The 72,089-nt window shown below is 33.8% G+C and overlaps 1 long non-coding RNA gene across 1 annotated transcript; it reads left to right on the forward strand.

Moving 5' to 3' along the window:
• The first annotated feature begins 5,320 nt into the window (after positions 1-5,320).
• On the forward strand, positions 5,321-13,291 carry LOC101682075. Its single transcript, XR_199110.2, has 4 exons — positions 5,321-5,472; positions 7,864-7,986; positions 8,648-8,692; positions 13,160-13,291. It is a non-coding gene; the product is annotated as an uncharacterized LOC101682075 (long non-coding RNA).
• The last annotated feature ends 58,798 nt before the right edge of the window (positions 13,292-72,089 follow it).

Genomic DNA, 72,089 nt, shown 5'->3' on the forward strand with positions numbered 1-72,089 from the left:
AGGATTGAGGGTCAATTTCAAGTCAAATACACACATAAACATTTATCTTTCTATAGCTAATTCAATGACGTTAGTATAAGATGAGGTTTAGGAAAAGCTCATTACCCTGTGACTTGTCAGCAGCTTCTAAAATTGCTGTCAAGCAGAAGGTTTGACAACACTCCGTATCAAGGCCTGGAATTTCTTTGAATAGTAATTGAGGAAGCCTAACTATATTACATCTAAATCAGATTGTTCTTTCCTTCTCTCCATTAACCAAAAATAAATTTTCAAGAAATATATATTTTTAAAGATTTTATTTATTTATTTGTCAGAGAGAGAGATCACAAGTAGGCAGAGAGGCAGGCAGAAAGAGGAGGAAGCAGGCTCACTACTGAGCAGAGAGCCCGATGTGGGGCTTGATCCCAGGACCCTGGGATCATGACTTCAGCCAAAGGCAGAGGCTTAATCCACTGAGCCACCCAGGCGCCCCAAGAAATATATATATATATATATATATATATATATATATATATATATATATATATATATATTAATTAATTTATTATTTGACAGACAGAGATCACAAGGAGGCAGAGGGAGGCAGGCAGAGAAAGGGAGGGGAAGCAGGGTCCCCGCCAAGTGGAAAGCCCGACTCCGGGCTCGATCCCAGGACTCTGGGATCGTGATCTGAGCCGAAGGCAGAGGCTTTAACCCACTGAGCCACCCAGGTGCCCCAAGAAATATCTTAAAATTGATGTGTCAAATGTGATTATTGATTTATATTTTATTAAAGCTGTGAATAAGGTGGAAGATCATTTCATTTGACTCTGAACCCAAATTTAGAGACTGCATAAATTAAATGCAGTTTCAGAGTTATAGGAGTCCCCCATTATCTGTGGGTATATGTTCCAAGACCCCTAGTGGATGTCTAAACTTCAGATAGAACCAAACTCTATATATATATTTTTTTTTTCCAATGCATACATGGCTATGATAAAATTTACAAATTAGGCCAAGTAAAAGATTAACAATAATCTCTAATAACAGAACAATTTTAACAATATACCATAATAAAAGTTATGTAAATGTGGTCTCTCTCTTTATCTCAAAATACCTTATTGTATTCTGTTCAACCTTCATCTTGTGATTATATGAGATGATAAAATGCCTGTATGTTGAGAGGAAAGGAGGGGAATGGCATACACATTGTGATGTTGTCTTAGGCTACTGTTGAGTTTCTGATGATATTCAGAAAAAGGATTATCTGCTTCCAGATCACACTTAACCATGGGTAACTAAAACTGTGGGAAGCAAAATCCTGGATAAGGGGGCTGCTGTATTAATTATATCCCTGTGCTAAAGAAATTCACTACCTAGAGTATAGTGTTTACATACATTTCTTTTGTATTTAACATTAGAGTTTCCAAACACACACACACACACACACACACACACACACAGTTTTCCAAAATACGTGGGTCAGGTCTTTTTCCCCACCTCTCGAGCTTAAATTCTGTCTATATATGAATGCATGTATGTATGTATGTATGTATGTATGTATCATTTATCATTTAATCTATCTATCAACCTACCAATTTATCTATCTATCCACCCATCTCACCTATCATTTTTTTAATCATGCAGTTAGATTCACTTTCTATAGTCTTCATTGTACCCTGTTGAGACTGCATTTGCAGGCTCAAACACTGTGTGTGTGTATTAATGAAAGATATTAGTATATAGTTCATCTGTGTCTGCTTGATATTAGTATTATTCTGGTCTCATAGAAATATGTAGGAAGTGTTCCCTCTTTTGTTTATTTTCTGGAACATATTATGAAATATTGGTATTAATTTTTTCCTTAAATTTTATTCAAATTTAAACGTGAAACTTTCTGGCCCTGGAGTTTTCTTTTTTAGAAGGCTTTTAACCAAAAAAAAGATCAATTTATTTAGTAAGTGTAGAATTATTAAATTATGTATTTCATCTTGATTGGGTTTTGGTAGTTTGAGGTTTTCAAGAAATTGCCTATTTTATATAACTTGTCAAATTTATTAACATAAGATTTTTTTGTATAAATACCAGATGATCAATAATGTAATTTCTTCCACTTTTCATATTGATAATATTTTTTATTCTGTGTTTTTATTTTTATTTTTTCAGTCAGCATTAGTAGAGGCTTATCAATAATGCTGATATTTTCAAAGACCTGTCTTCTGTTTTGTTGTGGTTTTCCTAATTTTATTGATTTCTACTCTGTTTTTTTTTTTAATTATTATTTCCTTATTCAACTAACTTGTTCTCCTTTCCCTAGTTTCTTATGGTGGAGTTTTACATTACTTGATTTTAGATCTTGCTTTTCCAATGCAAGTTTTTAATGACATAAATTTCCCTCTAAGCAATGCTGTGGCTATATCGACACATTTTGACATATTTTTTTTACCTTTATTCATTTGAAAATATTTTGAATTTCTCTTAGACTTTGTCTTTAACATATGGATTATGTTGTGAATTTTTTCCCAATTATCTGGAAATTTTCCAGATATCTTTTTAATTATACTCATGTCTTCTATCCCTTGTGTCTAGTAACCACCAATCTGTTTTCTATATCTACTAGCTTTTTGTTTGTTTGTTTGGTTGGTTGGTTGGTTTTGTTATCAGATTCTGCACATAAGTGAGATCCTACAATTTTTATATTTTCCTATCTTATTCCCTGTCTCTTAGCATAATGCTCTTAAGGTGCCTCCAGGTTGTTAGAAATGGCAAGACTTGATTTTTTTATGGCTAAATAACATGCAGTTTCTTTATTGATTCATACATATGGACACCTAGGTCATTTCCATATCTAGGCTATTGTAATAATACTGCAATAAGCATAAGGGTACATATAATTTTTGAGTTAGTTTTTCAAGTATCTTTGTTTTTTTTAATTTTTTTAAATTAACTTATTTATTTTCAGAAAAACAATATTCATTATTTTTCACCCCACCCCCAGTGCTCCATGCAATCCATGCCCTCTATAATACCCACCACCTGGTACCCTAACCCCCCAACCCCCCGCCACTTCAAACCCCTCAGATTGTTTTACAGAGTCCATAGTCTCTCATGTTTCACCTCCCCTTCCAATTTCCCTCAACTCCCTTCTCCTCTCTAACACCCCTTGTCCTCCATGCTATTTGCTATGCTCCACAATCAAGTATCTTTGTTTTTAATGTCCAAGATTACTCATTTAGGATCCAAGAACATACTTTGTATAATTGTTCTTCTTTTAAATTTGTCAAAAGTTATTTTGTGATATAAAATATGGTCTACCATGGTTATTGTTTCTTGCAGATTTAAGAAGAATATGTTCTGCTGTTATGTGAGATGTTTTATTAATGTCAATTTGACCAAACTGTATGATATTTTACCTACTTATTCTATCAGTTTTTGAGAGAAGTACTGATGTTTCCAAATACACTTTTATATTTTTCTGTTTTTATTTTTTAAATGTGTATATTTTATCCTAATGTATTTCGAAACTCTGATGTTAGGTAAATACACATTTAGGATTTTTTTAACTTCCTGTAGAATTGACTCTATATTATTATTTAATTTCCCTTTAAATTACTTTCTGGATGTTAATACTTGTGTGGAATGTATTCTTCCATCCCATTCCTTTAAATTTATCTATGTCTATATTTAAATGAGATACTTCCAGTCAGTATGAGGTTGGGTCTCAATTTTTTTTTTATTTGAGAGAGAGAGAGAATGTGAGAGAGAATGCAAGTGGTGGGGGTGAGGCAAAAAAAGAGGGAGAAGTAGACTCCTTATTGAGCAGGGAGCCCAATGCAGGGCCTGGTTCCAGGGCCCTGAGAATATGACCTGACCAGAAATCAAGAATGGGAGACTTAACTGAGCCACCGAGGCACCCCATGAAAAGATATATTTAGACTAAACATGGTCATACTGTTGGCTTTTTGGGGGGGGGCAGTTAAAAAGTTAAGATCTCAATGAATTCACTCTTCTTTGCAGTTATTCTTACAGCATAAATAATTTGTGAAAGTAGTTTTCCTTAAGGAGACTAATAGAGTCAAAGAAAGTATATATTTAAATAAAATTTGAAGTCTAAGAATTATAGATCTTATAAAGGAATCTAGTAAAGTGCAAAAAATCAGTAAAACATGCTTGTTATAAATATTCATATTTTCAATGTATTACAAATTATCCAGCATTAATTAATAAGAATAAAATTGAGAGTCAGAGAAATGTGTCAGAAGCTTTCAACTTCCTTTTTATTTGGTTCTATCTTGTTTGGTTTGGTTTGATTGCTTTTTTGTTTTGTTTGGTTTTCCTTCCTTTCCACAAACCATCTCTCACCCTAACTTGGTGCCAATATCTGATGTTACCTAAGATTTCTGAGGACACTGATTCCTAACATGTGGTTCACAGATACTTAGAGTTCCCTCTTTTAGGGAAGACATTTTAGGGGGTTCACCAAGTCAAAACTATTTTCATAATTATACCAAGACTTGTTTTTCCTTTTCTACTATGTTGACATTTTCAGTAACAGTACAAAAACAATGAAAAGTAAAAGTTCTGGCATCTTAATATGAATCACTTCAGGCACAATACTGTTCTGATAATTATTGTATTTTTTTTACCTCCTCACACAGGAAAAAAAGAGCACAGCAACATCATTGAATTACTGACTTTTAATACATCTTTTTTTAATAACTTCTGTGAAGCAATAACTATTTATAAAGCACTATTTCCAGGGGCGCCTGGGTGGCTCAGTGAGTTAAAGCCTCTGCCTTCAGCTCAGGTCATGATCTCAGGGTCCTGGGATCGGGCCCCGCATCGGACTCTCTGCTCAGCAGGGAGCCTGCTTTCTCCTCTCTCTGCCTGCCTCTCTGCCTGCTTATGATCTCTTTCTGTCAAATAAATAAATAAAATCTTAAAAAAAAGCACTATTTCCATTTGCCTTTTATTTTTAGTTATTAAAGCCTTAATTCCAATGTATTCTGTACAACTGGCACATATTAGGAGTTTAATAAATATTCCTACAGTTAATGTTATCAATAAAATTAAGGTGCTATGTGTATACAAGCTACAGAATAATTCTAAAATTATGCTGTCAGAAAGCTGCTTTCTTTTTTTTGAATACATGTTCCTGCCCTCACTTCTGAATTCCATTACTAATAGTTGTTTTCTGGCAGAAAACACCCAGTGAGTGTGACCTTGGCATTTGGTGTTTTGGGGACCCATAGAGAGAGAGCTCTAATTCTGGCAGTTGAACTGGAGAGCAGAGAGAATTCCTCTTGGAATTCTGTGTTCTAAAGAACACAGCCTGGCTCATTGCAGGCTTGATGGAACAGAGGCTACCACTTCTGAAGACCGAAATCTCTATCTGCCAGCCAGCATAAACTATGTTTGAGTATCCACAAAGAAAACAGCTTTAAAACTGAGATGGATGACCTAGAAGCCACATAAAGGAAATTAATCAAAATGGTAAAAAAAAAAAAAAAAAAAAAAAGTTGTTGTTAGTAGAATAAGCTTCGGAGGAGGAGACAGATAACAAATTGAGTAACAGAAGGAGGAAAGAGAAGGAAAACAAGAAGGAGAAAGATTAAGGAAAAAAAAATAAAGGAGGAAGAAAGGCTACAAAAATACAGATTTGAAGGGGCAGACGCACCCCAATGTTTATAACAGTATTATGAACAATAGTCAAATTATGAAAAAAGCTCAAATGTCCATTTACTGATGAATGGATAAAGAGGTGGTGGTGGTGGTGGGGTATGTGTGTGTGTGTGTGTGAGTATGTGTAATGGAGTGTTACTCAACTATAAGAAAGAATGAATCTTGTCATTTGTTAGACATGGGTGGAGCTAGAGAGTATTATGCTAAACGAAATAAGTCAGAGAAAGACAAATGACATATAATTTCACTTCTATGTGGAGTTTAGAAGCAAAACAAATGAACATTGGGGGGAAAGAGAGAGATAAAACAGACTCTTAACTATAGAGAAGAAACAGGGTCGCTACAGAGGAGGTAGATGGGGGTTGTGTTAAATGGGTGATAGGGATTAAAGAGGGTACTTGTGATGAGCACTGGGTGTTGTAGGTAAGTGATGAATTGCTAAATTCTCTTGACCAATATTACACTATATGTTAACTAACTGGAATATAAATAAAACCTTGAAAAAAAAAGTGACATACACTTAACTGGGAATAAAAAGAAGGAAAATACATAAATAGCATACTTAAGTGTAAAAAAAGAGAGAGAGTAGGAAGAGTAGGAGGAGGAGAAAATGGGGAAAGAGTTGAGCACTCCAAATTCTACATTAGAACAAATATTTTTGGAATAGAAATATTACCTTTAAAATGTAAGGTATCTATAGATGTTACTATTATGACCTACATTAGAGTGCTGAAAGATAAAATGGAATGAACACTACAAAATACAAAGAAATGGTAATAACAAAGGAAAGAAAAGATGGGAAAATTTAAAAAAACACTGCAGAAACTTAAAATGCAAGTGAGAAACATTCAGAAGTATGGAAAAGCTGCTGGAAAACAAGGGACTTCACAAAAATAGTACAAAAAATTGTATTGAACTTAAAGAGATTTTGAGTCAGAAGATTAAAAAGGCTAATTTAGTTTCATTTCAGCAGGGTAGAGCAGAAATACTGGTAAAAATGTTGAACTCTAAGATAGAAGGGAAAATCTGGAAAAGCTCCCAGACAAGTAAAGCACAAGTTAACACCAAAAACAAAGAAACAAAAAATTAGTTTGCTGTGATACCTCTTATGCAACAACACACATCAGAAGACAGTGGAATAAAATAGGGGGGGGGAAGCCTGCCACCAGTGAATTTTCTACTTAGATGAGGTATTATTTATGAATGAAGATCAAAAACTGGTGTTTACTGATTTGCAATGTTTTAGAACCTATACCTACAGTGTGTTCCATTATGAGGGATAATATGCGCATGATGGATTCTGCAGTGGAATATGTTTTATTCATTCATTCATTCATTCTAATTTTTTTAGAATATGAATTTTAAATAATGCACTTACAAATATTTCAATATCAACCTTCTATTTAAACCTTCTCTTTTGGGGTGCCTGCGTGGCTCAGTCATTAAGTATCTGCCTTCGGCTCAGGTCATGACTCCAGGGTTCTGGAATCAAGCACTGCACCAGGCTCTCTGCTCAGTGGGAAGCCTGCTTCTCCCTCTTCCACTCCCCCTGCTTGTGTTCCCTCTCTCTGTCAAATAAATAAGTAATATTTTAAAAAATTTAAAAAAAATAAACCTCTTTTCTAGATCTGAGAAGCTAGATCAGAGGAGAAGAAATGCTAGGAGGCAGAGTCCCAAGTCCTTGAAGGGGAATGGTAGAGACATGAGCTGGAGGCAAGGACTATGACAAATAAATTTAATTTAATTTAATTTAAAAAATAAATTAATTACATAAATTAAAACCCTGGGTTTGGGGACAGGGGGCACTACAACCTGACCTTCTGGCTTCCAAGACCTTGGGGCTGACAGAACAATAGCCATAAATGCAGAGCATATGCTCTCCTCTTCCACTTCTGCCCCAGGGCAAGTCCTAGACTTACTGTAATGTATTTGCATTACAACAACCAAGCCCCTCCCCAACCATGGAGAAAGGCTGCCATGATGGTTCCTGTACAAACCTTGTAGGGTCAAAAACTCCCCTTACCAACTTGAGGAAGTAGGGGTTCTCCATTTAACTGGAAGGGAACCAAAGTTGTAATCCACTCAACTGAATTTCATAGTTGCTGGTATTTTAAGAATTTATCTTTGTTAAAGAGATAACTGATGTTTGGAAATGTATAGAGAGCTTACTACATAAATTTGAGTTAACATTTTTTTTTTTAGAAGGTAGAGAATTCTGAATGATCAACTGCAAGTGATATGACTTATTTAAGTGTTTAGGTGTGGATGCAAGGAGGTTGAAACACAAACAGAAGAGAATTCAAAACATTTCCAGTGAAAGTGCAAGTGAGTAATGGAAAGGAAGTTAAGTTCTTTAAAAATTTTAAGGAGCATACAATGCTGATATATAACATATCAGATATAAGCTACACCCTGCCAAGGGATACATTCAGAATTTGTCTTGCAAATGTCATGAAATGATTCACTCTATCATTTCTTTTTCTTTTATTTAATGATTTCACACAGTCTGGGAGACAAACAGTCTAACAAGACTTTTTGCTCATTTACTGCTTTGTATGATACATGAAGATGTATTTCATAACAGCCATTTAGATTCATTTAAATTCTCTTATTCATATTTGAATAAACACCTATTAGTTATTTCTTTAATAATAATAATAATTTGTTACTTCTGCATTTACTATTTATATATCTTTATCAACATATACCTATCTATAATATTCATCTATTATATTTGTAATAACCAATATAGTCCATTAAAGATTATACTTGTAATCAGAGTATTAACTAAACACGGTGGTTGTTTCATTTTGTATTTTAATGGAAGTAGTAAAATATCAGTTTCTGAATTATATGAAGTGATTATTGACAGATGTTTATATTATAAATTTTTGCTCAATAATTATTTTCACATGCATTTTGTACTATAAAATGAATAGGTATTCATAATAAAATCACCAAAATAGTTTTTTTTTTGTATTTCTAGGAAAATATTAAAGCACTGGCTATTCTAAGGACATTTTATATTCATGTAAGTTTGGAAATATGACAAGTTCAACTTAGCATCCAAATGTATAGGTTCTAAGGATAAAAATAATAAATTTCTCATGCCAACAAACTTCTTAGACTTGATTTTAAACTCATGCTAAGAGAGCTGAGCAGTATGTAACAATTTTAGTTCCTTAATAATGTATAAGATATGCTTGACTTAGTATTAAAAAGCTCTTGGAAGGCACGTTTTAAAAGATAAACCTTAATTTCTAAACAAACTTTAATTTTACCAAAAGAGTCCTTTTAGGCCTCACAATCCCATAACAACAAACACAGTCACATAACCTGTTTCTGCTTCACTTTTTTGCCATATATATTTAATTTAGGAAACACTTATGTGTTTATAAAATACAAATATTATATTTTGTTTAGGTAAAACAATACTGTCAACAACTCAATGAGGAGGTTGACTATAACACTCAGGGGATTACCAAGGTCACTATTGTCTAAAACCCAAACTGAAAATAACCATACAAGCAGTTTATAAATCAATCAATCTATCTGTCTTTATGTCATCTATTTGCATTTTACTGTGGGGGGTTTCTCAACTTTTCTTTGTTTAAGTAAGACTGATTTCTTAATGTATTTTACTCTCCCAATAACTGGCTTGTGTGTGTATATGTATATATATATATATATATATCCTATACAGATTTTTGAGGTGGAAGACAACCTTTTTTCTCGCAATGGCATTGAGAATTTAAAATGAGATGTTAAAATAAGAATTTAATGTTCTGTCCACATCCCCAGATGAATATGGCTGGTAATAGATGTGCATTAGGATCAGTTAGTTTACCACCTGTCTTTCTCTCTTGGTTTGACTCTATCAAAATGAGTGTAGATAACATCCCCAAATCCTGGCACTCTTGCCTATGTATTTGGGGCTAACAGGTAATTCATGAACACCTTACTGTCTCATTAATAAATTTTGCTAAGTCCTACAAAAAAAATGTAGGGTTCATTTAAATATAAGAAGTCAGAATTGGAGTTATATTTTGCCTAATAATCCGGGGCATTTTAAACATAGACTAGTGATTTGTTAATCTTAATTCTTAAAATTTCCACAATTAAACATTCAATTAACCTATTCAAATTTCAAAACTCTAAATGTGAGTATTCTGAAAGTGATTTTTATATTTAATTCGTGAAGCTAAATACATGCATACATGTGTATTTTAATTAGAATAAAGTGTTCTGATATATATGTGTACGTATGACTGTGGGTGTTTGTGAATATACTTTAAAATCACTATCACAATTAAGCCAGTGTGATATGAAAAGAGAGAGAACAGTTCAGATTAATCTGGGCAAAACAGAACTCTTAGAATATATATTGATTTTCCACCTTCCAAAATACTTCCATAAATCATGATCATTGCATGCCATTCCTATGTGCCCTTGATGCTGCAAACTATAATCTAATCTTTACTTCAAGCTTCTAGAAAAGGACATTTTTCTTAGCATTTCTTCCTACTTATGCATTTTACTTACTTTCTCTGTCTGCTTTTTTCTTTTATTTACCTACAATATTGCTAGCTATACACATGATGCTGGCATCTCAAGGTCAACAAAATGAACTAATGAATAATAATACTTTTGTTCTCAGTGGGATTCTTGCCCATGAGTTTGGTAAACTAAGAAAAAATAAACTTTCAAGCACAGCAGTGTTTAAAAGCTTCTAAATGTGATTTCTGAAATGTTTAAAGCCCCAAATCCTTATGACTTCACCCTAAATTTAGGACTTCAACTTTATACAGACCATCTTCACCTAGTATTTTCTATGTTCTGTATCCCCAAGAATATCCTATATGATCTGACATTTGCATTCAGGATAAAACAAATTGATAAATGTTTTGTAATTTTCATTTTGTATGAAATCAAAAGTAGTATTATCCTGGCAATATTCAAGGAATGATTAGTCCTGTCTCACTTATATTTATTACTCTTTTCTATTTTGATAATTTTTCCCATATTCTGATTATTCATTACACCACTTGCACAATTGATTGGCTATAAATGAATGCTGTGAGCTCTACTCAACTGAAAAAGCTCTTCTTTGTAGGATTCACATTGGAAAACAATAAAAGTGTGACAGGTAAATATATTGGATATGAGTGTGCAAGAAAATGGATTAGAACAGGACAAGTGAAATGAAGAAAAAGAAAAAAATACAAAAGACTTTATTAGAAATGATAAATGTACAAAAATAGCATGATAGCAAGAAATTGAGTGAATCAATTGCACATTTGTACAGTGTTTCTTAATAACTTCTCCTCTTAAAACACATTTTAAAGAATCTACAAAAGCAAAGAGTCTTTAATAGAATGCACCTTCACTGAAGGGTAGTAACTTGACACACTTCTTTCAGGAGAGTTTGAATTTTATAATGGAAATATCATGACATTAACCAAAGGTGTTCACTAACTGATCTGAATTAAATAGATACAAACCAAAGGCAAGATACCCTTAGGAATTTGAACATAGAATAATAATGGCCTAATTTATTCAGAGTATAAAGTGCAGCTTAAGATCAGTAAAGCAATTATAATTTCTATCTTCAGAAATGTTTTATTTTAATCACTAGACTCAGGTTATTTTTCTCCGATAATAATTGATTGCCTTTCATACACAATATCCACCTGTCTATCATCTATCTATCATCTATTTTCAGTAGCAAAGATGAAAGGCATTCTCATTTGAGGTTTAAAAAAAAGTAAATCTAGATTGCTACTTACTACAAAGATTCTAAATCTATAAACTAACCTGCTTAAGCTCATTTTAAAATGAACATATGAAAATATATAAAATATTTAAAAGATAATAATAAACAGGGGAAGTTTAAGATTTAGAATGAAATGCAAAATAGCAAAAAGGAAGAATCTAGTTATCTCTGATTGCTTTGAAACCTTGAGATAATTTTTAATAATTCTAAAAATTCCTAAAGAATTTTGTGTTTGCTAAAATTTGTAAAAATAATTGTCATCATTTTATTCCTACTTTTAGTTACTATTTCCTAAAATTTATAAAAACAATTCATGTACATCATACAATTTCTAAGAATAGTAATATGATTCTAAAGTTTGCCTTTTAAATAATATACAATGCATTGCTATTTGTGATTTTCAGAAATGTTTTATTTATTCTTTTTCTCTTCTCTAGTGAAGTAGGAAATGATTTAAAGTCAACAAATATTCTTAAACGCTTACAATCAGAACCATATTATACAGATTAACTCAAATTTTTTAAAAATGTTCAATAACAATTGAATGAATTTTCAATAAAGTGAATTTTGAAGGTTATGAACTTTAATAAAACGATTTTATTTTCTTTACTGATTTGAGTAAACTACTCATTATAAATACAATTTAAATTTAGAAATAGGAATAATTTTGATGATGGTGTTCATGATAGTATTGACTTATTAGTCCACTTTGAAGAAACATTTTTATGTTTAACTTACTGTGTTACATCATCATTTTAACTCTAGTTGGTCAAAGATAAAGCTGGACATTAACTAAAGTAATGGAAACATTTTATTCTACAACTACTGGCAGTAGGGAAAAGTGTTGTGGCTGACCCAGATTTGTGCAGAGATGTCTGGGTGCTTTATGAGATAATGAGGGATTAGAGAAGAGACAAGTGGAGGCTTAGTCTTGTCAGGGAAATGAAAAATTATGAAGGCTTGGTTAGTGTAAAAGCCATTCAGATAGCTGGGTCTGCTACCTGGCAATATTGAAGGTAGAATTTTATTCTGCAACAAAGTTTGGGAGACAGAGTCCTTACCCTTTCTGAAAGAAATTTCAAAGGCATGGCTTCCAGGTCCTTGAGAAAGATACTACTGGTTTATAGGAGATACATACATATATTTATCAAAAGAACAGAGGAAGCTTTTTAAAAAATAAATGCTCTAGGACAGGGAGTTCTTAGCTGGAACAAGTAGCAAATTCTTTTGGCAGCCTTGAGCTTTCTCAAGCCAAGTTTTAAAGGACGGTGGGATGCTCCTAATGACTCCATCTGAAATAGTTGGAAGGCATGCTAGGGTTTGTTCAAATATCTTAGCACAGGGGTTTGAATAGAGTCCTGCATGCCCAGCGTGCTTTGCAGTTCTCAGATTAGAGCAGAAACCCGGAGACTACAGAGAATAGGGATTGATGTAATGCTAACACATGCTACTACTTACAAAGAGATAATAAGAGGCAGACCAAGAAAAATTAAATAGAAATGGATCAAACTGTTCAGGAGCAACAACAAAGATGTGAACAAGAGGATGAGTAATTATTGGCATAATTAGCGATAATATTTACGTGTTGTTAGCAACTGAATATTTATAAACCCCATTTGTATGTTGAAACCAATTCTGCATGTGACATTACTGAATATAGGGGCTTTGAGAGATGATTAAGTCCTAAGTATGAAGCCCTCATGAATAGGTTTAATGTCCTTACAGAAGACTGCCTGGAGAGCTCCCTAGTCCCTTCTGCCATGTAAAGACACAGGAAGAAGATGGTCATCTATATATCAGAAAGTAAGCTCTCACCAGACACCAGCTCTGCTTTGATCTTTAACTTTGTTGCCTTGATCTTTAACTTCTCAGTTCCAGAGAAATAAATTTCTGTTGTATTAAAAAACTACTCACTCAGGCTTTGGTGTTTTGTTAGAGTAGCTCAAAAGTACTAAATGGACATTTATCATTCAAATTAGAATATCTTAGAATTAATTTTATAATAAGTTATGGCAATTATTTATAAATTCACAAATTTTTACTTTTTAAAAGATATTCTTTTTTTTTCTTTTTTTAACTCTACTGCCAATGTGGGGCTCAAATGCATGGCTTCAAGATCAAAAATCATATGCTCTACTGACTGAGACAAGCAGACACTCCAACAAATTTCACTTCTGATTAATAACATGTATTTTAAAATGGGAAAAAAATATATAAAAGTAATTCTAATTAGCAGTTTGTAGGCCACCAGTTTCTATCAGCCAGAGTGAACAGATTAATTACAGTATCCTATTTTATACTAGAAATATTTAGTTGTGTTACATGACTCCAACATCCTTCCTCATAATGTTCACTTTTCTGACTATAGATTTTTGCTTGAATTTATTGAAATGGAATTTATAATTTTGATGAGTTTTAAGAAATACATATTCCTATTAAATAACATTAAGATACAGATCATTTCTATCACCCCAAAAAGTTTCTCTCTCACTTTTTGCTGTTAATTTTCAGGCAAAGGTAATCAGTGATGTCGTATCTGTCACTAAAAATTAGTTTTTCCTTTTTTTGAATTTTCATAGAAATAGAATATTTCAGTATGAACACTTTCATGTCCATCTTATTTTAAGCATCACAGTATTTTAGAGATAAATATGTTTGTGTGTAGTAGTAATTCATTACTTTTTTTAAAAGATATTATTTATTCACTTCTTTGTCATAAGAGAGAGAAAGCACAAGCAGGCAGAGACAGAGAGAGAAGCAGGTTTCCTGCAGAGAAAGGACCCTGCCGTGGGACTCAATTCTAGGACCCTGGGATCATGACCCGAGCTGAAGGCAGGGGCCTAACTGACTGTACCAGCCAAGTGTCCCTAATTCATTACTTTTAATTACAGGATGTTATGTCAATTATGGATGTATCACAGATTTTTCTTCCATTTACCACTGAATGAGATTTTGAATTATTTTCAGTTGGGGATGACTATGACTACAATTGCAATAAATATTCAAGTGTAAATTTTGAAGTAAATATTTTTATAATTTATTTTAGAGAGAGAGAGAGAGCAGATAGAGGGGTGGAGGGAGAGGGAGAATTTTTATAATTGTCTTTTCTTTACATATGCTCTCATTTTTTTTTTCCTCTGCTTCTATGATTTTTCTCTTTACCATTAATTCCAGCACTATGATTTAAATGGGCTTTCATGTGGGGGTGCCTGGTGGTTCAGTTGTTGTTTAAATGTCTGACTTTTGATTTCTGCCCAGGTCATGATCTTGGGGTCATGAGATTGAGCCTGGCATCCAGCTCCACGCAGGCTGGGGACAGAGACTGGTTAATATTCTCGAAACTCTTTAAATGGGCCTTAGTGTGATTATCTTTGTTCTCATCCTATTATTATTGGTCTTTGTTTCCTTCATGATCCATAATTATACATCTGCTAGATGGCTCACTATTTCACCACTGGTCATGTAATTGCTATTGTTTTCTTTTTATATTAGTACTTTTTGTGTGTGTACTTTACTTTGGTGGTTCCTATCACTTTGTCATTTAGTAGATTGATTCTTTCTTCTGTGGTAACTATTAATTCCATTCAGAATTGTTTTAATTTCAATATTGTAGTTTTTATCTTTAGAAGTTCCACATGGTTCTTAATTTTGATCAGATGTAGGACATCACATATTTAATATTGTTGAATGTTCCTTTACTATGCTCCTGTAAAGTATTTTGAAACTTGAACTTTAACAATGCAAAGTTTGTTTTTAAGCTTTGTTAGGACAGGTCTAGATTAGTCTTTAATTGAAATACACTTGAGTCCAACTACTAAATTGTGACCCTACCCAGTTCTATACTGAATACTCCAGGTGTTCCAAGAAGATCATCATTCTAAATGGCTAGAACTAAAATTAATGTCCAATTCTATATGAGTTCATTTCATTTTTCAGCTTCCAACATCCTTTGTTATTCTTTGTTCTATACATGTATGTTTTATCATTCAGCAAATATATCAAGAGAACGTCTTTGCAGATTTTTGAGGCTGTTTCTTTGTATACAATTGACTCTTAAATGACTTGGATTTGAACTGTGTGGGTCCATTCAGGTTGTTTCCAATAAATACAATACAGGACTATAAATGTATTTTTTCTTGTGTTTTTTCATAATAACAATTTCTCCTCTCTAGCTTACTTTATTGTAAGAATACAGAATATAATATATATGTTTTAATTGTTTATGTTATTAGTAAATCTTTATCAATTCACAGTACACCACTAGGAGTTAAGTTTTTGGAGAGTCAAAAATTTTATGTGGACTATGCAACTATGCAGAAATTGGCTTCCCTAACCTCCATGTTGTTCAAGGGTCAACCATTGATTCCTGTCTTTGCTACTTTACCTGTAAATTCCAGCTATTTCTTCCTCCTTATTGATCAACTTCTATCTCTCTAACTCAACAAGTTCTAATGCTTTGATTGGGTTTTCCCTTCCTGAACCTTAGAACAAAAAGTACCCCTAGGCAAGAGCTAAGAGAATCTTCTGACTCTCTTGTTACTCCCCCTTTGCTGAGAGATTATAGTTCTGTGCTTTTGTTATCAATGTCTGAAAACCACTGCTTTTCATTCAGCTTATAGTTACGGCTAGAAGATAAGTTTGATCCCAAGGACTCATTCATCTTAGCTGGAATTCGGTATTGTATGTGTGTGTCAACTTTAGATTTGAGGTAGAGGAAATTGATTATTTATACATTTAGAAATATTTTGTAATTATGGAATTGCCACACTTATTTAACTTTTTAATATTTTAACTTTTATTATATACTTAAATACACAATATATTATCTAAAACACACACTTTTTAAAAAAAATATTCAACGTAAAGTCTCTTAGTTTTGTTTTGTTTTTTTTTGAACTATGTAATTTTTTTGAACTAAGAATGTAATGGATCATGAGATAGAATGGGATCTGTAATGTGTGGCAACATATTCTTTTTAAACAGAATATATATGTAGTCTACATTTTAGTAAAAGTCTGAAAACTAAAGAGGCTGTTACAGTATTTGAAACATGTTAAGCAACAGATCACCAGCCCCTTTTCCTCAGGACTAAAAGCTTTGTCTCACAGAGCACCTATCAGTTTGAGAAGCGCATTACTGATGGTTCAGTAGTCTCATTTGTTCTGCTTACCTAGGTGGAGATGTGTTTATGATACTTTTCTGGACACAGTTTTTGAAAAGACTCCATTTTATCATATTATGAAACACCTGTTTTTGTATTTGTTATCATATATCCTCCATACATCTCTAGCAAAGGGAAGTTTAGCAGAAGCAAACATAGATTAATAGCTGGTAGGTGTAATAAACTTCATAACCTAAAATCTTGCTGTTTTTAACCCCATCCTGTCATTGTAATTCACTATAATATTTCTAAGACTCTGCTTTTTGTTGCTCTTTTTTTTTTCTTTCTTTCTGCAGCTGCATAAGCAGGTGCAGATTTGAAGCAGTATAAGGAATGAAAGAGAGTTTATCATGCAAATAATAGTATCATTTAACCCACCCCAACCCTGTAATTGACCTGATTGATCATAATGTTAAGATTCTCTCTTTGAATTCACTAAAACCACTGGTTAAATATAAAACAAGGGGTATTTTATTGACACAGTAGAACCTAATAGCGGTCTATCTTTTAAAAATACATATTATTTTCCTAACAGAACCAACTGAGGTTTGTGTTCTATGAGTGTATCTTTACCCTTGCTTTGAAATGAGAAATACCATATCATTTTGTTTTCTGCTGTACATTTGCCACAGTCCTTAAAGGTTTCACGCAAAGCAAAGTAAATCATCCAGACACATAATATTCATAAACACAGCAGTTTAAGTAAAATGAGGACTATTCCTTTTAATTCAAATTCCTGGTAGATTTTTTTTTTTTTTTTCCCTCAAGCCAGGTGCACAAAGAGCATGACGATGTAACAACATCCATATGCCAATTTGAATAAATTGGACTGATTGGCTCCTGGAAACTCTTTGGAAGGCACAAGCATATCCAGGAGAATTAGACCTTAATGTCCAGCTGTCTTTTATACCTAATAAGATAAATATATCAAAAATAGTCTTTTATTTGGCTGTGTCTCTTACAGAAAGACATGGAAACCAATACAAAGGAAGTGACTCTGCCTAACATGAAACAAAAGGGAAGGACGCTTTGTAACAACTTTCTGTGAAAGGTTACAGAGCCACATAATATAATCTTGAGTAACTGACAAACTTCCCTAGGTGATAACACAGTGAAAAAGTTCTGAGGAGCATGCCATATATTTTGTAAAGATAGAATTTAAAGGGACAACTGTTAATATAATCATATAGTCTTTGTAGATGGCATTCTGAGCTTTTTAAAACTATCTCATGTCAAAACAAATAGAAAAGAGCTTACCACTGATTTAGGTAATTCCAAATAAAGCCACCTCCAATGTTTCTTTTTAAAGCCCATAGCATACAAATACCCAAACACATATGTTTTGCATCTAACTTATTTTTGCTATTCTGTGAGCCTAGTGCATCAATTTGCCCATATTTAAAGCACAGAGTTATAAAACAAAATTCAAATGTTGTGACGATTTCATTGAGGCCATTACTCTCTAGTCATCAAGGCTGAACATTTGAAATATTCTTAAAATCAATTTAACTCTGTACAATGACTTTGTATCCTGCCACGTTACTGAATTGCTGTATGAGTTCTAATAGTTTTGGGGTGGAGTCTTTTGGGTTTTACATATAAAGAATCATGTCATCTGCGAAGAGAGAGAGTTTGACTTCTTCATTGCCAATTTGGATACCTTTTATTTCTCTTTGTTGTCTGATTGCTGTTGCTAGGACTTCTAATACTATGTTGAGCAAGAGTGGTGAGAGTGGGCATCCTTGTTGTGTTCCTGATCTCAACGGGAAGGCTGCAAGCTTTTTCGCATTGAAGATGATATTTGCCATGGGTCTTTCATAGATAGATTTGATGAAGTTCAGGAATGTTCCCTCTGTCCCTATACTTTGAAGCGTTTTAATCAGGAATGGATGCTGGATTTTGTCAAATGCTTTTTCTGCATCAATTGAGAGAACCACGTGGTTCTTCTCTCTTTTCTTATTAATTTGTTCTATCACATTGATTGATTTGCCAATGTTGAAACATCCTTTCAGGCCAGGAATGAATCCCACCTGGTCATGGTGGATAATCTTTTTAATATGCTGTTGGATCCTATTTGCTAGGATCTAGTTGGGAATCTTAGCATCCATATTCATCAGGGATATTGGTCTGAAATTCTCCTTTTTGGTAGGGTCTTTGTTCGGTTTAGGGATCAGGGTAATGCTGGCTTCATAGAAAGAGCCTGGAAGTTTTCCTTCTGCTTCAATTTTTTGAAACAGCTTCAGAAGAATAGGTATTATTTCTTCTTTGAAAGTTTGGTAGAATTCCCCAGGGAATCCGTCAGGTCATGGGCTCTTGTTTTTTGGGAGGTTTTTGATCACTGCTTCAATCTCGTTACTAGATATCAGTCTATTCAGGTTGTCAATTTCTTCCTGATTCAATTTTGGGAGTTTATAGTTTTCCAGGAATGCATCCATTTCACCTAGGTTGCTTAGCTTATTGGCATATAACTGTTAATAATAACTTCTGCTATACAAGTCAATGTACAGTAATCAGTGGCTTTCTTATACACTAACAATGAAAATACAGAAAGGGAAATTAGAGAATCAATTCCACTTACTATAGCACCGAGAACCATAAGATACCTGGGAATAAAACTAACCAAAGGGGTAAAGGATATGTACTCGAGGAACTACAGAACATTCATGAAAGAAATTGAAGAATACACAAAAAGGTGGAAGACCATTCCATGCTCTTTGATCGAAAGAATAAACATTGTTAAAATGTCTATACTGCCTAGAGCAATCTATACTTTTAATGCCATTCCAATCAAAATTCTATTTTTGTATTTTTCAAACAGTATTTTTCAAATAGCTGGAGCAAATAATCCTAAAATTTGTATGGAATCAGAAGAGACCCCGAATTGCTAAGGAAATGTTGAAAAACAAAAATAAGACTGGGGGCATCACATTGCCTGATTTCAAGCTTTACTACAAAGCTGTGATCACCCACCAAGATAGAATGGTATTGGCATAAAAACAGACACATAGACCAGTGGAACAGAGTAGAGAGCCCAGATATGGACCTTCAACTCTATGGTCAAATAATCTTTGACAAAACGAAAAAAATATATACAGTGGAAAAAAGACAGTCTCTTCAATAAATGGTGCTGGGAAAACTGGGCAGCTATATGTAGAAGAATAAAACTCTACCATTCTCTTACACCATACACAAAGATATACTCAAAATAGATAAAAGACCTCAACATGAGACAGGAATCCATCAGAATCCTAGAGGAGAATGTAGGCAGTAATCTCTTCGATATCAGCAACAGCAACTTCTTTCAAGATATGTCTCCAAAGGCAAAGGAAACAAAAGCAAAAATAAAATTTTCAGACTTCATCAAAATCAAAAGCTTCTGCACAGCAAAGGAAACAGTCAACAAAACAAAGAGGCAACCCATGGAATGGAAGAAGATATTTGCAAATGACAGTACAGACAAAATGTTGATATCCAGGACCTATAAAGAACTCCTAAAACTCAACACACACAAAACAGATAATCACATCAGATATGAACAGACACTTCTCCAATGAAGACATACAAATGGCTATCAGACACATGAAAAAAATGTTCACCATCACTAGCCATCAGGGAAATTCAAATTCAAATTAAAACCACAATGAGATACCACCTTTACATCAGTTAGAATGGCCAAAATTAGCAAGACAGGAAACAACATGTGTTGGAGAAGATGTGGAGAAAGGGGAACCCTTTTACACTGTTGGTGTGAATGCAAGTTGGTACAGCCTTTTTGGTGAACAGTGTGGAGATTCCTCAAGAAATTAAAAATAGAACTTCCCTATGACCCTGCAATTGCACTCCTGGGTATTTACCCCAAAGATACAGATGTAGTGAAAAGAAGGGCCATTTGTACCCCAATGTTTATAGCAGCAATGGCCACGGTCGCCAAACTGTGGAAAGAACCAAGATGCCCTTCAACGGACAAATGGATAAGGAAAATGTGGTCCATATACACTATGGAGTATTATGCCTCCATCAGAAAGGATGAATACCCAACTTTTGTAGCAACATGGATGGGACTGGAAGAGATTATGCCTAGTGAAGTAAGTCAAGCAGAGAGAGTCAAGTATCATATGGTTTCACTTATTTGTGGAGCATAACAAAAAGCATGGAGGACATGGGGAGTTAGAGAGGAGATGGGAGTTGGGGGAAATTGGAAGGGAAGGTGAACCATGAGAGACTATGGACTCTGAAAAACAATCTGAGGGGTTTGAAGTGGTGGGAGGGTGGGAGGTTGGGGGAACCAGGTGGTGGGTATTAGAGAGGGCACAGATTGCATGGAGCACTGGGTGTGATGCAAAAATAATGAATACTGTTATGCTGAAAATAAATAAAAAATAAATTTAAAAAATTAAAAAAAAATCACTTTATCTCTTAGACTAACATACTCTGCCACTTTTAAATCTGATAATGACCGTAGAATTTCTTTTGGAGATGAAGTAAAGTAAATGTTGCATCTGTTTGATATAGTAGTATTTAAGGTATCTAAATTTCATAAATTCCTTTATACAAAAATAAATAAAAATAAAATAAACTGATACAAAGTACAATAGTGAAATAATATTACACTTGGCACATCGGGCATGAAATCAGATATGATTCCACTTTGATAAGCTGTCATACCTAAAATAATTACAGCAGATAGCATTTTCCATGAATAAGATTTATTGTGTTTTTTTAAGAATTTATTTATTTATTTATTTATTTATTTATTTTGAAGGGGTAGGTCAAAGGGAGAGGTAAGAAGGGACATAATCCTCAAGCAGACTTCTTTATGAGTTCAGAATCTCACATGGCACTCCATCCCAGGACCTTGGGATTACGACCTAAGCCAAAATCCATGCTAAGCGAGGAATCTTCTCGAGATTCCTATCCTTTCCTCTGTTCCTTTCCTGACTTGCCCTGCCCCTCTCTCTCAAATAAATAAAATATTAAAAAAATATATATATATATGAATGGAAAGGTATACCTTTTTTCTAATGTATTTCATTATACAACAACTCACCAGGAAAAAAAAAATTCATCATACATTCTAGAGTTCTTCAAAATCAGTGGTGCTTTCACTTTTCATACACCATTTTTAGTTATCTTCTTAGAAAAGAGCAAAATCTGTTGGGTGCCTGGGTGGCTCAGTAGGTTAATGCCTCTGCCTTCAGCTCAGGTCATGATCCCAGGGTCCTGGGATTGACCCCTGCATTGGGTTCTCTGCTCAGCAGGGAACCTGCTTCCCTTCCTCTCTCTCTCTCTGCCCGCCTGCCTACTTGTGATCTCTGCCTGTCAAATAAATAAATGAAATCTTAAAAAAAAAAAAAGAAAAGAGCAAAATCTAAAGTTAAGTTTATGTATGCCAATCACACACCTCTGATTTAATGCAAATGATAATTTCTCAATGTGTAGAACAGAGTTCTTTGAATAGGAATGTAAAAGTGTGAAACTAGAAACTGAGAAGGCAAAGCAAACCAAAAGCTTATTTGGGGTCTTTAAGGAATTTAAATCCATGAGACTTAGATTCAAGAGGAGACTGAAAAGTTCCAGGTAGGCAAATCGAACTCCATATTTCAAATCTTGGGGGTCTGTTTCAGATCCTCGATTGTTGTGAAGCCATTGTTTTTGCACCCATCCACCTTATTAGAGTTCCTCCCCATCTGGCCAAAATGACTTCCAGGAAATTTAAAAGCCCATGTCTTTTATTTCGTTTTCATTTTTCTTTTTCTCCACTTTTATGGGTGAAAAGCAGCCATATATACTGGAGGAATTTAAAAAGTCACTGTACAAGTCCAGAGAAAGTTGCAGAATTAAAAAAGACCTAAAGGTCTAAAAAGACCTCAAGCTTGCCCTTCATGTTTACTGATCTTCTACACAGAGACAGCTTACAACAAAAAAGAAAACACTGGGAAGGGGAAGAGTCTGATTTTCAGAGTAAACACATTAATAGAGTCATATGTCTAGTTTCCAACAAAAATATCACAGGGCATACAAAGAAATGAAACCAGGTCCCATTCGATGGAGAAAATAAAACAACAGAAACTTTCTTTAAAAATGACTTTAAGAAATGTACCCAATAAATACTTTAAACAGTTATTCTAAATATCCTCAAAGAACCAGAGGAAGACATAGACAAAGAAAACTAGAAATATAAACTTCCCAATAATTATAAAATAGACTATGACTCTATATTTGAAGAGAATGAGCTAGTAATACTTGCATGAACATGCATGGACCTCAGAAGCCTTGCATTGAGAAAATGATTAGTGAATGAAACCAGATATAAACCTATATATACCATGTAATTCCATTTATATGAAATCTTGGAAGAGGCAAAACTAATTTATAGTAATAGAAATCAGAGCAGAGATTGCTTAGGTGTTGAAAGAAGAGTGTTTCACTGAAAAGGAGCATAAGGGGTTTTCTGGTATAATAAAAGTGTCCCATTTCTTTATAGAGATCTGTGTTACATGGGTGTTAGGAATTACTCAAAAAACAAAATACATCTAATAAATAATAAGAAGAAAGTAGATCATTTAGTCATCCATTTATTGATTCATCCCCTTTCATCCCCTTCTATTTAGCAAACAGTGATTTAAAAAAAGACCTAAGCACAGTGTAGTAACTATTTTATATTTTTATATTTAATATTTTTTAAATTTTATTTGTAAATGAATTACCCAAGATAAATGGGTACCCAGGGTACTCAAGACACCAAGGTGTTCCTTATATATTTGAGACAGAATATGTGTTTTACTAAAATAGATGGAGATCCCAATTTTTTTAATAAGAAAGTACAAAAAGGCCTAAAGAGGGAAAGAAAGAAAATAACAATAAACAGCATGTGGTTTATTCATAAACCATAAACTTGAGACGATTATCTATGACCCAGTTCTCAACCTAAAAAAAAAATAACTCAGAAAATTTGTAAAAGAGATTTGGGATTGGTGTAATTTAATTCTTGAGTCAAGTTCTCTTCTGGTTCAAAGAGAAGAGGTTCAAGCAGTAGATGTCCCTACAGAATTAGAGAGTTATGAGAAAATTTTTCTGTTATCCTTTGTTTCATAAATAGGTGTTGATGGAGGATAATTTTTAGCTTTGTAGGTCCATCTTGAACATTGTCACCCCAAGTCACTGGAACAGCCAAAAAGCATCCTGTATATTTCCAAATGTTCCTCTGGGACATTGTCTCCTCCCACTTTTCTTCCTCCCATCCCCAACTTGGAAGCTATTAACCTAGAAATCTTGGGTGACCAAATTTCTATCAGGGAAACCCTGTCCTGGAAGTGTGACTAGTGTGGTAAAGAAATACTTTGAGAGAACCATCTAAGAAGAGACTAAGGGTGGTCCTAGACAACACTTAAAAACACAATGTGGTTTAAAAAAAAATTCAAATACTGACCAGCTTACATGGAATACAAAGGACGGGCTGAGTGCAATCTATTGTACCCAAAGACTCTCGAGAAAAGTAGCGGCCAAAGAACTGAAACAGGTAATCAAAGACCATGCTGTAATGAAGGACTTCAGCAATGGAGGCACAAAAGGAGTGGGAAGATATTGAATGATTTGCTAGCTCTGTAGATATCAGGATGGACCAGGAGTTTTTATGAATTAAGCAGCCCACAAGATCTGAAAAAGGATGATCCATAATTCTCAATCTTATCACTAATCCTAGAACTTAGATAGCCTTTCTGAGCTGTCAGAAAGGGAAAATGTATTCATAAAATTATTCTAGAGTGACTGAAAGGTTAAAAATAAGTCAGACTTCAAATGAAGAGGTTCTTTTTAGCCTTACTTGGCAATACTGAATTCATCCCAATAAGAGAAATAAATGTTTCAGCTAAATAGAACTCAGTCGGAGACAAGTACATTTGCAGGCTTGAAACCCTCCTTCTTCCGAGGTTAGAGTATGTAGTAAGAATTTTTAAGAATATTCATGTAGTATATATCTTTATCTGTGGTTGAAGACAATTCTCCAGATATAATCAGAAAAGAAAAATATCTCATAAGCGCATTAGAGTAATGCTGCGTGGAGAAGAGGCATACTCTTAGAGTTATCAATTTTAGAGTATTCTGTAAGATTAAGCTTCAGAACATATTAAAAAGTTTGTCAAATTTTTAGAGAAGAGTGAGCAGAAGGAGTGAATTAAGTAGCATAGAAATATATATTTAAAAGCCAAATATTGGATTCTGCATTTTATAATGAAATAACTATCTTCTTAGAGGTTTTGGTACTAAAATTGAAGCAGCCTTCAGAAGACTTTGCTATAAAATTAGAGGAGACCATTCCTAAACCAGAAATTTTAGGGTAGAAGTGGCCAGTTTTTGAGAGGTTCTCTCTCTCTCTTTCTGTGTGTGTGTGTGTGTATAAATATATTTATAAATATAAATATATATTTATTTATATTTATATTATTTATATTTATATTTATATTTATATTTCTTCAAGGGCATGCTTTGTTTTGATTGTATAAAATCCTGACTTGCTGATGTACATTAAACCCCTAAAGAAAGTCAATGGCAAGTCATATGAAAACTAGAATTATGGGTTTCAGAATAAAGGGAAACAAAGTACAGGGAAATGGCCTCTCATTTTCCTCTGGAGCCTGGCATCTCAGTCCTAGAGATTCCTGAAGAGCCAAGCCAGAAGGTTAGTTGTAGATTTTGTTGGGGGAACCAGCCCAATTATCTGTTCCCTTTAAGCAGCAGAATCTAGTTGTTGACAAGCTTACTGGTATGTTTCCCTGATTTAATCAGAAATTCTAATCAGAACCTCCATTAGAAATTCTAACTATTATACACACACTAAATTCACTGGGGAGAAAGAAGCCAATGACAGGGGTAAGAGGATGGCCTGGGATATTAAGTAGAGCAGGCTGGGGTGCAAAGATATAATAGGATAGCAAAGATATTAATCCTAATATTTAATACTTAATGAGTACTACCTATAAAGCTCTCTTCTAAGAACTTTATATGAGTTAAATCTTTTTTCACCTCAGAGTATTCCTCAATAGCAGGTAATAAAATTAAATTATTTTATAGGTTATTAATTTATGTACAGAGAAGCTGAGAAATTGCCCAAGTTACAGAGCTAGAAAATGGTACAATCAGGAAATCTGCCTCTAAACACTTCAATAGCAAGTATCACAAAACCTTCATAATAAATTAATATTGTTCCATGTAAGAAGCAGGTGTAAATTTTACTCAGTATACTGACTAACATGTAATAGAGAGGAATATTTAAGACAAAGATCCATGTACTAATATTTTAGTACTAGGAAATTAGCTTGGAGCAAAACATTCAAAATTTTTTACTGGAGTTGTACTCATTTACTAGCATGAAACACATAGCACATAGGTGTTGAATATAATACTCCTCTTATGTTTAAGTGTAAATATTGCATATATTATATAATATTAAAATAATATACTATATAAAATGTGTCTTCTACAAAGTGAAAAAATGCTTATATTTTTAAGTCTTTGGAACAAATTTATAATAACTTCATATAGGCCACAAAAAGTGTCAATACTTTCTGTATAACTTAAACTATACAGGTGACATCTATGATATGGCTAAAATTTATTTGAAAGAAAATTAAAATATATAAACATATCTGAAGAAAATTCAAGAAAAAGTTAAGAAACTCAAGTAATACTAGAAATTAAATAAGGTATAATTTTAAAGATATAAAGAATACAATGTAAAATTAATGCATTAATGATAGTTTTTCTGTGTTCTCAGCTAAGAAAATTAATATTCAAATAGAAAAAAACAATTAAAATATTGTTTCAAGAGTGAAATAAATATGGACGGAAAGAATATACTTTTCCCAAATAAACTCAAGTGTCCAAACTTAAGGTGCATAAAAAATCTCAAGGTCAAAATTATTCTTAAGGGTTAAAATATCTTTCCAACACTTTAGTTCAGTTCTTTTTTTTTTTTAATTTAAACTTTCCATGGCAAATATGATCTCTAATCTGTTATTGTTACTGATGAGTTTTACATTTCTTTCTTTATATTAACCTGGGATAAATTCTCCTGGGGTGTTTTTCTTCAACATAATGGTAATTAAATATTGGATTTGAATATAGCTAGTATTCAAAATGTCCCCTACTGTAAACAAAACAAACACAATTAAGTCTTCAACTCTTTCTAATTTAATATGATTAAATTTCATCTATTCTTCAGCATTCACAAATTCCAAAATAAACTTAGTACCTTCTATAAGTTAAAATCTATTCAAAGAATCCCAACTGCAGATGCTTGTTTACAGAAAGACATTTTTTCTTGTCAAGAGAGTTTCCTTTCCTCACATTCCTCTCTTATATGAGCCATGTCTTAATCTACTTCCATTACCTGGCATGTTAAATCTCTTTCAAAGTCTATATCTATCCAGTATTTAATCATTTTCAATGTTGTGAATTTTCTCCCAAACTTTATCCTGCATCAATTTTTCCTTTTTCTGAAGACATGATTTATCATATATTTTTGGAATATTCTATTATCCTTTACAAGATTCACTCTTGTAACTATATAGAGTAAGAAGTATTTATCTTTTTTCTACTTATTCTTATATATATGTCTAAATCAAAGTGGGAGGCACCTAGCAAAATTAATGTAAATAATATATTAATATTTCAATTATAAGCCTATGGAAAATATGCTTATTATCAATTAATATGATCCTCACTGTAATTAATGTTTCTTGTCTATTGATGTCTAATTATGATAACAAATTATTTTTTAATTTTTTCAGCATATTCAGTAATGAATTGGAGGGTTTTTTTTTTTTTTTTTTTAGTTTAAGCTGATTTGCTCTTATTGTAATTTGAAATGCTTCTTAAGCAAAGTCAAGGTTAATTCCTAGAATATTGAAATAAGGAGATGTAAGAAATGGACATAAAGATCAAAAAATTGTATCTATAGAAAGAGAAACTTTCATCTGTGGCTTAATGAGTTAATTTTCAAACTTTCAGGCTGTATGTGTATTTACGTACATTTTACACCCACAACTCCCTTCTCAATAGGAGACTGGCCTCGACAGTTAGAGAATTGCATGTGTTTGACATCAATCCTACACTAGCAATAAGATTCAAAGATTTCAGAAGAGAAGATAAAAAAGGTCCTTTCTTACTAGACCAATATTAGATCTGGTGATTCTTAAACATATCAATTGCTATTTAAAATAATATTTTCACATGGCTGCTTACAAAACAACTATTACCCTCCTACTACTTTCTTAAGAATAGAGCCATTATTTATTCATGCTTTGGGTAATTGGTAGATGTTGATTAGTACAAGGCAACAGTGGCATTTCTGTTCCTTTGCCAGTAATTGGAAATCAACATGAGTATGTCACATATCTAGCCAATAACACCTAAGGATAAGTCCACTGATGTTTCTGAGAAAGTTTAAATAAAACAGCACAGAAGCTAACATTTTACTGTCTTAGATATTGCCATGTGAGGACGATGCTTAGAGCTTCAGAAGTCATTGTAAAACGTATCAGAGTAAAGCCAAAATAATTGTTTAGAAGGCAAGAAAGAAATGAGTAAAGCATTTAACTAATGAATATTTCTTTTTATATTGTATGGTAACACATTATATATGTATTTTGTAGGGTAACACATTATAATATTTATTTTATTTCCACATTTAGTTACTTGAAACCAAAGACCTCTTAACTGATACACTATTAAATGCTTATGATATTGTCTCATTATTAAAAACCAATAGACAGGGCGCCTGGGTGGCTTAGTGGGTAAAAGCCTCTGCCTTTGGCTCAGGTCATGATCCCAGGGTCTTGGGATCGAGCCCCACTCAGCTCTGCTCCGCAGGGAGTCTGCTTCCTCCTCTCTCTGCCTGCCTGTCTGCCTACTTGTGATCTCTGTTAAATAAATAAATAAAATACTTTAAATAAAAACCAATAGACAGAAATAGGTGAAGGGAATTAGAGGTACAAATTCCCCATTATAGAATAACCAATGAGAATGTAATGCACAACATTCAAAATAAAGTCACTAATATAATAACTTCGTATGGTGAGAGATGGTAACTAAACTTATTGTGACGATTATCTTATAGTATATAAAGATATTGAATCACTGTGATATGCATCTGAAACTAATGGGATATTCTGTCAATTATACTTAAACTTAAAAAAAATGCTAAGTAGAGGAGCAGCTGAATATTTCAACAATTTAGTTTAAATAAATAATTTTGCACAATCAAATTTTCTGTGCTTCAGAACTCTTCTTCATTGTTCAAGATAACAATATAAAATAAATCCATCTAACATATACATTAGTTTATTTGCTGGGAAACAATGTTTTCAGCTTTATACTGATACCAAATCAAATGTTCTTCAAAAGCAATACTGAGATTCTCTTTTGCTTAATAGAATTGAATAGTTTTGGTCTAAAACTTCACACTATATAGGACATTGATTAGATCTGAAACAACTACATTGTGTTTGTATGAACAGATTAGCAGTTGGTTAGAGGAAACATTTTGGATTATTCTTGGAAATTCAGTTACCTCAACTTTTCATGTGAGGATTTTAAGAAGAGATTTCATTTTATAAGGTGATCTTCAAGAAAAATAGATTTAAATAAAAAAGACAAACATATGTCTTGCGGATGACTGCTTGCTCTCCTTCCCTGGGGCTTGTGGCTGTTGTTCCCTGAGAGAGATAGGAGAGAAGAGGGACGCTTTGTCTTTCTATCAGAAATGACTGTTCCTGCCTTCCCAGTTTGCACAGGTGCCTGAAGCTTTGCTCAGCCTCCTATCTGCCCACAGTCTTTCTCACGAGAACATAGTGGTATCTGTGAGGAAGCGCCTGCAAGTCTGTGCAAACCCATCCTTTGACCGTGGCTCCTAGATATTTTATACACATTAGCTAATTAGCTGGCTTTTAACAATTCATTAAACTTTTTAACTGAAATCTTCTTAATTACTTTAATGATACTCCCATATTTTCTAGTGCTCCGCTCCAACTAAGCCATGCTGTGCTCATATTTACCCTCAGAAGTGTGTGTTTTTCCTTAGATTTGGGGCTGGTTGATTGCCTTCCAGTCTCAGCATTCTGATGGGTTCAGAATTTCTTTTTATCTGGCTTTTTCCTATTTTTAATGTCGGAATACATTCTCTAGCTATTACATTTTAAGTAGAAGCCAGAAATGCTGACCCTTTTAATTAGGCCAGAATAAACTTGATACTGAAAGAACACTAAACAGAAAAGAAATCATGCTTCCAACTCTGTTATAAACAGAGATAGAAAATTACTACACACAATTCTTAGTAGAGTCCAGCAACAAATAAGAAAAAAAAATATTTCAATGACCAAAAAAGGGAAAAAACCTAAAAAAATACATATAATGTGATAGAACTTTGTATTGTAAATTCCAACTAAATGTTGATAAGTCAGTTCTAAATAAATGAAAGTATATCATGCTCACAAATTACGAGATTCTATATTAGAAATATATGAATTCTCCCCAATCTGATTTATATATTAATAAATATATTAATTCTCCCCAAACATTTCTAAAATTATAGAAATATGAAGAATCAAGAATAAATAAAACAATCCTGAAAAACAAGGAAAAAGTAGATACTTTAAGAGGAACAAAGAGGGCAATATTGTATACTACAAACCTAGAGTAACCAAAACAGTATGGTTCTGGCACGAAAGTAGACACATAGGTCAATGGAACAGAACAGAGTCCAAAGATACACTCATTCTTATATGGCTAATTAATCTGTGACAAAGGAGGCAAGAATATACAATAGGGAAAAAAGAGTCTTTTCAAAAAATAATATTAGAAAAACTGGATTGCTACATGCAAAAGAATAAAAATGAACAACTTTCTTATACTAAGCACAAAAATAAACTTAAAATGCATGAAAGATCTAAATTGGAGAACTGAAACCATGAAACTCCTAAAACAAAACATAAGCAATAATCTCTTGGACACTGGGTTGGCAAGTTTTTTCTAGATTCGTCTCCATGGAGCACCTGGGTGGCTCAGTCGATTAAGCATCTGTGTTCCATTCAGGTCAGGATCCCAGGACCCTGGGATCAAGCCCAACCTTGGGCTCCCTGCTCAGCAGAGAGTCTGCTGCTCCCTTTGCTTGTGCACGCTCACGCTCTCCCTCTCTCTCTCTTTCTCTGTCTAATAAATACAGAAAAATAAATAAATAAATACAGAAATAATTTAAAATTGAAAAATAAATACAGAAAATAATAAATAAGTACAGAAAATACAGAATAATAAATAAATGTAGATAAATACAGAAAATACAGAAAAATAAATACAGAAAAATCTTTTAAAATTACCAAATAAAATAAAATTATAGATATGTCTCTCAGGCAAGGGAAACAATGCAGGCTTTCTAAGAAGAATGCATGGCAAGCAAGGCAGCTCTCTGTACCTGGGGCAATGATAAAGGAGGTGACAGCTTCTAGTTATTTGCTGACCAAAGATCTTGCAGCTGACAGTATATTCTTCCTGGATCTGGGCTGGTGAATCTCAGTGTCAATCAAAATATTTAATAGAAATGCGTTCATACATTCACACATATACACACACACACACACATAAAATAGTAAAATGGAACTGTACATAATAGATAAAAACTGGATATAAGCAAAGTATTCTAAAAGGGAATGGAACAGGCATGGTTTTCACAAACATAATACTGAGATAGACTCTGGACACAGAATAAATTAAATGTGAACTCATTTATAAAAAATTCAAAAACAGGAAAAACTAATTTTTTCATTAAGAACTTGACATTGAGGAGATTGCTTACTGGAAATGGGTAGATTATTTTTCATTTTGCTACTGTTCTACACTTGGTTTGGGAAGTGGTTATCTCAGCACATTTACATTATGAAAATGCATTTAGCTATGCATTTGTTTTTATTTTACTTCTTTCTCAATATTTTATTTCAAAGACCTAAATAGCTGAAATAATATTACAATGAACATCAACATGCCCATCATGTATATTATACCATTAGCACTTTATATATTAATTTTTTAACTTTGTGTAATTTAAAAATGTTTTAAAATCACAATATCCATAATTTTGTATTGTCTTTCAAAAATTATTTATGCAGTATATTCTTCTCTAAAATTTATGAGCAGTTATTACTGAATATTCTCAGGACTCCTTGATGCCTGGAATGTTTTCTTGTTTGTTTGTTTGCTTTGTAGAATATAATGTGCCTATATATTCATGTATATGGTCATATTGAGAACATATAAGTTAAGAATATATAATGTGGGGCACCAGAATGGCTCAGTAGGTTAAGTGTCTGCCTTTGGCTCAGGTCATGATCTCAAAGTACTGGTACAGAGCCCTGCATTGGCTCCCTCCTCATCGGGACGTCTGCTTCTCCTTCTCCCTCTGCACCACATGCATTAATGTGCCTCTCCCTCAAATAAATAAATAAATAAATAAATAAATAAAATCTCTAAGTGAAAAGAATGTATAATGTGTGTCCATACTCAAACACACACACGGACACAATGTATGCCCTTAGCTTAAAAACATATAAATGTATTTTGCAAGCTACCTAACTTACTCACCCAAATATACACATATTTTGGAGTCCCAGAATTTCTCTTCATATAGTATCCTATATTGGGAATGAAATAAAATTATGTCTTAAACTATTTTTTAAGATTTTATTTATTTATTTGACATAGACACAGTGAGAGAGGGAACACAAGCAGGGGGAGTGGGAGATGGAGAAGCAGGCTTCCTGTTGAGCAGGGAGCCAAATGTGGGGCTTGATCCTAGGACCCTAGGATAGTGACCTGAGCAGAAGGCAGACACTTAACTACTGAGCCACCCAGACTTCCCAAAATTATGTCTTGATCTAATTTATCAGAATGATACAAAGCTTTGGATAAATAATTCAATTTTACCGGTGCATTAGAATATATTTATAATATGATTTTTGTGAGGTGAAAAAAAAGAATGTCTGAAATAATGGAATATGATTAATCACAAACATTCTCCCTCAATGATGCCTTATTAAGTTTATTGCAGGATAAGAATTATTATTATATGACTGACAGACAAGTGGTTTAAATTTCTGTTTTTATTACCTGGTTCTGTGGAGGAAAAATGTACAAAAAAAAGAGTATTTGAAAGCTTAATACTTAATAATAGTCAAAGGTTATTAAAATGATGTGTGTGACAGTGTTATTCCATCTCTAGGTCTATCATGAATTTTTCTAAGTTGTTTGTAATAGAATCAAAAGGCAGTTACCAAAAATCCCCATAAATAATATAAATAATAAATTCCAGCTTAGTGAATCATGTGTCATAGACAAACACTGACTATAGTATATGTATTATCTTATACTATCTTCTCCATTACCCTGTCAGCATATGTGAACAAGATACTTTAGTTCAAAGCTTCACAGTGAGATTTCCCTTGCTTCAATTGCTACAGACACCCAGCTGTCCAAAACTCTTCAATTATTTATTTATCTTTTATTTATCTATATCCCAGCAGAACAATGGTTTGCTACGACACATCTTTTCTAAGTTTGAGTGATCATGAAAGTCATAATGTAACTTCTTGAGGGATCTGGCTAGTCTCGTTAAAGGGACACTACTGCTTTTTCAGCAAGTTTTTCAAAACATTTTTATATTTTTTAAATTTTTTTATAATTTTTTATTTTTTATAAACATATATTTTTATCCCCAGGGGTACAGGTCTGTGAATCACCAGGTTTACACACTTCACAGCACTCACCAAAGCACATACCCTCCCCTATGTCCATAATCCCACCACCTTCTCCCAAACCCCCTCCCCCCAGCAACCCTCAGTTTGTTTTGTAAGATTAAGAGTCACTTATGGTTTGTCTCCCTCCCAATCCCATCTTGCTTCATTGATTCTTCTCCTACCCACTTAAGCCCCCATGTTGCATCACCACTTCCTCATATCAGGGAGATCATATGATAGTTGTCTTTCTCTGCTTGTACTGTTGAATCCTATTGGCTAGTATTTTGTTGAGTATTTTCGCATCTGTGTTCATCAAGGATATTGGTCTATAGCTCTCTTTTTTGATGGGATCCTTGTCTGGTTTTGGGATCAAGGTGTGCTGGCCTCATAAAATGAGTTTGGAAGTTTTCCTTCCATTTCTATTTTTTGGAACAGTTTCAGGAGAATAGGAATTAGTTCTTCTTTAAATGTTTGGTAGAATTCCCCCGGGAAGCCGTCTGGCCCTGGGCTTTTGTTTGTTTGGAGATTTTTAATGACTGTTTCAATCTCCTTACTGGCTATGGGTCTGTTCAGGCTTTCTATTTCTTCCTGGTTCAGTTGTGGTAGTTTATATGTTTCTAGGAATGCATCCATTTCTTCCAGATTGTCAAATGTATTGCCGTAGAGTTGCTCATAGTATGTTCTTATAATAGTTTGTATTTCTTTGGTGTTAGTTGTGATCTCTCCTCTTTCATTCATGATTTTATTTATTTGGGTCTTTTCTCTTTTCTTTTTGATAAGTCAGGCCAGGGGTTTATCAATTTTATTAATTCTTTCAAAGAACCAGCTCCTACTTTCGTTGATTTGTTCTATTGTGTTTTTGGTTTCTATTTCATTGATTTCTGCTCTGATCTTTATGATTTCTCTTCTCCTGCTGGGCTTAGGGTTTCTTTCTTGTTCTTTCTCCAGCTCCTTTAGGTGTAGGGATAGGTTGTGTACCTGAGACCTTTCTTGTTTCTTGAGAAAGGCTTGTACCGCTATATATTTTCCTATCAGGACTGCCTTTGTTGTGTGCCACAGATTTTGAACCGTTGTATTTTCATTATCATTTGTTTCCATGATTTTTTTCAATTCTTCTTTAATTTCCCGGTTGACCCATTCATTTTTAGAAGGATGCTGTTTAGTCTCCATGTATTTGGGTTCTTTCCAAACTTCCTTTTGTGGTTGAGTTCTAGCTTTAGAGCATTGTGGTCTGAAAATATGCAGGGAATGATCCCAATCTTTTGATACCGGTTGAGTCCTGATTTAGGACCGAGGATGTGATCTATTCTGGAGAATGTTCCATGTGCACTAGAGAAGAATGTGTATTCTGTTGCTTTGGGATGAAATGTTCTGAATATATCTGTGATATCCATCTGGTCCAGTGTGTCCTTTAAGGCCTTTATTTCCTTGCTGATCTTTTGCTTGGATGATCTGTCCATTTCAGTGAGGGGAGTGTTAAAGTCCCCTACTATTATTATTATTGTTGATGTGTTTCTTGATTTTGTTATTAATCGGTTTATATAGTTGGCTGCTCCCACGTTGGGGGCATAGATATTTAAAATTGTTAAATCTTCTTGTTGGACAGACCCTTTGAGTATGATATAGTGTCCTTCCTCATCTCTTATTATAGTCTTTGACTTAAAATCTTATTAATCTGATATAAGGATTGCCACTCCTGCTTTCTTTTGATGTCCATTAGCATGGTAAATTCCTTTCCACCCCCTCACTTTAAATCTGGAGGTGTCTTCGGGCTGAAAATGAGTTTCTTGGAGGCAACATATAGATGGGTTTTGTTTTTTTATCCATTCTGATACCCTGTGTCTTTTGACAGGGGCATTTAGCCCATTAACATTCAGGGTAACTATTGAGAGATATGAATTTAGTGCCATTGTATTGCCTGCAAGGTGACTGTTACTGTGTAGTCTCTATTCCTTTCTGATCTACCACTTGTGGCTCTCTCTTTGCTTAGAGAACCCCTTTCAATATTTCCTGTAGAGCTGGTTTGGTGTTTGCAAATTCTTTCAGTTGTTGTTTGTCCTGGAAGCTTTTAATCTCTCCTTCTATTTTCAATGATAGCCTAGCTGGATATAGTATTCTTGGCTGCATGTTTTTCTCGTTTAGTGCTCTGAAAATATCATGCCAGCTCTTTCTGGCCTGCCAGGTCTCTGTGGATAAGTCAGCTGCCAATCTAATATTTTTACCATTGTATGTTACAGACTTCTTTTCCCAGGCTGCTTTCAGGATTTTCTCTTTGTCACTGAGACTTGTAAGTTTTACTATTAGGTGACGGGGTGTGGGCCTATTCTTATTGATTTTGAGGGACGTTCTCTGAACCTCCTGAATTTTGATGCTCGTTCCCTTTGCCATATTGGGGAAATTTTCCCGAATAATTCTCTCCAGTATACCTTCTGCTCCCCTCTCTCTTTCTTCTTCTTCTGGAATCCCAATTATTCTAATGTTGTTTTGTCTTATGGTGTCACTTATCTCTCGAATTCTCCCCTCGTGGTCCAGTAGCTGTTTGTCCCTCTTTTGCTCAGCTTCTTTATTCTCTGTCATTTGGTCTTCTATATCACTAATTCTTTCTTCTGCCTCATTTATCCTAGCAGTGAGAGCCTCCATTTTTTTATTGCACCTCATTAATAGCTTTTTTGATTTCAACTTGGTTAGATTTTAGTTCTTTTATTTCTCCAGAAAGGGCTTTTATATCTCTCGAGAGGGTTTCTCTAATATCTTCCATGCCTTTGTTGAGCCCGGCTAGAACCTTGAGAATTGTCATTCTGAACTCTAGGTCTGACATATTACCAATGTCTGTATTGATTAAGTCCCTAGCCTTTGGTACTGCCTCTTCTTCTTTTTTTTTTGTTGAATTTTTTTGTCTTGTCATTTTGTCCAGATAAGAGTATATGAAGGAGCAAGTAAAATACTAAAAGGGTGGCAAAAACCCCAGGAAAATATGCTTTAACCAAATTAGAAGAGATCCCAAATCGTGAGGGGGGAGAAAGGGGATAAAAAGAGGTTCAAAAAGGAAGAAAAAAAAAAGGAAAAAGAGAAAAAAGAAAAGAAAAGAATTTAAAAAAAAGAAAACAAATAAGAAAAATATAAAAAAGAAAAAAAAATATATATTAGATAAACTAGTTTAAAAACGTTAAAAAAGAAAAAGGTAAAAGTTAAAAAAATTTAACTAGAAGGTGAGAAAAAAAACAGAAAATGAAAAAGAAAAAAATTAAATTAACTGCAAGACAAAAAAAAAAATTACAGGGAAAAAGCCATGAGTTCCGTGTTTGCTTTCTCATCCTCTGGAATTCTGCTGCTCTCCTTGGTATTGAAACCATACTCCTTGGTAGGTGAACTTGGTCTCAGCTGGATTTCTTGTTGATCTTTTGGGGGAGGGGCCTGTTGTAGTGATTCTCAAGTGTCTTTGCCCCAGGCGGAATTGCACCGCCCTTATCAGGGGCCGGGGTGAGTAATCTGCTTGGGTTTGATTTCAGGAGCTTTTGTTCCCTGAGCGCTTTCTGTAGAGTTCCGGAGGAAGGGAATACAAATGGCGACCTCCTAGTCTCTGGCCTGGAGGAGCCGAGAACCCAGGGCCCCACTCCTCAGTGTGCCCTCAGAGAACTGCGGCCAGTTACTCCCGTTTGTCTGACCCCCGGCCGCGCTCCGAGCTCACCGAGCCTGCGTCCCGTTCAAGGTTACACCGAGCTGTGAGCTTACTGTTGGCTCTGTCTCTGTAGCCAGCTTTCCCGTTCCAATACCCGCAAGCTCTGCGACACTCAGACAGCCCCCATCGTTCTGTGACCCTGCGGGACCTGAGGCCACGTTGACCCCGCGTGGGCTTCGCCCCGGTTTAGCCTCTGGAGCGATGTCCCTCAGTAGAACAGACTTTTAAAAGTCCTGATTTTGTGCGCGGTTGCTCCGCCGCTTACTGGGAGCCGGCCCCTCCCCCTGGGGTCATCTTCCCGTCGCTTTGGATTCACTTCTCCGCCGGTCCTACCTTTCAGAAAGTGGTTGTTTTTCTGTTTCCAGAATTGCTGTTCTTCTTCTCTTCAATCTGCCGATGGATTTTCAGGTGTTTGCAATCTTTAGATAAGCTATCAAGCTGATCTCCGACTAGCTGAAGTAGTCTCAGCCTGCTACTCCTCCGCCATCTTGACTCCTCCTCTCAAAACATTTTTAAATTGAAGCTATCATAAATAATTCTGATGATTTACTTAGAGATCAAAAAGCAAATCACAAATTAGACCCAATGTTTTATTTGTTTTGTTCATAGCTCTTTTTTTCCACGTTTCCAATGACAAATAATCATTGGGAATACCCCTTCAAAACATGTACTACTATGTTTGCTGACCTATGAGGTATTTCATCTGTATAGAAACAAACTAACACATAACAGACAAAATAAAACTGTGACATGACAAAAAAAGAAATCTATTCTTTATGATTTTAATGTTGTACTTATGTTTTCTGTATTTAATGTTTATTACATAAAACTATTGAAAAATAAACTTGTTTTTGATTATAATCTCTAAAAGATGAAAATCTGTGAATTTATAGAACCTCTTTTATAGATAGTGTCTGGGACTGTTTAGAACTAATTATATTTCAAAATGTAACCTGTTTGAGGGATGTATCATATCCAAAATGCAACCATAATGTTCTTTCTTAAAACTGATCACAGTTTCTTTATAGCAGCAGTGTCTACAATAGCCAAACTAGGGAAAGAACCTAGATGTCCATCAACAGATGAATGGATAAAGAAGGTGTGGTATATATACACAATGGAATATTATGCAGCCATCAAAAGAAATGAAGTCTTGCCATTTGCGACGACATGGATGGAACTAGAGGGTGTCATGCTTAGCGAAATAAGTCAATCAGAGAAAGACAACTATCATATGATCTCCCTGATATGAGGAAGTGGAAATGCAACATGGGAGGTTAAGGGGGTAGGAGAAGAATCAATGAAACAAGATGGGATTGGGAGGGAGACAAACCATAAGTGACTCTTAATCTCACAAAACAAACTGAGGGTTGCTGGGAGGAGGGGGGTTGGGAGAAGAGGGGTGAGGTTATGGATATTGGGGAGGGTATGTGCTATTGTGAGTGCTGTGAAGTGTGTAAACCTGGTGATTCACAGACCTGTAGCCCTGGGAATAAAAATATATTATGTGTTTATAAAAAGTAAAAAATTAAAAAAAAATAATCACAGTTTCAAAACTTTAACATTCTTGAAGTCAACTGAATAAATCATCTCCAGCTACCATGCTTAGGGACATGATTATAAACAAATACATAAATAAATAAATATGAATAGATAGTAGTTAGAATAGAATTTTTCAAAAAAGTCAACATGACAGGAATTTCACTCAACTAATTTTCACAATACATATATTGTCTCAATCTTATTTCTACCATTTCAATAATTTTATTTAAGTATAAATATACTGGAGACCAATACATATCATTATATTGAAAATGAAAATCTTGTATAGTTTATTGTTAAAATCCTTCCAACCTCTTATATTGATAGGTTTATTTCAATAGCCTAATCAGTTATTGTGTTGCTTAATAACATATTAGGTACTTGTTTATGTTATGGTATTTTATGAAGTTTAAATAAATATTAAAAAAAATTAAGAACTTAAATAAGGGTTTCAATTCAGCATCAGTTTTCTTCCCCTAGATGTATGGCACTAGTAAAGAAGCAAACAATATGGAGGCTTCTGCAATGTTCCTTTAAGTAGCTGTAATTAAATTCTAAATTGATCTAGTTATAAAACAAAAGCAAGCTAATTGAGATATCATGAGAATTAGTTATCAACTAAAAGACAATGATATACAGCCTCAGCAGAATTATATTTAAAATTAATTAAAATATATTCATGTAAAACTTTAATTTATGGTTTTATTACTTACATAAAGTTGTCTAGTCAGTAATATACTCCTTATATTTAATGCAATGGCCTCTACACCCAAACTGTGAATTAATTTTTTTTTTAAATTTGAGCAACTACCCCAGAAAAATTGACATAATTCAGCATACACTATGTTTCAACCCAGAGGGGAAAACTATAGCACCATATAAAATCATAAACTAATGTGTTTTGGTTAACAAATATTAGTTTATTAATTGAAGAATAAGGGCCTTACTACTTCTTGGATTGAAATGTTATTAAGTATCTATTACCTACTATGATGGTAACATCTAGGTATACTAAAATGGACAGGGTATATGTGCTTCTTTCTTTGTATACCTATTTCCACCAACTTTGTATCAGCATTATCCTCTCCAAACTACTTAGAGCCATAAAAAGATCAATTATGCCATTCATTCATTCATTAAGAATTTTTTTTCTCAATCATCTTTTAATGATAAAGTTTATTCAAGCCTGTGCTCTTATCAACACACAGCTTTCTCATTCCTCAATCTTTTTAAGCTAATACCTGATTTCCAATAGATTGCCCTTTCTTAAATGTTTCTTAAATGTTTCCAAAGATAACATTTCCTTCCCTATTCTGTCATTTTTGAAATGATGACGCCATCTTCCATTTCTCTTCATTTCTGAAGACCCTCTTCCCTTGCCTTCAGTGACAGCAAACTCTGTTCAGGCAATTTCCCATGATAGAGAACCATGGCATCTCTGGAATCAGACTAACTGGATGTGAATTCAGGCTTTATCTATTCCTTGCTGTTACCATATTGGAATAGTTCTTCTCTTTACCTCAGTTTTCTCATTTGTAAATTATGGATAACAATAGCATTTACATCACTGGCTAGCTCTGTGGAGTAAATAAATTAATATGTGGAAAGCAAAAAAAAAAAGTTTGCTGTGAAGATTAAATGAATTGACGTATCTAAAGCACTTTTTTTTCTTAAGATTTTATTTAGTTATTTGACAGAGATCACAATTAGGCAGAGAGGTAGGCAGACAGAGAGAGAGAGAGGAGGAAGCAGGCTCCCTGCTGAGCAGAGAGCCCGATATTCTGCTCCATCCCAGGACCCTGGGATCATTACCTGAGCTGAAGGCAGAGGCTTTAACCCACTGAGTCACCCAGGCGCACCTACCTAAAGCACTTTAATATTTGTCTCACACATAATCTGAATCAGAGTTTTGGTGTTATCATTGGCTGTAGTATTATTACTGCTTTTCCTTTCAGTCATCTTTGTCTTCTTCTTAAGATTTAAATTATTGGGACTATTTCTCTACTTAATCCTAAGCTATTCCAGTTCCTAAAGTTTTTGTATTCAATCATTTTCTCTTCTCATGCTACCTATGCTCCTGGACTTACATTCTTCACCTCCATGATTTCAGTTAGTGTATGATGTCTCTAAAATCTAGATTACCAACTCAGATTTTGCTTCTAAATTTCATATATATTTTCAAATTGTATACTAGACATCTTTTTTCTTCTCTTGAATATCATAAAGGAATATCTCTATGGGACCATTGCAATTTATTAATTTCTTTTTTTTTGATAGTCTCTACATTTACACATTTATTTCATACTTTTTTTTAATTAATATTTTATTTTTTTATAAACATGTATTTTTATCCCCAGGGGTACAGGTCTGTGAATTGCCAGGTTTACACACTTCACAGCACTCACCAAAGCACATACCCTCCCCTATGTCCATAACCCCAACCCCCTTCTCCCAACCCCCCTCCCCCCAGCAACCCTCAGTTTGTTTTGTAAGATTAAGAGTCACTTATGGTTTGTCTCCCTCCCAATCCCATCTTGTTTCATTGATTCTTCTCCTATATGGGGGCTTAAGTGGGTATTTATTAATTTCTATGTATTCTATTTTCTTTCCATCTCCAAATTAGTGACATTTTAGTTTAAACATAAATAGCTTTTTTTTTTTTAAGATTTTATTTATTTATTTGACAGACAGAGATCACAAGTAGGCAGAGAGGCAGGCAGAGAGGGGGTCGGGGGGAAAGCAGGCTCCCTGTTGATCAGAGAGCGCAATGAGGGGCTTGATCCCAGGACCCTGAGATCATAACCTGAGCCAAAGCCAGAGGCTTAACCCACTAAGCCACCCAGGCACCCCAACATAAACTGAAGATAACAATTCAGTGATACTACTCAGTGATACCATCTATATAACACTCTTAAAAAAATACTTTTATTTATTTATTTGACAGACAGATCACAAGTAGGCAGAGAGGCAGGGAGAGAGAGAGAGAGGAGGAAGCAGGCTCCCCACTGAGCAGAGAGCCCAATGCTGGGCTTGATCCCAGGACCCTGGGATCATGACCTGAGCCGAAGGCAGAGGCTTTAACCCACTGAGCCACACAGGTGCCCCTATATTACATCCTTGCAGAGAATCCAAAGTGATTAAAATTACATAGATAAATCTAATCATTGCATCACTTTTCTTTAAGTCTTTTAAAGCCCCCTAGGACTTTTATCATGAAAGAGAAAACTTCATGTTATGTCCTTACTAAGATATTCCTTGACCTCCTCTTAATTTTCTTAATTCTTTCTATACTCCAGTTATACTGTTTTTGCCACCATAATGTGCTATTTTTCTTTTTTTTTATTATCTTTGAGGTCATTATTTCTTTTTTTCCTAGATTGTACTCACAAACCTTCTCCTACAATTCAGGATTAAGTTGCATTCTTATGTCCAGTACTGTTGGTTTCCCTAAGTAACAACTTATTGATGAAGTATTTTAATCATATACTTGCCATTTTCTCTAATCTTTAAACACCTGAATTTGTGCATCTAGAAGGTACCAGGCATTTATTAAATATTTAGTATATGTGGGAAATGTTTCATCATTTAAGAACACTGATTTGGGTTTCAGACATACACTTGCCATAACACTGTAGCCAAAAAGTTGGGGATAATAAAAAGTAATCACTGGGGTTTCTGAGGAGTGATAAAATGCATTAATATACAGTAGAAGAGAATCAGAAAGTTAGTATGATAGGTATTGAAATTATTGAATAACAAACAGAAAATAGGATCTGAGAAGAAGAGTATATAGGAAAAGAATAATAATTCAGAAAAAATTTTTTTTTCCTCAGAGAGGTATTTAAAGGGTACATTAAGAATAAAAAACCTCTTATGAGTTAAATATATGATAGCAGACATAAAAATATCCAAAAGAAAACCTGGAAGTTAGTATGATAGGTATTGAAATTATTGAATAGATGTGTATAAAATGATGTATAAAGTTAATATAAGAATTTTGTGGTATTGGGGCACCCAGGTGGCCCAGTGGTTAAGCATCTGCCTTCAGTTCTGGTGGTGATCCCAAGATCCTGGGTGTTGGTCACCCAGGGTCCTGGAGTCAAACCCTGCATTGGGCTTCCTACTCATCAGGAGGCCTGCTTCTCTCTCTTCCACTCCCTCTGCTTGTTCCCTCTCGCGCTGCGTTTTTCTCTTTCAAATAAATAAACAAAATCTTAAAAAAAAAAGAATTTTGTGATATTGACATCTAGGTATAATAAGTGACAGAAGATACGGTAAATTAGAGAAAATATTTACTTGGTAAAGATTGTTTTCTATTTCAAGATTCTATTTCTAAGTGTGCTTTTTTCCCTGAGAAGTTGTTTACCCTCTCTATAAATCCACTTGATGAATACTTATATTAACAATCATATAGTTAGGGCGCCTGGGTGGCTCAGTGGGTTAAAGCATCTGCCTTCAGCTCAGATCATGATCCCAGGACTGGGATAGAGCCCACATCAGGCTCTCTGCTCAGCAGGAAGTCTGCTTCTCCCTCTCTCTGACGGCCTCTCTGCCTACTTGTAATCTCTGTCTGTCAAATAAATAAATAAAATATTTAAAAAGCAAACAATCATATTGTTAGTAATATTACATATGGTAATATAATACAAAGGCAATAGTAGTAGTAGCAAGTTTTTGAAGGTCATGAAGAAAAAATAGTAAGGCTTCCATAGTCCAGATATTACACTGAAATGCTAAGACACATCAGTTTTCATATTAAGCTCAGTAAATTCAAAAATTCAATGCTACGTGTGAATTTGGTCAGTGATCAAAAATCATTTTTGTATTTAAAATTAATAATATCTTAAGATTTGAATATTTTTGAAATTACTTTCATGAAATCACCTAGCTATTTCTAATTTTAAGTTAAAAGTTGCTTATTTAAAAAAATAAATAAAAATTATCTAATAGATATATATTGGCTTGGAAAACAGCATAATTAGATAACACAATTTCAAGTCATGAATCTTCAAGAATGCTTAGGTAAAAAGCATACAGGCAATTTGTGAAGTTCTGGATCACCTCTAAGTTTGTTTAAAAATAAATGGCAATTATTTAAAATACTCCTCTAGGGCGCCTGGGTGGCTCAGTGGGTTAAGCCGCTGCCTTCGGCTCAGGTCATGATCTCAGGGTCCTGGGATCGAGTCCCGCATTGGGCTTTCTGCTCAGCAGGGAGCCTGCTTCCCTCTCTCTCTCTCTCTCTGCCTGCTTCTCCATCTACTTGTGATTTCTCTCTGTCAAATAAATAAATAAAATCTTTAAAAAAAAATCAATAAAATAAAATAAAATACTCCTCTATCATGTTTCTTCAAAAGCTCATGTTTAAAATGTGTGCGTGTGTGTGTGTGTGTGTGTGTGTGTGATTCATTGGTAGATATCAACATCATTTTAATACTACTTTGTTTATATTTGTAATGAAAATTTGTCAGTCTATGTTGTTTTGTGAGTTTCTGGTAACTTTTATTTTGTTTACATATATCTCTTTTTATAACAAAAATAGTAAGATACTAAGCAAATCCTGAAGATAAATGGTATTTTAATTATTTTCTGGTTCTCTGATCTTGACCTGCATATTTCTGTTGCTGTTTATTAAATACAGTTTGATATTTCTTTTTTTTTTTTTTTTTTTTTCTTTGAAACTTTCTCTTCAACTTAGTATTATCTTTCTGAACTTTTGGCCCTGTCAAATCTAAATATAACATTCTTTATTTTCTCAACAACTTTAATATATATATGAAAGTGAGTCTGATAATTCTAAAGAACAATCATTTAGTTATGGTCAGAAAATCCCAACAGATACAATATTATTTCCAATCCATTTCATATATCCTAATTGAAATTGTATATTCACAGCATTTTATAAGAAATAATACTGATATTCAATACATGCAAATCAATAAATGTGACATATTACCTAATTAATAAAATGAAATAGAATATCATATGACCATCATAATGGATACAAAAAAAAAAGTACAACATCTTTTCATGACAAAAAGTCTTAACAAATTGGATATAGAAGAAACATAATTCACCTTAATAAAGGCCATATATAATAAGCCCACAACTAACATCATATTCAACCATGAAAGGTTGAAAGCTTTTCCTTTAAGATCAGGAACAAAACAAAGGCGATCACTCTCATCCCTTCTGTTTAACTTAGTAATGGAAGACTTAGTTAAGGTAATTATATACCAAAATAAATAAGAAAGGAAGAAGTAAAAATGTCTCTGTTTGCAGAAGACATGATTTTGTATAGAAAACTCTAAAGACTCTTGAAATAGGTCCTTAAACTATTGACTTGATACCTTCCATTATTTCTAATTTAAGCATTTAGTGCTCTAAATTTTCTTTCCAATACTGTTTCATCCCACATATGTTCTTTCTTTCCATTTATTTCTATACATTTTCTTTTTAATTTCATTTGAGGATTTCTATTTTGCCTATGGATTATTAGTTAAAATGGTGTTGTTTAATTTTGTGCGCTTAGAAATCTCTCAGTTGGCTCTCTCACACCGATTTATTTATTTATTTATTTATTTATTAATTATTTATTTGGCAGACAAGATCTCAAGTAGGCAGAGAGGCAGGCAGAGAGAGAGGAAGGGAAGCAGGCTCCCTGCTGAGCAGAGAGCCCGATTTGGGGCTCAATCCCAGGACTCTGGGACCATGACCTGAGCCGAAGGCAGAGACTTTAACCCACTGAGCCACCCTGGTACCCCCACTTACTGATTTCTAATTTAACTCCACTATGGTTAATAACATAGTCTGAGGGCGCCTGGGTGACTCAGTGGGTTAAAGCCTCTGCCTTTGGCTCAGTTCATGATCCCAGGGTCCTGGGATCAAGCCCCACATCAGGCTCTCTGCTCAGCAGGGAGCCTGCTTCCTCCTCTCTCTCTCTGCATGCCTCTCTGCCTACTTGTGATCTCTGTCTGTCAAATAAGTAAATAAAATCTTAAAAAAAAAAAGAACATATGATAGTTGTCTTTCTCTGCTTGACTTATTTCGCTAAGCATGATACGCTCTAGTTCCATCCATGTTGTTGCAAATGGCAAGATTTCATTTCTTTTGATGGCTGCATAGTATTCCATTGTGTATATATACCACATCTTCTTGATTCATTCATCTGTTGATGGACATCTAGGTTCTTTCCATAGTTTGGCTATTGTGGACAGACCTGTACCCCTGGGGATAAAAATATATGTTTATAAAAAATCAAAAATTAAAAAAAAAAAAAAAAAAGAACATAGTCTGTATGATATCAATTATTTTAAAATGGTCAAGGTTTATTTAATGGCCAAAGGAATTATCCATTTTGGCAAATATTCCTTAGGCACTTGAAAACATCATATTCTGCTATGATTGCATGTATGTACACAAACATATCATATACACACACACAATTAACTAATACATGTGTGTGCTTATGTATAATTCTGCTGGTTTTGATTATGTTGTTCAGATCTCCTATATGCTTGCTGTTGCTAAATTTTTTTTTTTTTTTTGGTCCAGAAGTTCTAGTAGTTGCTGGAAGAGCAAAATCCACAACTATAATTGTGAGTTTGTCTATTTTTTATTTCAGTTCAATCAGTTTGTTCTTCATGTATTTTGAGACTCCTTAACTTAGTGCATACACATTTAGAACTGTTTGTTTCCTGGTGGACTGATCCTCTTTTCATTAGTAATGTCCCTCTTTGTTTTAGTAATTTTCTGTGTTGTAAAGTCTAGATTATCAAATATTAATACAAATATTAATAGAACCACTATTTCATTTCCTTATTAATTTTATAAATGATTCCCTGATTTTTTTTTCCCATTCTTTGTCAACCTGCCTATGTCATTGTATTTGAAGTGAGTTTCTTGTAAGCAGCATATAATTGGGCTGCTTTTATCCACGTGGCCAATCTCTTCTTTGACTAGTGTATTTAAACCATTTACATTGTAAGGTAAATTATTAATATGCATTTGTTTCCTCAGCCACTCATTCTGTTTCTCTTCTCTTACTTTCCCATTGCACTTTCATCTTGATTTACTTAAATAGTTTTTGAGTGTATCTACTTTCTACACTCTTTGGTCTGGGAATGTTGATATGTTTAAGTGAGTGAATTACTCTAGATACTTTAATATATGTATGTATTTTTTAAAGATTTTATTTCTTCATTTGACAGACAGAGATCACAAGCAGGCAGAAGAAGAGGAGGAAACAGGCTTCTCACTGAGCAGAGGGCCCGACGTGGGGCTCGATCCCAGGACTCTGGGATCATGAACTGAGCCAAAGGCAGAGGCTTTAACCCACTGAGCCACCCAGGCACCCCATGATTTTTATTTTTTAATTTTATTTTAATTTTTAATATTTTATTTATTTATTTGACAGATCACAAGTAGGCAAAGCAGGATGCAGAGAGAGAGAGGGGAGAAGCAGGCTCACTGCTGAGCAGAGAGCCCAATGCAAGTCTGGATCCCAGAACCCTGAGAACATAACCTGAGCCCAAGGCAGAGGCTTAATTCACTGAGCACCCAGGCACCCCTGTATATGAATTTTAGAAATTTATTTATTTTAAGTAATCTCTACACCAAGCCTGGAACTGAAACTCACAACCCTGAGCTCAAAAGCCGCTGGCTCTGCCTACTGAGTCAGCCAAGTGCCCCTATATGTATGTGATTTTTAGAAGTCTGCAAATGTCAACATCTTAACCTCTTGTTTAAAGTGTGAAAGCCTATGTCACTTTATATTCTTCACTTTTAAATATCATTACCTTGAACTCGGTAGGATTATAATTTTTGTTTCAATCATTAAATATGATTGGTTTTAACACTCATTAAGAAAGGGCTATCAATCTTATATACCCATTCTTTTGCCATTGTTATGACTTTCTTCCTTCCTGAGGTTTCAAAATTTCTTCTTTTATCAGTTCTTTTTTCCTTGAAGAAAATCTTTTAACAAACATTTAATGGAAAATCTCCAAGTAACAAATTATGTCAAATTTTCTTTGCCTGAAAATATTATGAACCCTTCATTCCTAAAGCATAGTTTCACCAAGTATGAAACTCACAATTGATAGTTCTTTCCTTCCAGCACTTGAAAAACATTGTGTCATTTCTTTCTGGTCTCTATTGATTCACATAAGAAATCAACTGTTGATTGATTGATTGATTTTAAAGCTCTTTTTTCCCTTTCTTCCGGTACTGATATAATAGGGATGTTGAATCTTTTGGTGTCCCACACAATCTGAGTATGTGTTCTTTTCATTGGTCATTCTATGTTATCTCTCATATTCAACTTGGTTAAATTCTATTATTCTGCTCTCAATTCATTGATTTATCATGTCATCTCCATGCTATTATTGACCCCATTTGACAGGTTCTTAATTTCTTTTTCTATGGTATTTATTTCTGTAATATTTATTTGATTCTTTTACATGGACTATTTTTTCGATAATTTATTTTTTGTTAATTTTTAAATTTCATCAATTTTTTTGTAATTGATGTTGAAACACTTTTTGTGATGTTTACCCTAAAATCCTTTTCAGATGATTCTAACATCTAATTTATCTTGGTGCTGCTGTCCATTGATTACCTTTTCTCATTTAAGTTGTGGTTTTCTTGGTTCTTTTTATGATAGATGATTTTTCATTTGATCCTAGGCATTTTGTTTTTCATGTTAGATGACTTTGACTATTATTTAAATTATTTTAGCAGGCAGTTATACTGATTTTAGATAGCATGAAGATCCTAGCCTCCTTTTGGGGGCTGTGGTTTTAATGCCAGCTTAATTTTTAGAGCTTTAACATCATTATTTTTGTCTGTTTGGTTACATAGTGCTGCTCAGGATCTTACCGGTCCCTGGTAGTCTTAACCAGGAGGATGGAAGGGGTTTTCCCAAAGCAGGGTACTTTTCAGTGGGTAAAGAGTATGGTGGAATTCCCCACAATGTCTCCTGGCAGCACAGGCGTCATTGGCAGGAGAGGAGAGTCTCAGGTTTGCACAAAGAATCTTTCTAGACCAGGCTTCTCAGTGAACTGGGTCCCTGTTACTGGTTCTGCTCTTTTGCGTTGGTGTTTCTAAAGAGAGAGCAGTCTCAGGCCTGGCAGGGAAGAAGAGCCTTTTCCATAGCTGATTATTGTTGGAGAGCATCTTGATGAATGTCTCCTGATTAGTCCAAAGAAAGAAGGTTCTGTCTTCTGTTGCTAGGTTCTTTTGCTAGGTTGGGGGTCAGGGAAAAACTACCCCCAGAGACTAGAGAGAGATGTACTGTCTGTGCACCAAGTCTGGTGAGCAGACAGCTGCTTTCCCTGTGAAGCCTGCCAGATAAAGCCTTTGTAATTCCTATTTTTAGTATATGTGCTGCCGAAGCGAGCACAAGCCTTTGTAATTCCTTGTGATCAGGCCCACTCATGCTACCAGCTATCTTTTTGCACATATCTGCCATTCCTACCCAGGCACCTCCATGTGAGATCTCTTTATTAGAGATGCTTAGCAGAGGTCTTCTCCAAGTGCCTCTGTCGAGACTACAATATTGATCTTTTCCAAGTGCCTCTGCTGAGTCTGCCTTGGGGGGTGGAGGGAAAAGGGGAACTCTTGAGAGCATTTTTCTTCACTCTCAGTACTCACTACTTTTTCTAGCCCTTTCTCTTCTTCCTCCCTCAAACCCACATCTATAAAATGGGAGAAACCTTTTGTTCATAGCTCCTTGGTAGTGAGAAGATCCCCACATCCATGCTAACCCACCTCACCCTTACCCAGAGCTGTTCTGGGCGTAAAAATGGAACATAGGGGAACTATTGATTTTTCCTGCTTAGGTCTTTAAATATCTGAGTAAGTAATTAAATGCTTGATTATTACTTTCATTTTAATTTGTTATTTATTTATTTATTTTTAAAAAGATTTTATTTATTTATTTATTTGACAGACAGAGATCACAAGTAGGCAGAGAGGCAGGCAGAGAGAGAGGAGGAAGCAGGCTCCCCGCTGAGCAGAGAGCCCGATGCGGGGCTCGATCCCAGGACCCTGAGATCATGACCTGAGCCGAAGGCAGAGGCTTAACTCACTGAGCCACCCAGGCACCCCTTAATTTGTTATTTAAATTGTTCACCTCAACACTTGGCAGCTCAGCATTTGATGGTCATTAAGAGAGTACATTGGAACTTGGATAAATTCACTGGTTTTGTTATCTAACATGAATTTAATTTCTTGATAGTAAGGATTTAATATCTAAGCCATTGTAGTAATGCATTTAATTTTCCATTTAGTGGCATGTAAAAATAATATACATATAAGTGAACTGTAGTTGGGGTCACCTTTGGTTTTTCTCATGGATTATTGAATGCATTACTAATTAATAAACTTTCTTCCTGAAGTCTTGTCTCTCTATGCTGTGTTCCCTATTCATCTGAGGTGAGACTTTTAAAAATGTAAGTCTCATTCTTTTATTTCCTATTTAAATCCAATTTATGTCTTGTCACTTCCATTAGAATATATTACAAGCACTTTGGACAGTCTAAAAGCATTTGTAATTTATTCTAAACCAAATTCTTTACTATTATCTCTTGACATCTCCCCCCTCCACACACATACACATATGTGGAAACCCACAAAATTACTTTCCATTGTCCAGAACTCCATACTCTTTCTCATAAGAATACCTGCAAAATCTTGCTTGAAGGACTTTTCAGTTAACTCTCCTAGTCATAAATGATACTCACATTTTAAACTGTGTATTCAGCGGGGAAACTTTACTGATAGCATAATTTTGTTTCTCCAATACAGATGTTAGGTCCATGGATCTTGGTTTTTATATAACCTGTCATGTAATAATAGTTTGTAGAGCTTTAAGTATACAGTTTTGAAAAAAAATGTTGTGACATGTAAAAATTACAGTTAAAATTTCAAATGTCTTTTAATAAAGTGCACAGGCATGCTCATTCTCTTACATATTGCCTGTGAATGTTTTGTGCTACAGTGCAGAAATGAGTATTGCAATATCAACCATATGATTGTCAAAACCTAAAATATTTTGTATCTAGCTCTTTCCAATAAAAGTTGCTGACACTCACTCTAAAGTATTCTTCTTTTGTTAAATCTCTCTGCTTCCAACCCAAGAAGTAACTGTCATTAATTTTTATCTCATTGCTCTTGTCATATTAACTTAATGAATAGCAATGAAATAATCTTCAAGTTTCTTAGTAGAGTGATGTTATACACATGAGATTTTTTTCTGTAGCCACTGACTCAAAAAATATAAACTCTTTACATTATAATGAGTCATCTAATTAATGAGATTGAATTATTCAATAAATGGACTCTTTGACATAATTAAATATCCTTATTTACTTTTTTGTTGCTTTTGAAAATAACAATTGCATGTTTGCACATTGGTTCAGTAGATTCATGATGTATGTTTAATCAATTATTTAATTTAGGTACATAGTTAATAATGCCAATATTTGTTCAAACTGGAGAAAATCTAGGACTCAAGGAAAGGAAGGATATTTTGAATACATATTTTGACAAAATGATATGTAAAACACTTGTTTCATTTATCAGTAATTTTATTTGGTATGCATTGCCATATTTAAAATTCTGATAACACCCCAAAATGGTAATTATGTGAGTCATGGATGTGTTACCTAACATTATCATAGTAATCATTTCACAACATAAATGGTTATCAAATCATCACACTATACACCTTAAATTTACAAAATGTTTTATGTTAATTATATCTCAATAAAGCTTAGTAAAAAAAGAGTTAACAGTAAGCTAGAACTTATTAGAGATTATTTAAATCCCAGAGTCATCATTTATAGGATGAATATGTTTCAAGTTCATATACACAATAGATGAAAAATTTATTGCATTCAGAAGATGTGACTCAGTTAGGGAATATATGCTTTCAAGCCAGAACAATTTTTTTAGAAAAAATGTGCTCTGTTTATTTTTATTGTAATTTCTAATTATGTTTTTGGGTTTTTATTACTATACTTTTATTCTTACTTATAAATTGGTCATAAAATGATTTAAATGATCTTGTCCTTGTGTCAACCTGGCTAGGCTACAGTTCCCAGTATTCAAACAATAATCTAGGTATTCTTTGAAGATGTATCTTAAATTTGGTTCAAGTCAATAATCAGTTAACTCTAAGTAAAGGATGTTATCCTAAATAAATCTGAGTGAGTCTGATTCAATTACAAGAAAGACCTTAAAGACAAAATCCTGGGTCATCTGGGGAAAGAAGTTCTCCCTGTGGACAGCAGCTTCAGCTTCTGCCCCAGAGTTCCAGCCTGCCCTCCCTCACAGCTTGCCCTAAAGATTGGATTTGCCCAAAAAGTCAGTTTCTTGTACAAAATGTCATAATATGTCTTCAGCTAGTTTTACTTCCTTACTTCAACCCTGACTAGTAAACAAACTGTTAAATATTTTGACATAGCAGTTCCCATATTAAATAACTAAGCCTGGGATGCCTGGGTGGCTCAGTGGGTTCAAGCCTCTGCCTTCAGATCAGGTCATGATTCCAGGGTCCTTGAATCAAGCCCCACATCAGACTCTGCTCAGCAGGGAGCCTGCTTCCTCCTCTCCCTTCTCTGCCTGCCAGATCTCTATCTGTCAAATGAATAAATAAAAATCTTTAAAATAAATAAATAAGTCAGATAATATTGTAGTAAAGCTTGCTGCCAATTTTTGCACACTTGTTCATCAAACATTGATCCAGGCTTTTTGGAGGAACAGACACGATGAAGAAATAATGCTTAAAATATTCATCTTTGGGGAGTTAGTAGAAACTTTCATAAAAAAAAGAAAAGCAAGAATAGTATTGTTCTTAATTTTTATTTATTTTTACTTTTATAAAACATTGCTTACTTATTTCAGAGAGAGATTGGGAAAATGGAGGATGGAGCCCAGGGAAAGGGGAAGCAGACTCCCTGCTGAATGGGGAGCATAATGAGGGACCCAGGAGATCATGACCAGAGGTAAAACCAAGAGCTGGACATGTAAAACACAGAACCAACCAGGAACTACCACCCCAAATTTTATTTTAAATATTTTATTTATTTATTTAGGAGTCAGGGAGATCATGAGCAGGGGGAGGTTTCCTCATGCTTATTTCTAAGCAACGACTTTCACTAGAGGAAGTAATCATTTCTTCTGATCACTACACATTACTTTTACCTCCTTTTAAACTTCAGACAGTTTATATTCATTTATGCCTGGCTTGTCTGGCTCAACATATGTTTGAGATTCATTGAGTCAATTTCTTGCCTGAGTACAGCGCACTTTGTTTACCTATATTCCCTTTGATGGACATTTAGAACATTTAAAAATTTTAGCTTTTTAAATAAGGTTTCTATGTACATTACTATACAGATTATTCTGTGAACATCTACATTTTATTTGGGAAGGGGAAATTTGTAAATGAGTTGTTGGTCATAGGATATATGTGAGTCTAACATTATGAGAAATCATGAAAGGGTTTTAAGAAATTGTTAAAGCATTTTACATTCCTACCATAAAGTTCTGAAAGTTCCTCTTGCTCGAAAGCTTTACAAAATTTAATGTGGCCAACCTCTTTTGAATCTTTTATAGAAATTTCAATTTGTTTGCAGTTTTAGACGACCATTTTATTAATTTTATCTTTGGAGATACTGTTTTTTTGGATTTCTATGTGGATATTCTTGAGCCCCCCACCCCAAACACATATAATTTATTAGAAACAGATCCTTTGAGATTTTTACATTTATGATTTTTTATAGTTTCTGATCATATTCATTATAAATGTAATTAATTCATACTTCTGAGATAAGGCTTCCCCTGATTACTTTACCAAATGCCCTCTGAACTATGATTTTATTGTTGTTGTTGTTGTTGTTTTGTTTTGTTGTCTTTTGTTATTGTTACTGGTTTGTTTTTTAGTTTCACTGGTGAAGACCTGCATAACCTAAGTGAATTTCTGGCATTCTGTTTTAATCCTCACAAGTTTTCCTGGTCTAGAGTAAATGATTCAGATGCATGCATTAATATATTCTGTTAAATGCTCAAAAGATAATATTTGCAGACACCAGAGAGTTTTCTCTTTGACTTTCTACCCTCTAAAACCTACCAATTTTAGCCACCATAATTCCCCCAGAATCCTTGAATTTGAATGTTCAACTCTAGGAGTCACTTACCCTGCCTAACTGCCTTGCGCCTCTCTTTAGGCAATAAGTAAAATAGGGCAGCCATAAGACCCCTTCCTCTGTTTTCTTTCTCTCAGATGTTACTGCCCATCTTTACTCATATCCAGTGTCATCTCTCTCTATTTCTCTGTATCTGTTTCTCCCTCTCTTGTGTGTGTGTGTGTGTGTGTGTGTGTGTTATTATTAGGTTATTTTAAGCAAGTGGATAAATCTGGTCTTAGAGTAATCTTCCCTTAATCATTAGTATAGATAATGTGATACCTCATTATGTTATTTATTTTTCTTTACTAAAAACTTTACGATTTCTCTTTAGGGTGAATTCTGGCATCATAAACTGAAGTGTTTGGGAGTATTTTGAGTTAAAAAAAAATGTTCCAAAGTAGAGCAGTTGGAGAGTGAACAGTATTTAAACCTAAAATCTCCTATTCTCTATTGTCAAAGCAAAAATTCCTCTGAAGGGAAAATCCCTTGAGAGAAAAGCAATGATAGCAGAAAGGTGGGCCATAAATATTGCATGTTCAAACTTGCCTTTTCCACATATTTAAACATCAGCAGTGCTTTCAGCTACATTTAATCCTCTTCCTAGAATAAGTTATTAGCTGTAAATAATGACACCTTTGAATAAGTGAGGCAGTATAAGTTAGTGCATCTATTATGTTAACTGTATGTTATGCTTTCAGGTACAAATATTCAGTGTACTCCAAATAATATATCCATAAAAAATCTTTCAAATTTGAAATGTTATTCCAATAAAGTAAATATTTTAATTCAAACATATCATGAATATTTAGTATCATTAGAATTGATTTTCCTTGTTTAATTTAATAAAATAATAATTCTACTTCTTATCTATAAAATAAAAAATTATATGTAACTGAGGAAACAACTAATTTATAGTGCTATATATATATTTTTTTTTCTTTCATCAACTATGTGGAGATAACTTGATAACAATGCCTAATAAAATCAATGACTCCTTTGGAAAAAAAATGTTTACTAAAATCCTTTGCTCATTTTTTGAAAAAGGTTATTTTTTTTGTGTGCTGTTGAATTATACGTGTTCCTGATATATTTAAAGGATATTAACCCCTTTCAGATAGATAGATGCTTTGCAAATATTTTCTCCTATTGCATAGGTTGCATTTTATTTTGTTGATTATTTCCCTTGCAGTTACAGATGTTTTTTCATGTCATGTAATCCCACTGGTGTATTTTTGCCTTTGTTTCTTGAGCTTCTGGTATCACACCCAAAATATTATTGCAAAGACCAATGTCAAGATTTTTCCCTATGTTTTTTTTATAGAAGTTTTATGTTTTCAAGTGTTACATTTAAATCTTTAATTCATTTTGATTTGATTTTTGTGCATGGCATAAAATAGACATCCACTTTAATTCTTTTACATGTGACTATCTTGTTTTACCAACACTTTTTATGACCAAAGGTATATGAAAAGGTCATTAATATTACGAATCAGCAGGAAAATGCAAATCAAAAGCACAAGGGATATCTCTTCATACTTGTTAGGATGGCTATTATTGGAAAATAAAAGATAATAAGAGTTGGTAAAGATGTGAAGAAAAGTAAACACTTGTGCATTGTTAGAAGGAATGTGAATTATTGTAGCCATTATGGAAAGCAGTATGGAGGTTTCTCATAAAATTAAAAATAGAGTTAACATATGATCCAGCAATTCTACTTCTGGACTCGCTATGTCTCTCTCCACCTCCAGGAAGATTTAGGGAATGTTACTTGAAAATTAATTAAAGCGTATTACAAAAAAAGAAGCAGAAAATTCTGATTTTGAGGAGGAATCTCTAGACTGGGTGTCACAGGGATTTTAAGGATTTATTTGCTTTACTTTGAAGGTCCATGAGTCTATTAAACTAATTTTTTTTTCTGGATAATAATTTCCAGAGCCTCCTAATAGAAATAAAGGAAATTATTCTATGTGGGAATTCTTCATTTCAGGACTAGGGGAATTTTCTAAAATAATTTTGACAGACAATGAGCATCGCACTTTCAAAGTTAATAAAGCACACGAGGAAACAAAATACAATAAGTGATAAGCAGAAGAAAAAAACAATAGAAACAAAAATCACAAAAACTGGTATTGTTAAAGACTCACCAAAAAACAAATAGTTGTGTTATTTTCAAGAAATTTTTGAAGAGCTTGAAAATAAGAGTAAAAAGTGCAATGTTACTTCCAAGTCAGTTTAACAAGAAATAAGTGACAAACATAAAGTAACAAACAATGTAATAAGTGAAGCAAAACATTAAGGGGATAAGCCTGGCAGCATTTTGGATATAACTAAAGGAAGAAGTAGATGAGTGGAAGCTAAACTGTGAAAGAAAATGATTACAATTTAGCACAATGAGAAAAAATGATGAAGATAAAGAAAAGAGGTTACCAGAACTGGAAAGTTTTGTGGGGTGATTTATTTAAAAAGAGTTTTCAAATAATATATTTAGGGCAAAGAAATATGTAAATATTTAGTGGTTTAAGCATTTATAAAAATCATGGAAGACAGTGATATATCTATTCAAGAAGGCAGTGAACCAAAGGCAAAATGAAAAAACAAAGAAAACCCTAAGCTAGCATTTAATAATGAATCTGACATGAAAGAAAGAGAAATAATAACAAAAAAAAAGGGACAGAAAGACAGAGAGAAAGAGAAGTTTTCAGAACACCCAAAGGAAAAAAAAAAAAAAAAAAAGACACTTTAAAATATGGCTGAAAAACAACTGACTTCTTAAAAGCAATATAAAAGCCAAGAGAGGGCGCCTGGGTGGCTCAGTGGGTTAAGCCGCTACCTTCGGCTCAGGTCATGATCTCAGCGTCCTGGGATCGAGTCCCGCATCGGGCTCTCTGCTCAGCAGGGAGCCTGCTTCCTCCTCTCTCTCTGCCTGCCTCTCTGCCTACTTGTGATCTCTGTCAAATAAATAAATAAAATCTTTAAAAAAAAAATAAATAAATAAATAAAAGCCAAGAGAATTATTAAAAAAAAAAAAATTTCAATGAGATGAAAGAAAAAAAAAAATCAGCCCTGATTTATAAATCCAGCCAAAATACCCTGAGCTTATGAACAACTAACATTCAGCAAAGAAAATCTTCAAGAACATACATATGTATAATTTCTCAAGCAGAAGAAAAGAGTGATTAAGATGCAATATTTCTAAAGTGAAAAAATGATCAGTAAAAGAAATATTAATTTGACTTTGGAACAGAGAAATAATGATATCTAATGAGCTAAGAGGAAAAATAAAACATAAGATAACACTAATAAAATTGATGTGTAGATTAATGGAGTTAACATTATTGAAGGTCCTTTGGTTATCTAGAAAAATAAATTTATGAGTTCAAATTTGATAAGATCATTATGCATGTTGAAATGTTCCAGAACGAAAAGAAGTTCTGTCAGAAGTATTAGAAGAAACTACAAAGAGGGTTTCAAGGTTCAAAGCTGCCAGATTGCAGCAGAAAAACTAGGGCCTGCCTAGGCAATGGTAGTTTGCATCCTGGAACCTAGTTTTGCATTTCTTTAGAATCTGTATCACAAAATATGTTACATGTAGTTTGAAATAAGGCATCCAGAATTCATTTGGCAGCAAGATCTCTTACTGTTATCAGTGGTATTAAAAATCAAAGTAAATGTTTGAATACTTAAAAAAGAAAAAATGGGGCACCTGGGTGGCTCAGTGGGTTAAGCCTCTGCCTTCGGCTCAGGTCATGATCTCGGAGTCCTGGGATCGAGCCCCGCATCGGGGTCTCGGCTCAGGGGGGAGCCTGCTTCCCCCTCTCTCTCTGCCTGCCTCTCTGTCTACTTGTGATCTCTCTCTGTCAAATAAATAAATAAAATCTTTTTAAAAATTATTGAAATAAATTTGAAATTTATTGGTAAATATCAAAGAATGAAATTGGTATAAATTGCAAAAAGATGGTAACAATTAAATGCAAAAAATGTACAAATTAAAAATACAAGGAAACATTAAAGAGAGAAAAATGTCTAGTGTGAAAGATGGAAAACACAAAATAAAATGATACTTTAAACAGGGATATATCAGTAACTAAATGAAATACATATGAGTACATGCTCCAATGAGAAGTAAAACAGGTGCTAAACTAAAACATACAAAATCTAACTATATACTATTTACAGAAGAGAAAATTGTGAGCATAGGGAGGTACTGAAAGTAAAATATCCTATTTTACAAAAAGGATATAGTATCAGCAGCAACATTAACCTCTTCCAAACAGGATTTGTAATTTTACTGTTAAATATTATTAAAATTTAAAAAGTTTACCTCTATTTTATTACAATATGTATCTTATTAATGATCTGTCTTAACAAAATATGTCAGTCCTTAATAATGTTATTTTTGTTGATTTATTCCATTTGCATATTTGAAAGTTATATTCACTGAAAATAAAGACAAACACCATATAACAAGACACATATAAATGAACTTACCAATGGTCCATGTCTATTTTAATGATACTAGGACATTCGTGTCTAATTTCTACCTTTCTTTTAATGTTTACAGGAATTATGGAGGTTTTATATATTTTATTTTGTTAAAAATAAATTGTCTAGCCCATGTTATTTATTAAAAACACCAACAATTAATCTATTTCTTCTTATATGTTGTGAATAATCTAAATATGTTAATTAGCCTGTTCTTTCCCCCTTTACTTAGATTATCTTGAGTCTTTAGATGAAAATTATTGTAGCTCTCTATAATATTTCAAACTATTAAGAGAAATATGAAGGTGAATTAAACTGTATTTAAGAAGCATGTGAAAAATACTGATTTTGTGTAAATGCTACCTATGTAGTCACATATCCATGAATCAACAGTAAATCCTAACTAATTAGTGAGATTCACGCAAGCAGGAAGCAGATAGTCAACAAAAATGAAAAGATCTTTTTATATGATTATTCTTAAAAAGAGCCACTGATAGTAAAGGCAAGAATGGTCTGTAAACGTGAATAAATCTTTATTAAATTATCTAATTCAGAGGCTATATAGTTAACCACTCACTGCTTTCTTTAAATGTATTTTGTTTTGTTTTTTTTAACTTAAGGTATTATTTTGAGAATTTAAATGACAATTAGATACATACAAATATAATAGCTTATCCAATATGGTTCTTTCAGGAATAGACAACCAAAGGAATAAAAAGTCTGTGCTTCATTCAAATGTCAGCATAAAGTACACTAAGCTCCTTCATCATGAAAATAAATTGACTAAAAATAGTTTTAATTTCTCCTTCAACAAATTTGTGTTATTTAATTTTATTTTTTCCTAAATTATTCTGGATGGAAAAGAGATCATTTATTATTATTTAAAATATCTCAGATGTCTTTCCAGTTCTTTCCTAGACTTAGATTTTTTTTTAAGAAAGTGAGCAGAAAAACTTAAGTGATGTGCTCAAAAACTGTTTCTCAAAGATTCAGAGTTGAGGGGAGTGTCCATTGAGATGGTTTGCTAAAATATTTTTAAAATATCAGGTGCCTAACGTTTGAGATAATTTGTTTTGTAAGCTCTACACTATCGGGATATGTCTTAAAGATAGAGTATTCTCTGATTTCAGATGAAGAAGCTAAGCTAGACATGAATTCAACATTTAACTTGATCTGAGTGGTAGAAAAATTAAGTGCTTACTATAAGTGTAAATGTTATTTTCTGAAAGCATAATTCAAGGATTATGTTTCTGTTGTATACATGATATAATACATGTAAGGTACATAAAACACACACAAGCATATTTAATTGTACATAATGGGATAGAAAAAATACAATGCCATGTTAACACTATTGCCAAGGATATAGCATAACAGGTATTTTTACATTAGACTTCAAATTGATACAATTAGAGGATGGTAATTTGGAATTCACTCTCTAAATGATGCATATCAAATTAGAACACAGATAGGGGTGCCTGGGTGGCTCAGTTGGTTAAGCAGCTGCCTTTGGCTCAGGTACTGGGCTCAGGGTCTCAGGGTACTGGGATTGAGCCCTGCATTGGGCTCCCTGCTCAGGGGAAAGCCTGCTTCTCCCTCTCTCTCTGTCTGCTTCTCTGCCTACTTGTGCTCTCTATCTATTTTCAAATAAATACATAAATTATTTTAAAATTAATTACACTGATAGAAATTTATCCCATAGAATATTGAAAAATCACCAAGAAGAATTTGCTCCTTTGATCACGCTAACATTATTGATTAGAAACATAGATGTCAACTTATTGTGAGATTACAAAATAGTTAATTATATACATCACTTAAAGAATAATTATTATTTACAACAGAAAATTAGAGGGGTGTGCATTAACACCTTGGATTAAATTTAAACAATTACAGTAAAAATATTCTGTGAGTATGTATTTTCTTTTTCTGTGAGAGCATACCATATACTGATATTAGTAGGTTTATTTTTGAAAACTGATTTAAATAATTATGAGTACAGGAACTGGGGAAGGGCACATTAGAGTCTTTTATTTACTCCTTTACTTGAGAATTTTACTATTTCATGTAACATGCTATTGTTCTATTTTTTTCCTTTTGTTTGTTTTTTTTTTTTTGGTATTGCTTTTTTTTTTTAAATGTGAATAAACAAGTTCTCTTATTAGAGAATACAAAAGGTAGAAAATAAGTTTATTTGAGGGATGTCTGGGTGGCTCAATGGGTTGGGCCTCTGCCTTTGGCTCAGGTCATGATCTCAGGGTTCTGGGATCCAGCCCCGCATCAGGGAGCCTGCTTCCCCCCTCTCTCTGCCTGTCTCTCTGCCTACTTGTGATCTCTCTTTGTCTGTCAAATAAATAAATAAAATCTTTTAAAAAGGCAGATAATATGAAACAGATAATTTTGACTACAGAGACTTTAAGAGTTATGAAGGAAAACTACAAATTAAATTAAAGCCATGGGCTCTCTCCTAGCTTTAATTTTCCTATGTGTAAAAAGCATAGCAATTTTAGTTTTAGTACGCCCTTACTATAATTAATAATTCAAGTAACAACTGTAAAGGTGTTAGTTCCATACCTGATGTATATGGATATACTCAGTAACTGTTACTTACTATTATATCTTTAAAAACAAACAAAAGGATGGAAGATGACACCTGATTAAATTGTGAAACCACTTTTTTTGATGAATATTTTAAACAATTAATTTAATTCCTGATTGGTTCATTCTATTTTAGGGGTTTAAGAAATATTACCGCATTATAGTTTTTCTCATTTAATGGCGTTAACATTTACTTTAATCAGAAAGTTTCAGTCTTATTTTCCTATATCTCCTGATTACTTAATATATTCCCAGCCTCATAATATTTGATTTATTTATTTATTTATTTATAAAGATTTTCATTTATTTATTTGAGAGAGAATGAGAGAGAGCGAGAGTGAGTGGGGAGGGTCAGAGGGAGGAGCAGACTCCTCACTGAGTGGGGATCCTGGTGCAAGACTCAATCCTGGAACTCCAGGATCATGACCGAAGCCAAAGGTAGTCACTTAACCACTGAGCCATCCAGGTGCCCCCAACTTCATAATGTTTTAAATATTAATGTTGCCCCCAGCATATTTTCTGATTTGTTACAGCATATTAATAAATATAATTTATATTTTCATGCATATATTTTATAATTTGTTTTTTTATTTAACCTTCATTTTGTCTCCATTTCTTTAGATCTATAATTTTTAGGACATTAGCTTGAAATATTACAAAAATGTTAAATAATAGTTAAGACTACCAAACATCATTTATTTTATAATCTGAAAAAGACAGTCATATTTATTTTAAATTTAATTAAGATGAATATTATTCTGTGCCAATACCTTTATTATGTCAATGAATAGAGCCACAACTTTTCCACATAATGATCTCATTTCAGTCTTCTGAAGAGGTTAAGCTATAGATTTCATGTCTTTAACAAGATGATTGTTAGACTTTCTATAAATTGATGAGGAATTGAAATGTTTTCCTTTTTTTAGGATATTCCTTTAGACAAATATGTCCTTAATTTTCTATTTCTGTTGCAAAGAATGTAAACAATATCTGAAAACATCCTATGGCCATGTGAAAGAATGCTAAATCAAGTTATCCAATGCACAATTCTGAATATGTAACACCTGTATTTACCAATAGCATGGTTTGTTGAAAAGTGTGATGAATTTAATTCTTTGAAATATTATTTTATGATTTTTTATATTTTCTTAGGCTTTTTTTCTTAGTTATTTTGATGCTTTGTCAGTTACTTTAATCCTCCAATGTATGTGTTTGAATGTAGGTGCTTTTTTTTATTATCTTATGAGATTATATATTTTCTTCTGCATTATTTATATACATGACAATATTTCAAATAATCAAACTGTATTGGTAACTTAATAATCTACATAATCAAACAATTGTCTCATCTGGAAAACCAGAAAATACTAATAAATTCTCATAATCTTACTGTGAAAATTTATAGATCTAATCCATATAAATTATCCAAAACATTGTCCTGTAAATAGATGATATTTTAGGGTAAAAATCTTAGGGCTTGTATTTTAATTTTTGTAGATATTTTTCTTAGATCAAACATCAGCCTAAAAATCATTCTAGATTCTACTAATCCTAATTCCTAAAGTAAGTAGAACACAAAAAGTCACTTCTTCTTCCATGATCAACATTCAAATGTAATGGGATGTCATATATGCCATTAATAGCTATCCACATTATGATGTGAGAAGCATTATAAGATTCCATTACAATTAACATAGTTTAATATCTTCATCCTTTATCTTCCTCAAAACCAATTCAGTGCAAAAATTCCTACTCTTCATGTATTTTGCTTAGTAAAAATACATTAACTTCAGAAACAGAAAACTTGAAAATGATGTCTAATACCTACATGCAACAACAAAACAATAATTTCTTCTATTGATTACGAATATTGAGGCAATCATAACAGAACCATATTTTAGCATTATGATACCTGCCAATGCACTTGACTCTACATGCATATAATCTACCTTCTCTGCTGTTGCTGTACACACATTGTTACCCCACCAGTGTCATCTCATTTCAAATTTTCAAGAGCATACTTTATCTGCTATTTTCACTTCCTCCTATGAAATAAATTTCCCCTCTGTCCTAAACTATCACCATCCATGTAAAATCTTGCTATAATAGCTTCCATTTTAAAAACAAAGAAAAGTATAATTTTAAAAAATCTTCTCAATATCCCACCCCTTTCCAGCTACATTTCTCTAATACCCTTATTAAGGCCACTATCTCTCAATCCATTATTTTAGCACATTTGGGATAAGCATTAATCTTCATAAATTCAATAAAACACATCTCTAGCAAATACATTACTGAATTTTTGTCCTGTCTAGATCAACCAATCATGCCACACTTTATATTGATAACCTTTGTTTATTTCTTAAATACTTTTTCCAGGTACCTTCTGAAACATCACTGTTGTTTCTTCATCATCAGTCCCTTCACTTTTAAACATCAGGTTATGCTCTGTCAAATATTTAGACATTCTCTCTTCTCTGTGTGCATTCACTTCATAGATGGTCTCATTCAGTCATATGTCTTTAAGCATGATTCATTGACAGTGGTTAATCACTTTTTTTTTTTTTTTTGGTTAATCACATTTTTAAAAAATCTACCCTGAGCATGTATATAGAACAGCAAACAGATACTGAAACTCAACCAACCAAAATTGCTACTCCCATCTATATGGGTGTCAAAATATATTTTCAACACCAGAAATCCCAAACCAAACAAGCCCCACACCCTAAAATTATCCTAACATAATTCAGAACTATTGCCACTTCAATAAGTAGAAACCTTTTCTTTCTTATGGCTCTGTCAAAAATTTTTGAGTCAATCTTATTTATCTTATTTTATCATGCTGCAGAGAAATCTGTTAGATGACTTGCTTAGTTTATCCCTCTAAATATATCACAATAACTGTCCAGTTCTTATCTGTGACAATATGTCAATTTTACTACTACTAGTATGGAGAGAGCATTATTCTTGACTGTGTAATTTCAATAGCCTCCTTGTCTGCTTCCATATTTATAGCCTATGCTAACTGCAGCTCTCAAAGTGATATTTTTAACACATAAGTCAAATTGTTCTTTTGGTCCAAATCCTCTGTTTTCTCTACATTTTCACTCAAAGTAAAATCAAATCCTTTAATAAGGTTTCAAGTTCTTAAGTGATCAGGTCTTCTGTCCACTGTCTGACTTTGTCTCTTAATACCCTCTGTCTTCCTCATCCCACTCTGGCCATTCACATCTCTCTCTCTCTCTTTTAAATAAATTTCTCTCCCATTGCATATGCATTTGCTGCTTCCTCTGACTGATCATTCTTTTTCAGATATGGCTTTGTGTCATTCATTTATATTCTTCAGATCTTCGTTAAAATGTCACCTTATCATAAAAGTCTTTTCTGCCTTCCTTGTTTAAAATATCGACCTTTCTTTTCAACTCCTCCCTACTTTCAATGAAACCCCTGCCTACTTTTCTTCTTTTTTCTTTTTTCTCAAAGTGTATTTTAGCACCTGACATAGGAAATATCTGTTCTCTGTTCCATGAAGAGAGAGACTTATTTGTCATATACCCATTCTTAGGGTCTAGAATAATAACCCACATGTGATATGTATCCAATAAATTTGTGCTACATTAGTATTAGAATGATTTCATACTCAATTGTGAATGCATAACATAAATACTTGTCTTATAAAAAGTGCATAAGTGATTTGAAGATGATGAAGAGACTATCACACATCAGGAAATGACCTCAAATTCTAGCAGAGATTTAGTGGACACTACAGATCAACCAAGTGTAGGATATAAGGTCCTAGAAGTGTGGCAAGTGGAGGCATGCCTAACATACACCTGGCTTCTCAATTTTGCACTGGGTATATTGGTAAAAGACTAGTATAAAATTTTCCCAAGGCAGAGTCTCCAAAAATTCCTTACTCAGGATTTTAGCTTAGACCAAAGGCAGGATAACAAGACATGAAATTGGCCTTTTATACATGGCAATGGTCTTCACAAATCCAAGATGAGAACATTATTAAGAAGAATTCTTATCCTGTTTTATCTCTTATTTGATCAGTAAGTGATGCTCCTATAATAATATCATGTTATCATTTTTTGTCAGAATCCCTATCTATACTTATTTTAAGCAGAAAACATGCTATCATTTTAAGATAAATGACCCTTAATTTTCTAATTCTATTTTAAAGGTAGGTTTTTAGGTGTCCATCTACTATGAGAGTCTTAAAGTCTTATATATTCTATAATGCTTCATTCTGTGTGAGCTCTGTTTTAATTTTTACTAGAAATGTGAGAGAATTGATGCATAATATATTAGGCAAAACTTAAAAAAAAAAAAAAACTTCAGTGATTTCCAGCATCAAAGGTCATTTATTCTTCTGAGAGCTTGGTGACCTTTAAGTTAATTTTGTATTTTATGGATTTTTATAAATTACTTAGTAGTGTGAATTATGTGTATAGAAAGCAGGCCATGTAACTTTAAAGTTTTCTCAAATCATTTTTGGGAATCATCAGATAAATGTAAATTAGTCCATATATGTTTAAAAAAATATTTGTGTAGAAATAATAGAAAGAGGAAAATCCTTCATATAATGTTGAATGAAACGCTCTTTCCACAGTTGATCTGCAGAGCAAATAAACCTTTAAAAAATATAACAGAAGGGTTCAGCAAGAGCACAAAGTCTGCATTAAGTAAATGTTACAAAGGATAAATAGAAGTGAAATACCTGAGTTATTCACATTTGATTATTCACATGAATTATAGGAGCAATCATACTAACACAAATCTTGTTCAATCTCAGGTATACAGAAAGGCTTTAGAATTATAAAACCCTCAGAGGCATAATAGCCAACAAAAAGCATTTGTTGAGTGCCTACTGTTTGCCAGGAAGTGTATTATGGGTTGCTGAGGTGTGCCTTAATGGGTAGTTAGAATTACTTCACTGCTTGAAAACGGGCATTGGTGGATATTATCAAACATCACTGGAAAAAGAAAATCCCCTTTTTCTTTACTGAAGGATTTAAGCTAACAATTTAATTTAGAAGAGACTCATTTTTGTACAAACATACACAAACACATGCACGCATTGCAAACATTCATTTTTACTGATATCAAAATACCATGTCTATGCAAGAAAAAACATTTTGGTTTTCATAAAGTGTCATCAGTGACAACAACTGAAGGGTGTGGAGTCTGTCTGCCTTTATTTCCAATTCCAGGTCAGTCCTTAAAAAGCTGTAGGATCTCACAAAATATTTAATCTCTCTGGACTTAAATATTTTTAATCTATAAAATGATGTGATACTATTCACATGATTATCAAATTCAGTTTGCTTTCAGATCTATCCCTCAACAATTCTGTTTTTTTTTTTTCTTTCTTTCTTTTTTTTTATTCATTGTCACAGAAACTGAAAATATTTGTAGTCTTCCCTGACATCTGGTTTCTGGATAGGTTCAGCCAAAGGAAGGCAAAAGTTGAAGATTGGAGGGAAGAAGTGGGCTAATTTTCTTGCTCCTTCCTCCCTCCCTTCCTTCCTACCTTCCTTCTGTTTCTTTAGATTTTTATAGTATCAATAAGGTGTTATTCCCCTGGAAACTGAGAGTATGGCTGGCATGACTCTTTTCTTCAGAACACATGGTGGAAAAGCTATCTAGTGAGAGGTGGGGTCAGGGAGAAAACTTGATCTCTGACAGAGAAACTATTAGAAGCAGAGAGAAGAAAGAAAAAAAGGGAAAGTAAGGAAAGGAAGAAGGAACTGGGGGTGAGAGAGAGGAAGGGAGGGAGAAAGAAAAGGAAAGAAAGAAGAAAGGAAGGAAGGAAGAAAAGGAAAATCTGCACAGAGATGATGACAATACTAAGCAGTAAGGAGAATAAGACAGAATTACATCAAATTGGGTACTTAAAACATCTAACCTCATCGCTGATTAGCCCTGTGGAGACCACCAGTTTGGAGTCCCGACTGAGAGACCTGGGCAGAGTGTCTTCCCCTCAGGTGAGACTTCCAACTGACCATCCGATAAGCACTGTATTTATGGAGCAAAAGACTGGGGTCTGAAGATGAACATTTGTGCTCCTATGTGCTGTTTGGAGGGGCTGCATTTCTGTGTTATCATGTCTTTACATCTTCACGGAGCCTGGCCTAGGTGTGCTTGGCTCCCTTCCCAAACTCTATCCTAATGGGGCCAGCCCAGCTTGGAACCAAGGGTGATGCAAGGCAAAATTCAAAGCTTTTAGCATCCATACCAGAAGGGCCAATTCTGACATGTAGGCCAACTAATGTCAACTAATCAGACTCTTAGGGTCACTCATGCAGCCCAAGTCTCACACACATTTTTAAGCCTGCCTGTGTATGTTCAGGTCAGGGTGGTCAGTTATGTAGGACAAATCACAGAAATATTCATCCGTACAATACACCATAAAATTGGTCCTCATCTTGACTTCCAGGCTCTACTTTCTCTCATTGTCCTCCAATCCCTACTCCCTTCTGCTGCTAATCATTGGGTTTTATTACTAACTCCTGTTTTTGTTACTCAGCTTTTTTAACCAACTCAGTAACTTTATTTTTCTGTATTAAAATCAGATTATAAGACCTAGACTAGTTTCTGTTTTACTAAGTATACCTGAATGATAGAGTGTGTATCTACCTCACAAGATTAATGAGGCTAACAAAGTTCAAAGCCAGAAATTTGCATGGCACAGATAAAATTTTCAATAAATATTTGTTATAAGCAAAACATAAAGTACAATCCTTTTATTTTGTCATTGATTTCACATAAAATGAATCAACTGTTGACAAATTAAGGATGAATTTATGCAAGATTATTCAACAAATATTTATTAATTATTCATAGGCATACCTAGGAGACATTGCAGATTCTGTTCCAGACCACCCCAATAAAACAAATATTAAAATAAAGCAAGTAAAGTGAATTTTTTGTTTTCCAGTAGTGTATATATGTTATCTTTATACCATACTGTTGTTTATTAAGTATACAATAGCATTATGTCTAAAAAAATCAATGTATATACCTTAATTTTAAAACACTTTGTTGCTAAAAACTTAACCATCTTCTGAACTTTTAGTGAGTTATAATCACTAATCACAGATCATCATAACAAATATAATAATAATGAAGTTTATATTATTATGAGAATTACCAAAATGAGATATAAAAACATGAAGTTAGCAAATCTGTTAGAAAAATAACACTGATAGGGGCACGTGGGTGGCACAGTCAGTTAAGCCTCTGACTCTTGGTTTCAACTCAGGTTGTGATCTCAGGTTTGTGATCTCAGGGTTGTGAGATTGAACCCTTCTTCAGTCTCTGCACTCAGCACAGGGTCTGCTTCAGTTTCTTTCTCCCTCTTCCTCTACCCCTTCACTGCTGTGTGTACATACTCACTCTCTCAAATAAATACCGTAAAAAGAAGGAGGAGGAGGAGGAGGAGGAGGAATGGTGCTGATAGACTTGTCCCATCTAGGGTTGCCAAAATCTTCAATTTGTGAAAAGCACAATATACATGAATTACTATAAGGAGAATCACAATAATGCATGCCTGTATTTTATGTCATAATGTATCTTTGTGCTGAAGTGAGTGAAACTGAGCAAAGAGAAAAAACAAAAGTTCCTGGCTAAAACTCTTCTATTCTTACTCTTCTTGAGGGAAAAACATATTTTTAAAAGAGAAAGAGGAGCACCAGGGTGTCAGTGGGCTAAGTGTCTGTCTTCAGCTAGGCCATGACCCCAGGGTTCTGGGATTGAGGCCTGCAATGGGCTCTCTGCTCAGCAGGGAGCCTGCTTCTCTCTCTGCCCCCATCCCTCCCCCTGCATGCTCTCCCTCTCTCTTCCTCTCTCAAATGAATAAATAAAATCTTTAAAGAATAAAAATTAAATAAACAAGAGAAAGAAAATATAGTATTTTAAATACTCATAAGTTCCAGAGAGTAAACTGAAGGCAGGTTAAGAATGCTGAGGAGCTGGTGATCAGGAATGTTTACTCTGTGAAGGCGTCGGCAAAGTAGGCCCAGGGGCCAAGTGAGGCCACATGGGCAGGTATGTATAGTACCTTGCTCTTCTACAGCTAGAAAGGTCAAGTGAAGTCTCTAAGGTGGGAGAAGCTTATTGTTTTCAAGGTAAAACAAGAGGACATTGAGGAGAGAATGACCAGAGCAACAAGGCCTGGGAGCAGGGAGGGTGGGAGATCAGTCAGTGTGGAAATTCACAATTAGTGATGATTTTAGGTTTTACTCTTAGAAGGGAAGCTATTAGAAAGCTATGAACAGTGGTGAGATGGTATTTATCTACATTTTAAGATCACTATGATTCCTGGATGGAGAATAACCTCAAGGAAACAGGATGACAAACAGGGTGACCAATTATCCAGCTTAGGCAATGATCCAAGTGCCTGACGGTTGCCTGGATGTGGATGGCAGGGAGAGTAACCTGACATATGTCTATTTTTATTATTTATTTATTTATTAAAGATTTTTATTTATTTATTTGATAGAGAGAGACACGGCAAGAGAGGGAACACAAGCATGGGCAGTGGGAAAGGGAGAAGCAGGCTTCCCACCCAGCAGCAGGGAGCCCAGTGCAGGCTCCATCCCAGGACTCCCTGATCATGACTGGAGCTGAAGTCAGATGCTTAAGGACTGAGCCACTCAGGTGTCCCAGTAACCAGATATATTTTAAAGATAAGTGTTCACGGATTGCATGTGGTGTATAAAAGAGAGAGGTTATAAGTGTTATACTTTTTAAGTCAAAACAGAGGAGCAAAATAAATAAACATGCCTATATAAAGGGTGAATTATGTTCCTAACTGAAGAACAAGGTACTTGTGATGTAAGCTATTAGCTAAAACACAGCTTCTCAGTGGAATAAATGGATGAGGAGATGGCATAATGTCTGTTACTTAGAATTAGAAGTCTGATGGAAATGAAGTCCTTCCCAATACTGAAACCAATAGTTACATGAAAATGATTGAAAAGTTACTTTATAATGGTACTGAAATAAACACTATATCATCTGGTTTCATAGCTAATCAGCACATTAGACTCTTATCTTTTCCCAAGGTGCTCTGTGAACTACCAGGTTTAACTGGAAAATCCTGGGCTTTTGGACATAAGTGCTTACATATATACATATTATTATTACTACTATTACTTTATTTTGTCATGATGCTTTATTAGTCCATATTACTATGCATCATTTTTTAGTAATTCATTTATATTTATTACCATTATTTTATATAATATCCAATTATGACACACATTTCATTATTTCCTTATATTTAATATAGGAGCAGAAAATTTTGTTGTCAACTCTATGAATATATAGTGGTTTTTATCTTTCATATAGATTTTTTAAAAAATTAAAATTTTCCACCTCTCGCCACTATCAGCCACTAAAAATTTTATTCAAATATGCCAAGGTATGTCAACATACACAAGTAATGTAAATACTTTAAAGTGTAATAATAAATCATAGGAGACATTTTTGAAATAGTCAATTTATCATAATTTATAACATATCTTTATGTATATAAATGTATACAGACACGGATTCTACCTACACAATATACATTTCACCTTAATTCCTTAATTATGGAACAATTTGGCCAAAAAACCTGCAATTAGAATTTGACCAATAAGTCTATTGTCCAGAATTATTTGCTCTCATGTACTTATAGTAATTTATTTTCTTGAATTTTTCAACCTTCATTCATGAAAGTTTAGCAATTTAAACCATTTTTTATTGAGGTAGGAGGGACATTTATTTAGATGTTTCTGTGAAAAATGTCAAAGTACTAGCCAGTATTCGTTCTTCCACTTATTTTGTCTTAAATATAGATGTGATAAATGAAATAAATGGTATCTTGCAACATGAACTGGAAAGCATGGGGAAAAGGTCAGTAGGAAAGGGGAACTTTGTTCCCAATAACACTGAGAATCAAAACCAAATAAAAAATTCATTATTAGCCAAATTTTTCTAAATGGAAAAATCGATTTTAATATCAGTTTACTTTACATAGATAAATGTTACTTGCACTGAAAATCTGTTCCAAATAATTCAGAACATTATTCATCCATGGTGGAAGTATTCATATCACTTGTCCACTCTTACATTTTTTGCTAAGGTAGAGAATCAAATACAATTAAAAGAAGCAAATGTTTCTACAATCTTCTAGGGATATAATAAAATACACAAATACAATAAGATAATATTTCCTATATTCATTTTAGTACATCAGTTTAATAATTATTTGAAATATTTTCAGTTGATCTGAGTCAGATTTCAGAAGGATTTGTAGCTGGAAATGTTTTCTTCTTTAAGAAGATTGAAATGGCCACATTTGTTTTAACATCTGATATTTATAGCCATTAATTCACATAGCGTGGCAAATATGTTCCAGCCATTGTCATTAATTAATTCAAATAGGGTTCAGTGAGGGATTCAGAAGGAGAGGGTAGAGTTATATAATTTAGTTCAGAAAAAGTTTCTCTTAAGAACTAAAATTAGGGATGCCTGAGTGGCTCAGTCAGTTAAACATCTGCCTTTGGCTCAGGTCCTTCAGCTCAGGTCATGATCAAGCCCTGCATCATGCTCCCTGTTTTATGGGAGCCTGCTTCCTTCCCTCTGCCCCTCTGCCCTGTGCATGCCCTCTCTCTCTCACTCTATCTCAAATAAATAAACAAAATCTTTTTTTTTAAAGAAGTAAAATAAATTGCTTTATCAGGTACATCTCTATATTTTATTTTTCCCTTTTTGAAAAATGAGCATAATAAATTATACATATATCTGATGCATGGAAAGGAAAATCTATGAATAATTTTATGAATGACTCATAATCAGAAGAATTCTGTGTGATTTTTATCATATGGCCATATTCATGTTGACTTTCAAGCTTTTTAAAGTAATTTTTCTTAATCTCTTTTCTTTCATTATGTATATGCTAGTAAATCCACTCCTCTACCTAAAACAATAATAAGGACGCTCATGGCTGAAACATCAATTTGGGAAATGATTTTTGAAGTGAAAGACTCTTTCCTTGACGAAACTTTAGTCAGGATCCTCTGAGACCTCTTTTTCACTAGTGTCATCTTGAGTCCTATCTTTAACATGCTATGTCCAGTGGTAGCAAGAATCCTGCTCAGTCAGCTTAAAGAATTCCCCACCATTAATATTTGATCCCCCCAAGATATGTGATCAAATTCCTCATGTTCTA

This window comes from Mustela putorius, unplaced genomic scaffold (assembly GCF_011764305.1).
Source record: "Mustela putorius furo isolate JIRA1106 unplaced genomic scaffold, ASM1176430v1.1 tig00003866_pilon_pilon_pilon, whole genome shotgun sequence".
NCBI lineage: Eukaryota > Metazoa > Chordata > Mammalia > Carnivora > Mustelidae > Mustela > Mustela putorius.